This window comes from Grus americana, chromosome 4, assembly GCF_028858705.1.
Source record: "Grus americana isolate bGruAme1 chromosome 4, bGruAme1.mat, whole genome shotgun sequence".
Taxonomy (NCBI): Eukaryota; Metazoa; Chordata; class Aves; order Gruiformes; family Gruidae; genus Grus; species Grus americana.
In genome coordinates, this window is record NC_072855.1 from 44,104,580 (window position 1) to 44,176,668 (window position 72,089).

General features: G+C 40.7%; 2 protein-coding genes across 6 annotated transcripts; one reads left to right on the forward strand and one right to left on the reverse strand.

The window, feature by feature from the left end:
- Positions 1–19,055: 19,055 nt before the first annotated feature.
- On the reverse strand, positions 19,056–28,606 carry NPY5R (neuropeptide Y receptor Y5). Of its 5 annotated transcripts, none has more exons than XM_054825510.1 (2): positions 27,858–28,606; positions 19,056–20,789 (listed from the first exon to the last, which is right to left on the reverse strand). In XM_054825510.1, exons 1-2 carry the CDS (start codon positions 27,984–27,986, stop codon positions 19,449–19,451), a joined length of 1,470 nt encoding a protein of 489 aa, XP_054681485.1. In that variant the 5' UTR covers positions 27,987–28,606; the 3' UTR covers positions 19,056–19,448. The 5 variants fall into 5 exon arrangements, with proteins under 5 accessions (XP_054681485.1, XP_054681486.1, XP_054681488.1 ...); XM_054825511.1 differs by having other exon boundaries at positions 28,355–28,545; XM_054825513.1 differs by having other exon boundaries at positions 19,056–20,792; positions 28,072–28,315.
- Positions 28,607–36,849: 8,243 nt separating this feature from the next.
- NPY1R (neuropeptide Y receptor Y1) lies at positions 36,850–45,105 on the forward strand. Its single transcript, XM_054825515.1, has 3 exons — positions 36,850–36,951; positions 37,521–38,363; positions 38,485–45,105. Exons 2-3 carry the CDS (start codon positions 37,614–37,616, stop codon positions 38,941–38,943), a joined length of 1,209 nt encoding a protein of 402 aa, XP_054681490.1. The 5' UTR covers positions 36,850–36,951; positions 37,521–37,613; the 3' UTR covers positions 38,944–45,105.
- The last annotated feature ends 26,984 nt before the right edge of the window (positions 45,106–72,089 follow it).

A 72,089-nucleotide genomic window follows, 5' to 3' on the forward strand; every position in this document is an offset into this window, starting at 1 on the left:
ATAATACACAGAAAAACCCTATGGTAAGTTTGCCATGAGATTTGCAGACATCGACTAGTAATTCTCTGCAAATAAGGTCTGAGCCTTGCAATTATGTTCATGCCTAGAAACTCATAACTGAAATTTGTTATTTGTTTATAGTAAACACTTCTTTGAAACCACATTGTCTGTATGGTTCCTGATGTGTCAAGAACCCTGAAAACCGCAAAACTCCAAACCATACTTACTTTTGTATCTGCTAATAAACAAATTGGTAGCATATTTTTCCTGTATCGGGAAGAAATATAAGCCTGACTCCCAAAAATCTAGCCAAGCTATTATGCATCAAAATTACCTAAATTCAAGCTGTAGCAGAAGTGTGGCTTGAAACTTTGTCGGCTTTAAAATTTGGCATGAAGTTGTGAACAACATACCCATTTTGGAGTGTCCACCATTCAGTGGTTGAGTTGTATAGTCACTTAGCTCTCCTGTCGTCCTCCAGAAATCCTGAAGTACTTCATGACGTTAGGCATCATTTTCTTTGCTTTACTGAGAACTGAATGGACACAGAAGTCTTCGATGAAGTATTCACACAATCAGTTTATACTATATCCAGAATAAAATTCAGAGCTCCTGAGAAAGAGAAGCATTTATTGTAAAATCTGCCTTGTGTGTCTGAATGCCTCTCAAACATGAGTTGTATCATGAAACCTATTAGTTGTACAACTCCTGGTGTTTTTTTGTGAAAACAACCAGCTCTAGTAGCTTGACAGTACAATCAGCGTTCCGTGTCTATCATAGAATCATAGAATCTTTAAGGTTGGAAAAGACCTCTAAGATCGTCAAGTCTAGCCGTCGACCCAACACCACCCTGTCTACTAAACCATGTCCCGAAGTGCCATGTCTACACGTTTTTTGGACACCTCCAGGGATGGTGACTCCACCACCTCTCTGGGCAGCCTGTTCCAATGTCTGACCACTCTTTCAGTGAAAAAATTTTTCATAATATCTAATCTAAACCTCCCCTGACGCAACTTGAAGCCATTTCCTCTTGTCCTTTTGCTAGTTACTTGGGAGAAGAGACAACACCCACCTCACTACAACCTCCTTTCAGGTAGTTGTAGAGAGCGATAAGGTCTCCCCTCAGCCTCCTCTTCTCCAGACTAAACAACCCCAGTTCCCTCAACTGCTCCTCACAGGACTTGGGCTTTAGACCATTCATCACTTTGTTGCCCTTCTCTGGACACGCTCCAGCACCTCAATGTCCTTCTTGTAGTAAGGGGCCCAAAACTGAACACAGTACTCGAGGTGCAGCCTCACCAGTACAGGGGCACAATCACATCCCTACTCCTGCTGGCCACGCTGTTCCTGATGAAAGCCAGGATGCTGTTGGCCTTCTCGGGCACACTGCTGGCTCATATTCAGCCGGCTGTCAACCAGCACACCCAATGTAGGTACATGAAATGTACAATCTACTCAATTCACACTAATTCTTGTGTTGCTATTAAATAATGAATTGTGTGGGCAAGTGTGGATCTACATAGATGAAATTGAATTTTACACTTTTTTTTTTTTTCCTGATAGGTAAGGCCAGTCACCTTGGCTGACTCTTCCCTCCTTTGGCTTACAGGCAGCTCCTCCTCCTAATGAGCTTCTGGAAACAATTTCATTTGTATAAGCAGAGAAACAAAACAGATCAATTAGTCAGACTGTAATTTTGATACTGTAAAAATGACAAGAAAAAGCAGTTCATCTCCTTCTGATTTTCTTTTAAATTTATTTTTCTTTCATTTCCCAGAGGAAATTGGAAGGATTTCAAGTTGACATGTGCTGTACTGCAGTCTCAATTAGTTTATAGCGAAACTGCCAGAGCAGGGAGATACAGCTTTACTGCATGGCATCACGTGGAGTCTAGGAGCTAAATTAACCTGCCATTCTTGTCTCTAATGATCTTTAAAAAAAAAAAAATTACACTACCATAGAATTTGCTTACTTCCTTTGCTTATTTATGCTTCAGTGTTAACATCCTGCTGCATACACTCAGAATTTAATCTCTTTTCCTTTTAAGTTACAACAAATGGTGTAATAAAATAACTGGCTTAAGACTAAACAGGAAAAGGAATATAGATAGTGAGTAAATCTTATGTCCCTTCAGATGCTGGGCACCCGTGTTCGTGCAGCATCGGACCGAGCCTGGGTGGGTTTTCTCACGGCACGCTGCGCAGGGCAGATCCTGTCCACGGAGAGACGCTCTCCCCTTCGGTCACCCGAGCTAATATATAATTTCCTTACAAGACAACAACTCTGTTCCTAAAGGATGTTCACATGAGAACTCTTTGCTGCAATTTTAGGTAAAGGCAAGGCCATGCAGGTGGCACAACCACCAGAGCTGCCTGCAGGCTCCTCTGTTGCAATGAGCCGGCTGGGTTCATCCTGCGGCCCGGGGATTTGTGCGGCACCCGGCTGTCAGGTGCCCACCTCGGTGTGCAGTGGTCTCCCGCTCAGGGCGTATATTAACACAGAACATTTCTTAGTACTTCACTGTAGGGACGTTTATTATGTCGTCAATCAGCTGACGTGTAGGGTCGCCCTGGCTCGCGATTGAAAGAATCAGAGTAATCGTTTGTTAGCGTTGGGCTGGAGATGCTTCTTAAGAGGAAAGAAAGTGCAGAGAAGAGGTGTCTGACTTTATTTTACTGCTACCATGAAATTCTGGACAATAGTGGAGAACTAGTAATTAACCATAGATTTCATACAACTAGTTTTATTTGTCAGGCATTCAACTTGATCCTATTTTCATCTTCAGTTAGCTACTCCTAACTTAGCACTTACTAAATAAAAATAATTGTGGTCATTGTGTCTATTTTGTAACTAATCAATAGAGAAGTGTCATGATTTTGCCCCAGCCGGTAACTAAGCACTAGGCAGTCACTCGCTCACCCCTCCCTCCCCAGTGGCATGGGGAGGAGAATGGAAAAAAACCATTGTGGGCTGAGATAAAGATGGTTTAATAGGATAACAAAGGAAGAGAATAATAGTAGCAACAGTAGATATGATATGATATGATAAATATAAAACAAGTGATGCACAAATGCAATTGCTCACCACATGTGGAAAAAAACAACTCAATGCCCAGTATGTTTCTGAGCAGGAATCCCACCTCCCGGCTCTCTTCCCCAGTTGTACAGGGAGCATGATGTTCCATGGTATGGAGTATCCCTCTGGCCAGGCTGGGCCAGCTGTCCTGGCTGTGCTCTCCCAGCTTCTGCTGCACCTGGCAGGGCGTGGGAAGCTGAAAGGTCCTTCACTGAGTATAGGGACTGCAACTGCCTGGCAACAACTGAAAACTTCAGTGTGGTATCAACAGTGTTCTCATCCTAAATCCAAACCACAGCACTATACCAGCTACTAGAAAGAAAATTAACTCTATCTCAACTGAAACCAGGACAAGAACATGATTAAATGCGTGGATTATTACTGTTCATTGTACACATGTACATAGAATGACTTGTGGACTTTGTGACTTTGCTGCGGCTCCTGGCTTTTGAAGAGTCACAACAGCACATGGAAAGTGTGCAGAGAAGCCTTCTCTTTGTGTTTTGCTCCCACAGTTGTAGTGATCATCAGATTTTGCATATTTTACAGAAAGAAGTATGTATACACTGAGGGGAATATTCTCTAGAGGATGGTCATGAGGACTTTCTTAGGAAACAGGGTGGTGACAACATCTCTCTGCAGGCAGGCTGTCAGAAGGAGATGGACACAAGTTTGGCCTTTTTTAATGACAGAGGAGTACCCTTTAAAAATCCCAGGCTAACTAACTTGAAAGAGAAGAGTTTTGCACTATTTGGAGGGAGAAATTGGTCAAATTTTGTTGTGTCTGTTAAATAAAATCCTGTTGAGACAACTTATCAGTGTAATTTCAGTTCCTGCTGGTAGTAAAATCAGCATAAAGGCATTGCAGGTGTTTTATTCCAAACAGAGAGAAAACATAAAATTATCTCGGAGAGTATTTTCCATAATGTTTCACACAATGTCATGCAGGTTTTATAATTGCCTAGTAATTTATTGGTTTTGCATCTTTTACCTTCTTTATAAATTTTATAGAGCAAAAACAGGTATTTGGGAAGGTTTTGGCATTACCATCCTTGACAGATAGCGATGTTTTCCTTTTCAGACTTCCCAGAGAAATCCTATTCCTAAATGTGATCATTTCTATCAAGAGGAATTGGTTTACTTTGTAAAAGTCTAATGTCTTGAAAAGCAGTTTTATGGTAGGTGTTTGCTGTTCTTTCAGTTCACCTGACGCTTCAAATAATATCCCATTTATTGACAGCTAATATCCACTATCACAGCAGAAGAATTTAAGAAGTGCTACCTAAGAACACAGCAAGAGCCGACACTTTAAAAGAAAAGCTTTAATGATTGCTATAAGCAGAATATTACCTTTAGGGATGCAATTTTTATGAACTAATAGCTAACAGATCTCAAGCAGCTTTAGAATTTGGCAAAAATTCTTTTCAGAGTTGGTACAGCAGAAGCCTACAACTCCAAACTAGAGTGGAATTTTAAAATGGGTGCTAGTGTAACTAGGAAGATGAGAAGGACGTAGCATTGCTGTATGCAACCTGAATGCTCATGGAGGTGAAAGAAGGGGAGAGTGGGCTGGGTGGCTGGGCCAAGGTTAGTCTTGCAGCATGCTGATGAGTGCAAGGAGGCAGGAGAGCTTTATGGCTTCCTTGCATCACCAAGGAATAACTGTCACAGTAACTTTTTAAAGTAAAAGCCATTTCCATGCCCACTATGACTTGCCTCAGCTTGATGCTTGATGCTCTGTTGAGCAATTCAGTTACAGAGATGTATCACTAACCAGGTGGACACCTTTCAGTGAGGGGAATGGGAAGACAAGCTGAAGCTCGCTCTGAAATTACTTGATGCTCCTCACTGGGGTACTATAATTGGAAGAAGTGATCTGAAATGTCTGTCGACTAAGAAGTGAAAGTCTCGATATGAATAAAAATGTTATCTACTGTGTGAAGCTCGTTCTTTGGGAGACTATTTTCTTTTTGTTTGTGCTATTGTTCTTCAGTAATGAAGCAATTTTTGTAGGAAAATTGGGCTGTCTTTTCTCATACATACTTGATTGCTGTTGTGTGAACTTTCACAAATATGGTTTTAGCTGCATCTTTGATAAGGTTTTCTTTACTCTCCTTTATCATGTAGCTTTAAGCTATTAAAGTTTTTCGTGGTAGTGACAGAACTAGAACCTCTTCAGAAATATCCAAGGGATCTATTCATGTTATCCCTACTTGAAAGTCTGGATTACAGTGCCTAATTCTTACTAGAATAGAATTATTGGACATTAAACTTCAAATGTTTTTTATTAGCAGGACAGTACCTCAATCTAATTCAGGACTACCTTGATGATAATTATGAGAATCTTGTACTAAATTTCTTTTAGTCGATTGTTGCACTGACATCCAGTTGTACTGGTTTCTACAAGATAAACTGTCAATGAAGCACCTTTGTGCCCAGTTTTACTCTAGAACTAGATTTATTTTATTTCTAGTGTGTTAAATTTTAAATCTCTGGCTAAACTAGCAGGTATCATGAGCAGCATAGCTGCTTGTTTATGGCAGTATCTGCACAATGGTTATCTTAAGTGAATTGGTTCAGAGAAGCTGAACTGGTAAATGCATGTGCAAATCATTCATTATCATCATTACAGTTTTTATTTTGATCACTTCTTGTTAACTTTCTGTAAGCATTGTATCATAAAGAATTAGAGATGGGGAGGTTAACTTCAACTTTTGGATTGAATTTTGTAGGCATTTCTAGCTGGATCAGACCAGGGACTGGTGTGGCTCAGAGCCTCGCAAGTGGCAGTCAGAGAATATTTTGTTCATACATCTGTTTTGTTTTAAACTAGTTTACAGATGAGTCTGTGGCCTCATGATTAACTTCTCTTATCACTTAGCAGGTGTAAAAAGGTGTTTCTGTAAAAGTGCTGGTTATGTTGTCATCAGTTGATATAGTTTACCAAGACTTTGACCTCTGCAATACCTTTGACAACAAATTTACAGATTAATTATGCATTGTGTTAATAATGTCCTTTTACAATCTGTGGTTTCAGTTCATCTGAGAGTCCATTTCTGCAGGTATCATTCAGAGGGATTAATAGGGGTTTCTATTACCTGTTCATTAAAGCTGTCTTTTTATGAAGTTCACCAACTTATCTTTTTGCTAGTAATGTATTTATCAGCTGGAGATCATCTGATTCTTTGATCATCTTCTGTTCTGCTCTATTTAAATACAGATGATCAGAATGATACATGAATTATAGATGAAAGCATACTATTAATTTAAAGGACTACATGACATTTATTTTATCTGCCACACCTTAACCAATTAAAAATAATAATTTTGTATAATCTCTTCTAAAATTACATACCTCAGTAGTCATTAGTTTACTGAATTAGAGGAGAACTGAGTCAGATTTTTTTTTTTTTTTAAAACCTGCTGCCAAGGTAAGCTGGTGCTTCCACTGATCTACCCAAAAGAATAACAGAGAAAATAAACTGTATTGGAACTAGCTTTCTTGGCTGTACTTAGAAATGGCACAGCAGGTATCTGAGGAATCATACCGTGCGTCTTGTTCTCCTGTTATTCTGAATCACCTTGTGTGCCTGGGTCTTGCTCCAGTCTGGAATGAGGATGCGACAAGAAGGTGTGCACAGACCTGAGGAGTGCTCTCAGGTATTTCAGCTTAGATGTAGTATAGCAACAAGAGAAAGAAGGAGAGAAACCTTCTACAGCCATATTTCTTTTCTTCAGATCCTCAAGGTAAAATTGGAAGGTAGGATGTGCGCCCTGCTTTACCTGCCTCTGAAGTGAGTGAGGAGAGATTGGAAGCATACCTCCAAAAAGCAAGTGGCAGCCAGCAGAGCCCTCCTCAGGATGAGATCCAGCAGCTTTTTTCATGACTTCTGAATGCAGGTGAGCAAGAAACACGTTCTCCTTTTGAGGCTTTTCTATGATTTGGTTTGCTCCTGATTACACTGGTGCTTGCAGAGTATTCACCACTTCTGAAAACTTGCCCTAATTTAGATGTGTTAATGTAGGATCCTTAGGGCTCCTGTGATAATTAATCAATTATTCAATATTATCAGTGGTCTATCTGTTACTTTTTGATGGAGTAATGCTGGCCAATGGCTGCCAGAAAATTGTCCTCGCATTCGCTCACCTAGTGATACAAGTCCTCAGACCAATCCTTTTATTTTTTCAGGATATACGTCCCAGTTTCCAAACTCATCTTAGAGTACAAATGCTCTGAGGTGGTTTGCTTTGCATATCGTTCCACTATAATTAGTCATTTCCAGACAAGCAATGAGCCCTCTACTTAATGGTGTTGTTTGAATGTGCCTTTAATACCACTTGACTTCAAAGACAAAACTATATTTGTTTACTTTATTAAAGCAAAAGATGAGGGTAAAAAAAAAAGGGGGGCATGAGGAATGAAACAAAAAATGCAGTCTTGAAGCCTGTTTCATATGGAAGTGTTTTCCTAGCTGTCACTTTGAATCTTTACAGCACATGTCAGCCACAGCAGCCTAGGGATCAACTTGGTTAGCACTACTCTGCCTTCAAATATTAGTTCTCCCAGTTGGATCCTATGTCTCCTTGTTATACTGAATTCTAGCTGGTGTAACTGAAGCTAGAAATAGCATTGTTGATGTACTTTGCTGCTTTAAAAAAAGCAGAGGAGGTAAGATCTTGTATTAGATCATCTGAGATGGGCTTTAAGCTACATATTTATATAAAAGCAGTTCCCTTTTTAACAAGGAGGCCTTATTGTATTTCACCTTTTTCGAGCTCTTGAGGAGAGCTGAACTGGGAATGCTTGTCTCTGAACTCACAAGTGATTCTTCAACATGTTAATTCTCTGCTCATGTTTTCCTTCTTGCTGAGGAAAATAATCGTATTCTAGCTACAAATTAGACCTTCTCTTTTCAGACAGAAAAATTTACATTGTGAAACACTTGTTTTTCTAACTGATTGCAAAATGTGTATCATAAAAGTTATCCACTGTGTAATGGTTTCAGTTGTATAGAGCTTTTCCGACTCGCTAAAGTGACTACACACCACACTTTAATCAACCACGTGTCAACATTAAGAGCAAAGTACATATACTAAACTCCTTGTTCTCTGAACATTTCTTTCCCTGGCAGTTGCTACACAGCAAGCCTCTGCCATCTCCACACAGACTCTTCAGATAAGCCAACACAATTTAAGCTGCTGCGCAGAAAAACAGACCTATAAACCTCTCTGGGTGAAAAAGAACCGTCTTAAAAGTGGTGGTGCTTTTAACCTGGATAAAGCTCACTTTTCAGCTGAGATGAATTTAATGCGAAGGAACAGTGAGTTCATTTTAGGCTGCCTGGGCCAGCATTGCTTCCTAGAGAAACGCTCGGGAAACTGTGCTGCGAGGAGTCTTCTACTCCCCAGCACCTGGGGGTATGAGCACTACCCTAATCGTTGGTTGCCTCTATATAGCCTGAAGCTGTCAAACTAGGAACTTAGCTTTAGGCACGTTTGTATTCATATGGTGTTGGCATTATTTAAACTCCCTCTGCCTCTGAACTTAGATGCTACCTAGATATGAAGCTGGACTCAAACGCACTTGGTAGTTCATTGACTTAGTCTGATTTGAACTTAAAATTAATGCTTTCAGGGCCTCAAAAGTGATGCAATAGAGAGGCACAGTGTCCTTAAAGTTAATACAGTAAATCAAGCTACCTTATATATCTGAAGGTAGGCAGGACAACAAATGCAAGTGAGAGAGACTGGATTTTTCAGTGCAGTATTTCAACCTAAATTAAGGTTTCCCTGCTTACTACAGGGAAAGGGGAGAGCAGAGTAGGAGAATAAGCCAAATTTATATTACAAGTGTATATATTAAGCAAAGTTACATTAGTAATAGTGACTATAGATGGAAAAGTTGGATGACAGGAGAATACATTGTGTTTAATATACCGTCTTCTCCTTTCTGAATAATGGGGGCAGTGTGCGTGTGGCGAAAGATACAGTTTTGTTAGCACGAAAGAATAACCTGTTGTGGTGGGTTGAGCCTGGCTGGGGGCCAGGTGCCCACCAGAGCCGCTCTCTCACTCCCCTCATTCACCAGACAGGGGAGAAAAGGCATAACGAAATGCTTGCAGGTCGAGATAAGGACAGGGAGAGATCACTCACTAATTATCGGCACGAGCAAAACAGACCAAACTTAGAGAGGGAATTCATCTAATTTATTACTAGGCAAAACAGAGTAGAGGAATGAGAAAATAAAATCAACTCTTAAAACACTTCCCCCCACCCCTCCCATCTTCCCGGGCTCAACTTCACTCCCGGCTTCAACCTTCCCCCCCTCAGCGGCACAGGGGGACGGGGAATGGGGGTTACGGTCAGTTCATCTCACGGTGTTTCTGCCGCTTCTTCATCCTCAGGGGGAGGACTCCTCTCATCGTTCCCCTGCTCCAGCATGGAGTCCCTCTCACGGGGTGCAGACCTTCAGGAGCAAACTGCTCCAGCGTGGGGTCCCCACGGGGTCACAAGTCCTGCCAGCAAACCTGCCCTGGCGTGGGCTCCCCTCTTCACGGGTCCACCGGTCCGGCCAGGAACTTGCTCCAGCGTGGGCTTCCCACGGGCCGCAGCCTCCTTCAGGTGCCTCCACCTGCTCCGGCGTGGGGTCCTCCACGGGCTGCAGGTGGAATCGCTACACCCCCTCATCCTTCCTCCATGGGCTGCAGGGGGACAGCCTGCTTCACCATGGCCTTCACCATGGGCTGCAGGGGGATCTCTGCTCCGGTGCCTGGAGCTCCTCCTCCCCCTCCATCTGCACTGACCTTGGTGTCTGCAGAGTTTCTGACATCTTCTCACTCCTCTCTCCGGCTGCAAAAGCTCTCTCTAACTGGTTTTTCCCCTTCTTAAATATGTTATCACAGAGGCGCTGATTGGCTTGGCCTTGGCCAGCAGCAGGCCCGTCTTAGAGCTGGCTGGCATTGGCTCTATCAGACACAGGGGGAGCTTCTAGCAGCTTCTCACAGAAGCCACCCCTGTAGCCCCCCCGCTACCAAAACCTTGCCACACAAACCCAACACACCTGTGCACCCAGCGCATGCCATCTCTTGTTGGTTACAGAGATAAAAAATGCGCTCTTGGCGAGCGCCTTTCTCTCGCTGCCCTTCTCAGAGGATCCCAGGGCACCCTTTCCCTGTGATGGGATTTTCAGGCTGCGCTTGCTCATTCATTCCCCACCCGGGCAATGTCTGTGCGTACAACCTTCTCGATACCTATCACTGAACTATCACTACCTTTAAAATAGCTTTATTTAAAACACCGCAATATTTCCAGAAGGATGTCAATTTTAACTGTGCAATATTTGCACTGGTGCGGCAGTATTTTGAAGCTTGTATTTATTGGCAGATATCAGTTGTTTGAGAAATATTTTTCTTGAGTTTCTGCTTCACTTCGTAAGGTTGTATTTGAAAAATGGCGCCACAGTTTTTGGTCCTTTTTTTTTTTTTTAACTTTAAAAAAGCATTAATGAATAAAAAAACCTTACGAGTACATTCATGGGGGAAATAACTTTAAAAACTTTACACACCAGCCTCTTTTACCGCTGGAGTGGCCGTACCGGGATCTCTGGTCGGGAAGCAGCTGCCGGAGGGAGAGAAATGGTGCTCGCCAGGAGAGGGCTCCCGCAGTCTTCTGATGCTACTCAACTGCGGAGCTGGGAGGCCCAAAGGTTTAGCTGCAGAAAAATTCGTGCAAGAACTGCTCAAATCGGATTATGTTCACCAGTGTGCCATAGATACCATAAATGTAAAGCTTAAATAAATAAGTCTGATTTTGCTTAATTTTTTTTTTTTTTTAGGAAAAAAAGTGAAAAATAAGGGTGCTGTTGCAGCTCAGCTGGATTTCCCCGTCCTCCCCCCGCCCCTTTATAAGACTGTTGTTAAACAGCATTTAAATGATATTATGGAAATCAACTTTGTAAACAGCACCATCACCAATGTGCAGGTTAACACTACTGTGCTTGGCTTTGCCAAGGACATTCCAGAGACTTATGAAGTCTCTTCAGTTTGGGGTACTTAATATGGTTTAATCACTATTAATCACTATTTAATCACTATGGTTGATCACAGCAAATTTTTTTTTGCATATTGTTTATCATTCTTTGCTGTTTTTCAAACAACCTTATATATTATAAAGGATAAATTTATATTGTGATACAAACACAGAATCAGCCAGGCTGTACCACCTCTTATTACACCTCTTATTTCTTAAAAATAAATGTGGTAAAATCTTTATATGAATAATATTGCACTAGTGTAACAGATGCTGTCTTCATTTCTGCTTTAAAGAAAATAAAGCAAAGTTATCTGTGATTCTAACAATGCCTAAATGAACTCTGCTTTTTAGTTCTTGTTTATAATTGTAAATTACAGGTTTAGTTCTGCTTACAGTTTAGTGTAAGCATTATCCCATGAAATTCATGCATGGAAAGTAGAAATCAGTGTATTACAGTGCCATGCAGTCAGTAATATAAGCAAAGAAAAGAAACCATTATTAATGTATGGTGTGTTCTTTAAATAAAAGCTTTTTCTAGCCTGGGGTTTTTTTTTTTGTTTTTGGGGGGGGTTTTGGGGGGGTGGTGTTGGTTTTTTGTGGTGGTCATAAAATTCTTAGTATAGTCGTGTCTTTTATAGATGTTCATAATTAAAGGGACAGGTTGGAAGTTCTATTTCAGCAAAAACAACTGCTAAACTGTGGAAAAGAAACCTTTACTTTTCATGTATTTAAACAAATGTCAATGAAATAGGCTGCAGTATCCCCAGAGCTTTTTAGGGATAGCTTGATCTATTCAGCTTCTCATTTTGACAGCTGTGCTCCTTTTTTCTAGTGCTACTCTCTTTAATCATTTTCATCGTAGTAATTCACAAATTCCTTTATCAGGATCAGACCTATTGTGCCATGTAATAGACCAATAAAAACGAGGGAATAACTTAATAGCAAAGGGTAGTTTGGTGTTGGAGCTGTACTACAATGTGAAGTTGCTTGGTCAGAGCACATACCAGCATCTACCTTCAATGAGTTAAAATAAATTTAGCTTAATAGAAGAAAATAAACAAAACCATATATCCAACTACCTACGGGTTTTTGCCACACTTTTAATAAGGCCCTAGGATCCTGGATGTATTGAATTAATCAGCTCATCCTGCACCAAAAGACTTCTTCGTTCATCTCTGGGAAATGATTCCTCATTGCCTCTCCAAAAAGTCTCACACAGGTGCCTTCCACAACTTTCTGGAAGGTCTCCAATTTTAGACTGTTTGAGATCAAGAGGGAAAACAAGTACCATAGAGTTTGCAGTCTCATTCACTGCTTTTCTAGCCATCTCCTCTCTTCTGTGAAAGGAACGGCACTCCAGGACCACTGCTGACTGCAGGTGCGATGATGTGCAAGGGGGAGATTGGTGTTACGTGCCCCTGAGAGAGCTCCTGGGAACTAACTGTAATTTCTCTGACATAAATGGCCTTGGAGCAGCTTTTCTGAAGAATGGACTCCCATAAAACCGGTAAGAGGTCAACCGCACCCTGAATGAGCTTCAGTCCCCGAGTGATCTTAAGGAGCAATCTGAAGTAGAGCATATTGCAATTTGGTTCTGCAGTAGGAATGAGATTCTGAATTCCACCCATCATGATTTGCAGTGAGGATCAGATGAGGCTGTGGTCTCTGAAATGTGCTCTCATACTTTAGGATATTAATTGAGAGAATGCATCATCGAGGCTTCAGACAATTACCTTTATGAGATGTGTGTTGGAACTGATGGAGTCTTAAAAAATACCTAATTGTTTCACTCGTATTGAGTCCCAGTAGTTACATAAAAATGAGTTTAATTTTCCTGCAGTAAACAGCTTGCACTTTTCCCTGTTGTGCTAACACCACAAAAAACCCCCAAAACCAGCAGAAAGTAAAGATTTATATTGTATTCTGACCTCTTCTGCAGCTCCTTAATCCTCAGGCCAAGAGGCCCAAATCCTTATGAATACTAAATGAACCCCAATTTGGTGGAGATCCTCATAAAGCCAAAGGAATTACTAAGAGTCAAACCAGAGAAAGACCATCATCTTGTACAACATAAGTAAATCTGGATGTAAGGTACAAAAAGGCACTAAGATTACTTGCAGTAAGGATAGTTTTATTTATCTCCTTGCTTAGCTGTTTTTTCTCTCCATTAAAAGAAAATAATGCAGATTTATAGTTAAAATTATAATTAGTGGTCTTGTGGTCTGTAATTAAATGGATTTTGTGTCTTTGTGGCTCCTACTGAGTCTGAAGAGATGAACAACTGTTTGCTTATCCCCAAGCTACTCTGGAGAAATTTTGCACCAGAAGTGCCTTTAAAATCCTTTTGTTATCCTTTATTATTTTCTTCACAGGGACAGTAATAAATGTTTCCTGCTCAAAAATGTCCAATTAATGTGGCATTCAAGTGATACAGACATGAGCCTTCTCCTGCTAAGACAAAGCAAACATTTGTTCAACTGGATGTAAGAGCAGGGCCAACCTACTTTAGACTTGAATGTCAAATCACTATTCTGATAATTTCCCAGAGGAGTATTTTTAAGCCTTATTATTAAAAGGATCATCTTAATGTGACTACAAGGGCAAAACGAAGCATTCATATTTGTTCAGAAGAACTGAATTTGGATTGTGACAGTATTTCCTAATATTAGTATGTAATGAAGTAATTTCATAACTTCCAAATATTTTGCAATATTTTCTTTTCAAAAGCAAACAAGATTAATATAAATCTGGCTTGTATAGTTATACTGTATTTATAACAGTGACACTAGTTGTACCCTTAATGCACAGCTCAGCTTTATGAAATACACTTTGACCACATCTTCCTGTCTGTAGCAATATTCTTTCTGGAGAAATCAGGTATTTGACAAAGTTTGTGTCAGAATCACTAAGACTATTTTTACCAAGGACATGCCGTATCATGCATTTGGTTTTTTTGGAGGGTTTTGGTTTGGTTTTTTTTTTTTGCTATATATAATGAGACAAAGTTTAATAACGAAGCCAGGAGATCATGGTAACCTTTGGAGTAGAGCAGATGATGCTAGTATCTCTGAGCTTGCAGAGATTTAAAAACAGGTGCTGTGGTTAAGACTCAGTGGCATGTGGATAGCATCATACCATAGTATGATGACACAGATTGACTTAATAGCACAGAATGATGCATTATGAGTGATCACGAGCAAAAATTTCATTATCAGATGGTTAGAAAGAAAACGCTTTTGCTTTAAAGAAAGGTTTTGAGAAGGGTAAGGGCATGTGTATCCATATTTCCTTATTAGCACTTACTTCCTAACATTCAAAAATTCGCAATAGGCTTCCTGGTCATGTGTGGGATTAGGAAAGTTTGATGGTACTGTTGAAAGCTCGTTGTCCCTGGCAGATGCTTGAGAAGGGTCTAGCTCTGATGGGTTCCTTTGTCACTGGCACAGTGTGGCTAGCTAGTCTTAGTGTTAGTATGCTTTTATTTCTATTTCAGTCTTTTGTCTCTCTTCCTGTCAAAAGTCACTTCAACTGAATATAAACAATAACAGCAGCTCTACCTACCTTCACTGGAAAGGCAATTTTCAACCCATTAAATATACCTCCAGTAAAAATATATACTGTTGGATCAAAACCAAGCAACTTCAGGAGTCTTCATTACATACTACATGTAACATGCCTTAGAAAAAAAGGGGGGTTTGGATTCAACAGTATATAAAAAGACATGAAATGGAAGAAAAAGAAACCTGCCTTCAGAGATTATAAACCGTATATCATGGTCAAAAAGTGTTCAAAAATTTCCCAAATGGTCTTTATAAAGATTCTCCATGAGGATCATGATTTTATACCATTATTTCAGTCATGGGTGGGGGGAAGAGACTTCTCTGGGACCAGAGTCCTGTAACTGCCCTAAGACAGTTCTCAGGCTTAAAAATTCTGGACTTTCAGACTCTACCAATATATTTTCTGGCTAAGACTTTTTATTGTAAATAGTATAGGCATAATTTGGCTTTCATCAAAATCAAAGCCTAAATTCAAAGGACCAAACAGTATTTACGAAGGACATCTTTCAGGAGACTATGACTTTTAAAGTTTATCTTGTATGCTGCACAGTCAGATATTGGGACTATTGTGAGAAAAATATTGATTTTATTTCAAAAGTGCAATGGTAGTTAACAGACTCCTATGGATTAGAGAAGGGCTTTTTAATCTGTTAATAATCTTTAGGTAGGGAAGTTTTCCATGCCACCTGTCCTATGCTTCTGAAAAGGAGAGCTGGAGCCTATCTCAGCATGATTGGGAGTGGACACTTTTCTTCCTGACTGTGCACTTCATCTCGGTTCTCACACATCTTCCGATCCGTGGATGGTGGGTTTTTACCCTTCCTCAGGTGTTCACACTGTTGAGAAGGAAACATTTTGTCACAAGAGCTTCCGGGCTCCAGGAACAGGGCTACGTGCTTGGAAGGGCTGCAACCACCAGCAAATACAGCGGCAATGCGTTTTACCTCTCCTGCTGCGTCCCTGCTGCCCGCTCTCCCGTGCCCCCAGCCCTGCCCAGGGCTGGCTCTGCCCCACCAGCTTGGGACACAATGCCCTTGGCTGCTCCACCACCAGCAGGGACTCTGCGCTGCCTGCTGTGCTTACAGCTACTCTAGACCTATGGGAGCCATATGCATCTGTCTCAGGCACTGTTGCCATGGCACTATGGAGAACCACAGAGGCTCCAACCTCGTCCCCACAACCTAAATAAATATACTCCAGTCTTAGCCCGTACCGAGCTCCTGGCATCCTCGACCCCACTGGCCAGGTTGGTTCAGGAGTGACCCAGCCATGCCAGCACTTCTTAACGGGCATCTGTTTCTTCTCTGCTGAAAGAGGAGGGACAAAGGCCAGCTATTAACAACATTTAATCTGACATTTACAAAAAGTCAACTTTGTCCATGAGATTATTTTGCAGAACTGAAAAAAAACCATTTATTTTCCTCACATGAGTCAAGTCATAAGAGTTTTAACATTCATCGCACACAAAGACCAGCTGTCTGAGAGGGTTTGTTCCAATCTTTTTTTTTTTTTATTAATAGAGAGGGATCACCGTACCACTACAATCCTTCATTCTTCTAACTCCATGGATAGGCGGTTCTGCAACTGGCATTTCCCGATTGCATTTAGCAGATGCTAGCAAAACAAAACTTCTACCTTCCTCATTATTTAGATTTTTAGTTACAGAAGGAATTGACCCATAGTAGTTTTGCTGACCTAAGGACTTGATTAAATGTGCTATTTGAAAATCCATTTTAATGTGCTTTGTTTTCCAGGAAGTGTACATATCTATATATGTACCTGTACATACACCCTTATACATATGAGAATGGTATAATGTCATTGGATATTGTGGTGAGATACATCTTCCCAAGACATATTGACGTCCATAATGGAGACAGTGTCACACAGCTAGTCACTGTTGTACATAAAGCCGGTACGAGCATCTATGCAGCTCAAACTAGATGGGGTGTACTCCACAAGCATAGGGTAGAGGGATCCTTGTGGTTTGGATTTTATTCTTTTTTTAATGTTTTTATGACTAGGAAAACGTTAAATGGATGGTTCAGTTGTTTCCTCTCCCACTCATAGAAGTTTTACTCTTTTGGGAACTGGCTTCTGCCGGACTTCTTTTGCTACTGCTCCTGTCTGCTTCTTATGTATTCCTTGCTGATATGGGACCAAGTTATACTGGCTGTTGAAGGAAGGTGGAGAAGTTATTTTATTCTTACTTAATAAAGAGGAAAGACAGTGACATTTTGGAGATGTCAAATTATAATGATAATCACTCTATAAATAAAAAGAAAATACACATTCTCCCACCATTGATCGTCTTAAAAATAAAGAGAAGACAGATTTAAATGGCACAGGACTAAAGAAGTTCAGTAGCTGTCTTAATTCTCTATTGCCACATTGCACTTTGTTGGGCTTTGATCAATGTGAGCAGAAGGGAGCACGAGTACTGACTCCGTCCAGGAGAATGGACAGGGTTCATACAAAGTCACCAGTGTACAGACTAATCTTTGTGCACCTCAGACACTAGAGGAAGGCCTTATTTGTCCTAGCGTGATTCTGTGTGTTACACAGAGTGAAAGTGAGTACAAATGGGTCTGAAAAGAGTAGTGAATAAACGGTTACTTTATATTTAAGTAACAATCCTAAGGGTAGGAGTTAAAAATGGTTGGAGTTCTGAAAGTATGTAAAGAAAGGAAAGAACAGAAAATAAATAGCAAGTGAGAAGAAAGATAACAGTAAGTTGAAAAAAAAAAAGATGGAAGGAATATTTCAAGCTGAAACAATGTGACTGCTTTCTTATCCTCTTCTACTATTTGTTTACATCACATGGTATAAATAAGGTTAAATGATATATTACAATGACCTGTAAATATGCAGACATAAATAGGGCATAAACTGCTGTAATTTCTGTAGAACTATATCATTGTGCTCTGGCTGTGGATTTAGTTCATTTTTTCCAAAGTTTATCTACCAAGATTAGCCATAACTGTTTTTAAATTAAACTATTTAAAACTTTTAAAAAGCTATTTTAAAATCTATGGTTCCAATATTCTGTATTCTGTACCATTTGTACTCTATAAAATGACATACTCTAGGTTTTTAAGAGATAATAATCTGCAAAATGCAATAGTCAGTGTCCAGGAAGAAACTATTAAAGTATATCACCAGCGAAAAGAAAGAACAATGGGTTACTGGGAACTAGACTTCAGGGAAATACCTTAATGATAGAAGCAAAGATATTACCGACTGGTATGTAATAAACTCCTTAGCAGATGATGGCTTGGGGAGAAAAGGTCTCGGAATTGTAACAATGTGATAAAAATAATTTGACAGTTCCTCAAAATAAAAGAACTGCTTTCACTTTTAAAGACTAACTGAAAGGGAAGTACCTCAAGGCAAAAAATGCACAATGACCCTTCCCATGCACCCATTTATAAAAATAATTTTATTTCTCAGCCTGGAAAGGTTATGTAAAAAAGCCTATCGGATCAGAAATCTTAGTGGAGAAAAGGAAACAATCACCAGCTAAACCTGGGGAGAGGTTTTACAGCTTAAAACTCAGGGCAGAGGCTTTGTACCTTTACAGAATCCTGAAGGCAGAGGTGGGTTATTAAGGCAGAGTAATCCGGGGGGGGGAGGGGGGAAAAATACGTGTATATGTGTGTGTGTGTGTGTGTCCATGTGTCCTTTGCATTTGTGCTATGAAATGTAGTATGTCTTCCTTAGGGAAGATGCATGCAATTTAAATTTGGAAGAAAAAGTGCCAGTCTGATTAAAAAGATACAGAAAGCGTGTGTGCGTGTCCCTGTGGGCGTGTGGGCGTGTCTGCGTGTGTCCGCACACACACACAAGCACATGTTTATTTGAAAGCTGTTGCAGCTCTCCAAAGCAAGTGGGTCACCAATAATGAAGTGCAGTACGCTTTTGCTTTTTAGGAAAAGAAAAGAAAAAAATCCTGCTGTCTTTCCATTTTCTTTTTCCTTCCACTCTCACTTACTTAGGTAATAAAAGCTTACTCTGTTCAGAAGCATGTTGTATGTTCAGGGGAGTCATCACTGTAAGAACAAAGGCATAACTATAGATAAGTTCAGGCCTGGCTGAAAATTACATAAAATGACAAGCCAGAGTAAAAAATTGGCTAAGGAAATCAGAGATAGGTTGTACTGGGTAACCACAGTGAGATGGAAACAATCTAGACAAGAACAACTAACCCACAAACCCATTCCAGGGAATAAGGCAATTCGGGAAGCAGCAGCAAAGCATCTTGCAAAGATATTGCAAAGTATGAGTCAAAGAGCTAAGGAAAAATATTTTTCTAATCCCATCCAGAAACAGATGTTTAATTATCTCAGAAAACAGTCAAAGTTGGCACTGAAATAGTCTCAACAATAGTTATTTAGTAAACGGTATGTATTTTATTATAGTTTTATGACAGTTAATACTGATATGTCTACTAAGCAGTCTTACATTTATTACTCATTATATATTCTGTTTAATTCCAAAGTACAGATTGCCAATATTTCAGGTAATGAAAATGGTATTCTGGTGTTGTACACTGGGTGTGATTTCCTATGTGTAACAGACAGACGAATATTACAGTATATGTAGATACTTCTGCCCAATGCAAAAAATACATGCAGCCGTAGAACTATCCATTCGCACAAAATGCTACTAATCACAACCAAGTCAGACTAACTAAGCTAAACTAATTTAGCATTTACAGCTATACACATCAGTAGACTTGAAAGCCAAACTTGTTTGTTTTATTTTATCTTGGGGCGCATAAAATCATGGTATTTGGCAGCACGGAATAAGGGACATTAAATCAGCTTTTATGCTGTTGTTAAGGAACCCGTAGAGGATGGGATTCAAGCAGCAGGACATCATACCCAGTAAATGGCATATGCAATATACTAATTTAAAATGTCTGTTAGAAATGAGTGTGGCATTAAAATCTGTCACAATATGGAAAAGGTGAAGAGGCATCCAACTGAAACCAAAAACTAGGATTAGCACTGTCAGTCTGCAAAAAACTCTCCTAGATCTTGTCTTTATTCTGATGATGGATCGGGATACGGTAATCATGTCCCGGACCTCTGTATTTTCTTCTGGTTTCATCTCAAAACAGATAGGTATCCCAGGGATGAATTTACTGGAGGAAGAGAGCTGGCTTTTTTCTGTGCCAGAGGTTTCTGGGAGGTCTCTGGAATGAGTATCCCGATGATGCCTTGAAATAGCTGGCATCACGCTTGAAGTCTTTTTACTGTATCTTCTGTGGTGCTTTCTGCCAAAGGCGCAGCTCCATCTGGCACGGCTGGAGGGCTGCACCCGCGTGCCGGTACTCTTAGAGGGATGAAGTGTTAGGTTTATCATCTCCTTTTCTTCAAACTTGTTTTCCTTGTTTGACAGTCTGGAACCTATGCTCCTGCAGACGCTGGTGTGACTAGCGGTTAAACACACCAGCGGCAATATATACTGCATGAACAGTAAGGCTATGGTAAAGGCGATCCTGTAGGAATCGGAAGGCCATGACTCAATACACAAAAGCCTGTTCTCCAGTGCCTCTAAATTCAGGGTTTTGCTGAGGTCCACAATTCTGTGGAAAACTGGCAGAGGGGAGCAAATGGCAAAGCCAAGGGCCCAAACGGTCACTATCAAGAAATAGCCTTGTTTTGCTGTTAAATTGCCAGCAAGGGGATATTTTATCATACGGTACCTGACTGCAGCAATAGAAATTAACATTAAAGTTGAAACTAGAACTGATGCGCACTGGAGGAAGGGCATTACGTGGCACATGATAGTGCCAAACTTCCATTGGTCAAGCAGGACGGATGTCAGTGTGAAAGGTGAACAAAACAGCACAACTAAGATGTCAGAAAAGGCCAAGTGGCCAATCAGGATGTTTATTATGGTCTTCTGCTTGCGCTTTAGTAGAGCCGTTAGTATAAGCAGATTTCCCGTAAAGCCGGCCAGACTTATAAGCGTGTACAGCCCAATAAGAAAGTACTGTATGTCGTCAACACTACTCTTATAATCTTCCCAGGCAGAAAAATTCTTTGTAGTAGCAGAGGTGTTCTTGGTAGGTGTCCTGTTGTTACGGTCTTTGAATCCTAAATCCATTTTACAGTCCTGCTTAGAATGAGAAAGGCATTAATTAGCATCTGAAGGAAGGATGATACTGGTGTTAATCAGAACATAAACGAACATAAAGTTACCTTCTGTCACCTTACTGCAAATAAATAGTCATGCTACTCTACTGAGAGGCAGATGCTGCATAACGTCAGGTCAGCGTGAATTAGTTTTGAAGGTTTTATCATGTGGTGTTCAGCACACCTAGGCCTCCTACCTGGCTGCTCACGTGGGACGATGACAATTTAAGGTTCTGCATTATAAAGCTGGCTTTTAAGCATGCTTTGCTATAGACCATATTGTCAGCCTTTCCGTGAGGGAGCAGTTAGCTACAAAAGCAATCCATTTAGAGTCGGTGAGATTACTCATATGAATAACAGCTCATTGATATGAGTAAGGAAATTACAACCACCATCTGGGCATGTGCCTAATCATTACATGACAGCAAATTATAATGACAGCACCTGAAAATATATGATATTTTGACATACGCTAACAACGGCAGGAGTGTTTCTTACCTTACTAGTAGAAAACTGACACAAAATAGGTGCGAGCTTTCAAAAAGGATCAGTTTATATGGAGATCCACTGTCAGTGATCCAAGATGGAATTCCTAATGTGATGCGTATACAAAACATCTTCTATTAAGTGTTGAACATATTTTAACTCTTGCTCAAGCTGACAGGAAAACTGCCTACAACACATCCAAAGTAATTGGATGTAATACAGAGAGGACAGTGTTAACTGGAAGTAAAACCCACAGAGCCATTTGAAAATTCAAGGAACTGCTAAATATTCAGCACAGAAACATCCAACATTAAAACCTATCTCAGCACAAAGTTATTCTGCCTACAGAATCTTCATCTATTAGTCTTCATTTTAGAAGAAACAGAAAGAGAAGAGAATTCAGTTCAAACTCCAGCTTACCTTAAACACCTGCATGTACTTAAGTTTCAAAGATTCCCCAGAGCGCCAATGTCCTGTACAAAATCGCTTAACGTTTAGAAATCTTAGGCAAGACAAAACAAAAAGATCTAAACAAACCCAAAACATATATAAATTGAGCAGAACGCTAAACCTGCCAACTAAAAAAGGCAGGGCTCTTCAAGAATGTAGCTATCCTCAGTGAGCTGTATCATGCTGACTTCTTCAAAGTGCAAGGATATTATTTGGTTTCCTCTACACATGCAGATGGGCTCCTTCCTTCACATCGCAACATGTGCGTTCCTACCGTCGGGTGCCAAAGGGAAGCTCAAACCATAAAACACCCTCGGAATATTCACTGACAGTGTGTTGTGATGGGAAGGTCCCTCATGTAAAATTAGAAATACTTATTTAAAAAAAAAAAAAAGATATTGCAAGTTTTGGTGTCTTGCAAAGAATGTGTTGGGAAGAGGTGAAAAGAACTAAGCCTTGCCAACTTCTCGCAATGTTGAGTTAAAGTGCTTTTTAATAGCTAAAATCGAAATAAGAATTGGATATGTGAATTTAGATAATCTAAATACTGTAATTGTGCGCATACGAGCAGGGCGGCATTAATGCAAATGGCCTGTGTCTATTTTTTCCCAGTCTCTAGTGAAATGGTGGAAAACCATGTAATAGACAAGCAACACTATCTGAGAGTACCCTTGCCTCTAGACCAGCTTTAAAGAAGACTGGAGATTCTGTAAGTGATCCAATCTGTCTATTTTTCTATTGATATTATCACAAGTTTTCATTTTGCCGGGCTTCTCTTTATACAGCTATTAGCTAAAGAAGTAAATAGGTTTTTACTTAATTTTTCAGAGTTAATTTCTCTGAGCTGCTAGTAATCATCTGAAAACTATGATCTCTAGACCACAGTGACTTTCAGAATCAGCTGAAATTTCTTTTCTCTGAATGTGACTCAACATAATTTTTGCCTGAGAAAACCACAGCAGTGCTCTGCCCTGGATAAAATACATTCCCCTACCTCTGGCTTATGGAGTTAGGTCCCTGTTATGTCATCCCTGTATCATTTTTTCCCTTTGCTCAGCATGGAGAGGTGATGCGTTTTGCTATGACTGATGCTTTCGCAGATTTCAGTGTGTGCACGCATCCGTAATCTGCAGACTCTCTTTTGATTCATGAAAGCCATTTCAGCTGTACATTGCATTTCAATATGAAATATTATCTGCCTAATATTTTCAGGGTGAACATTCCATTATCTTTGCACTATCACATTCATCTTAGCTGAGAAGTGTGTAAGAAAAACCCTTGCATATAACTGAGGAGTTAATAATGAAAAAGCCATTAGTGTAATTCTGGAATATTTTCTTTTTGCTTGGACACCTTCCTTTTCCAGTTTATATCTTGCACAGTGTATTGGGTCTGGCTGAGATGGAGTTAATTTTCCCCACAGCAGCCCTCACAGTGCTGTGCTGTGTATTGGTAGCGAGCAAGGTGTTGGTAACACACCAGGGTTTTGGCTGCTACTGAGCAGTGCTGGCACACATCAAGGCTGCCTCTCTCCAACATTTCTCCCCCCCTCAGCAGTAAGCTGGGAGTGGGCAAGATCTCGGGAGGGGACACAGCCAGGACAGCTGACCCAAACTGACCAAAGGGATATTCCGTGCCGTATGACGTCTGCTCAGCAATAAAAGCTGAGAGAAAGGAGGATGAAGGGGGAGGGGAGGGGGGGCATTCATTATTTGCGACATTTGTCTTCGGGAGCAACCACTACGTGCACTGAAGCCCTGCTTCCCAGCACATGGCCAGACATCGCCTGCTGACGGGAAGTAGAAAATAGATCTTTTGTTTTCCTTTGCTTCCACACGCAACCTTCCCTTTTGCTTTATTAAACTGCCTTTATCTTGACTCACAAGGTTTTCTCCGTCTTATTTTCTCCCCCTCCTGAGTCCAGCTGAGGAGGGGAGTGATAGAGTGGCTCGGTGGGCACCTGGCGTCCAGGTCACTCTGGTCACCAAGGTCGACCGACCACACACAGATTAAGAAAGCGTATGAGTTGAGCATCCCATTGCCTTATAGCAGGTTTGAAACTAGTCAGGAGTTATTTGAGAAAGGGAAATGAAACTTTACTCAAGAGCTAGATCTGTCCATATCTTGGTTAGTAACCAATCAGTCATTGGATGAGAATAGGAAGACTAATAAGAAAGAGGTAAGGAAATCCAGTAGCATCTTCAGATTCAAAAAACCTCAGAAACTCTTACAATGCTCTCAAAGTGCTGATGACTCTGAAGGAAGGAGCTTTTTATTTCTTATGTGTGCCTACATATGTAACTCTCTGCCAAGAAGGATCATTCTGTATACTCCTCTATTTTAACTGATACTGGGTTGAAGGGCTAACCTGTAAGGGAGAAACAAACAGCAGATGGTGTTTCTCTCTCGGAAACCTGGAGATTACGATTGCTTTTAGAGTATCTAGGGGTATTTTCAGCAATAGTTAAATTCCCACACACAGTCCTATCTGTCCGAAGGTCATACCAAGTAGTGACAATGCTTAAGTTATAATAGCAGCTATGCACGTGTAAAAGTTTTGTTGATCCACGTACCAGAACTGCAACTTCCTCCCTAGACTTTTTGGTGATATTGGCTGTCATTGAAAAGGTTGATCATAGGCCATAGGTTCATCAGTGTGTGGAGAGAAAGCAGTCATTCCTACTGGTGAAAAAGGCTCTTTATCTAGTTAGTCAATTCCATTCCAATTATGTTCTAGAGTCTGAAGAGAAATCTGTGTATTTTCATTCAATTTTGTTTAGTTTCAACCAATGGATTCCATGAAGAGAATTGGAAAAAAAGAAAATCTGGTGCTGTCACTGTTATTTCTTTCTGGTGCCACTTTCAGCTTTGGGTGACTAAAAGTGAAAAAGAGGCTCTCAAGTCAGATGCACCATAATTATTTTATCTTCTAGAAATTTATATTCCATAGAGGTAATGCTAAGACTAGGGCCAAGGAACAAAATTTTATGTGTTGTTATACTGGAACATATTTATTAAATGAATGTTTACTGAGTTTTTCTTAAAAATTTAATTGCCAGGTTCTGTGGACTTCTACACCTTCACATAAAGCTCTTGCAGTACGACTTTAGCAGAGTTGTTCATTCTGTTTTTAATAGAATTCTTTAAAAATAAAAAGTGAATATGCTGGTTTTGCTGAAGTAGACATATTCTGTTGAGACACATCAATATGGAAGAAGGTTAGTGGGAGTGCCTCCGAAGTCCAGCGTGGGCTCTCCAGCTCCATCCCCCCTGTGCTGTGGCTGCCTCCTGCCTTGGGTGAGAGCTGAGCAGGTGCCATCTCCCCTACCACGTGTCCTGATTTCCAAGAGGAAGGAGCACTGGGAGAAGCCACAGCATGCTCTGGCCAGGCCCTGGCTGGACACTCGGGCACTGCAGGAGCCCGCAGTGCATTGCGGCCACGTTTGCACAATCTCCCTATCGTCACAGTTTCAGAGTGACAGAAAGACAGGGAGAGAGGGAATAAAACTATAGTCTTCTGGTTTCAACAGAGAACTGCTGTGCTAACAAAAGTTCCCTTTGCAAAATGCCCAAAGAGAATTTTATTTTCGTTATGGATGTGTGAAATTAAAGCAGACTTTTCCCCCGATATTTCAAAAATTGCTAAGTGGATCTCTTGCTCTCTGAGCCTCCTCTCTCCTGCTCAAAAGGAACCAGTTGCTCTCTCAGCTTGAGTGCCACTGGCAGTAAAGACGCAAACAAAAGTGTTCCTCCTATACCATTGATCTTCAGTTCCCAAACTCATATTAGCATACCACTGATTTCACAGGGCTGTGTGAACTTATTGGCATTTATCTTGCTGCTTTGTTTTAACAGCTGCTTTTATTTTGGGGGATTTGCTCACTGTCCCTCTGTCAGTTGGTCAATCCCAGCGTGACACGTGGCTGTAGCTTTGAGGGAAATGAAGATTCCTGAAAATCCCACTGTGGGAAATAGAATTAAATAATATAGCCTCTTCTGAAAACCCTCTCCTCATATTTGAAGTGTATTTCTAAAGTGAATGCACCACAGAGGGTCCTCTTGCATCTGTTTTCAAGATCGAATTTAATCAATCTGAAGGTACCTGATGGAGATTTTCTACCTATCAGCTCCAAAAGTTGGATCACTTTCATCTTCTACATCAATCAGTCAAGCAAATGAGGTCCCTTTCCGTATTCCTGCTCTGCATACACTCCCCGAGACTGTGCTCGGCTACACCTGCATGAGCTCACACCCTGTGAGCTTTAAGTGGGTTTGCTTCGGTCTCCTTTAGTTTCAATGGGATGCTTGAGACAGGAGGCCAGGCTGCACATGGCAGGAGGGACTGCAGTTTTGTAGCAGGATCCAGAGTGGATCTGACTGTTTACTGTAAGAATCAAATTAATGCAGTTAATGTTAAATATGAGGAGTGTTTGTGGTTAACTTTTACAGTAAAATGTATTTTATGACAGTTCATGTACCAGGATCTTGAAAGATTTCAAGTAACACCTCCTTAAATCACATTCATCTGTGATACACCTCAGTCTGATGTGACTCTTATTTTCACCAAACTCAAGCTTCAGAGCGGTTTTCAGTTGCAGTTGCCCTAAGGCCTGAGAGTGACAGGGAGAACTTTAACCATTATTCAGGTTTAGCTTAGCTACAGCTACCACGTAACCAAAAATATGCTAGTTCAAAATGTCTAAAATCTTAAAATTCATCTCATTATTCCACTTAAAGCTATGGTGTAAAATACAAAATCCATAAATTATAATTTAGGAGAGTGAACAGGCTAGATATTTCTCTTTCTCTATGTATTTAAAGGGAAATTTTCAAGAACACAAGCGCTAGGCAGGCAACCATCCTCCTCTGAAGGCAATTGTTCTTTCAGCAAATCTTCCTTCTATTAGATGAGACGCTTATAGTAAGGTTTATTCACAGGTAAGACCTCATATCCTACAATTTTAATACTTACTAAGTTAACTCTGACTGGCTGGTGCCTGTATAGTCTAGTCAGTTCAGTCCATGTAACCGGACAATTGATCTTTACAGCTGTGAACAATTTACAGTCTTAGGAGACCTTTTTCTACCTTAAAAAGACAGACAAACAATACAGGGAGGAAGCAAAATGTGCAAACTCCCTAAGAAATACAACCTTTTCTGCCCCCATAATACTGGAGTGTATCGGGACTGCATACAGAATAAAGTCAGAGGAAGTCTGTAAGCTTCTGCACAGTTGTAAATAGTTAATATGACAGGCTGTGACTACCTGGCCACCTAAGCTTAAGGAAAACACTGAGCTACGTTGTTACTACCTGAGAAACAAACGATGCCCTCATATCGTTAAAGACTGAGATAATGTCGGAGCAAAAATTTGAAACCACCGAAGAGTCACACTGACAACACAAGCTAAAGATGAAATGCCGCTGCTTCAAATGTTCTTCGTCATTACATGCAACAGCAAAAACTAGTCTGACAACCTGGGAGAATTCAAAAGATTGAGATTACTTCAGAAGTCCAGAAAAATGGATTTTCATGGATGTTAATGGTATGGGTCTTTATCTGCCAAACTAAAAGAAGAACTGCAACATTATTCTGGAAAACAAGAATACGGCTTCCCAAAATAAGCAAAAGCCAACTAATAAGATTATTTCTCCAGCTCCAAGGAAATGTTATGCAACGTAATGGAATATTTGTTGGTCGGAACAGAAAACTTGAAATGCATGACTACACGTTACACCAGGGAGCACAGCAGCTCCCGGCTCGCAAAGGCAAAAAACCCCCCCAAAAAACCAACCCAACCCAACCCGAAACGGGAAAGACTCTTATTTTCGCCAGGGGATCACTTTGCATGGTGTGCCGCGCACCGCCCTGCGTCCGAAGCCACGCACCGTCCTCAGCCGGGAGCCCCGGGCTCCCTGCAGCCGCCGCGGCTCGGGCCGGGGGCGGCGGGAACCCAAACTCCCCACCGCCGCTGAGGCGAAACCCGCCGATTTCCGCGCGTTGGCTGGCAGCGCGCTGCCCCGCGCCAACTTGCGCGGCCGCCCCGCATGGGGGAGCTGGGTCCCGACGCCAGGCTCCCTGCCCGGCGGCTCCGCGCCCCGCGGAGCGTTACCTGCGCGCCTCTCCCGGCTCCCGCAAGCGCCTCGAGGTTTCGCGGCGGCGGCGGCAGGCGGAAATGGCCGCGGAGCGTAGCGCGGGTGCGTAGCGCGGGACGAGGCGGGCAGCCCCGGGCGGTATTCATAGCTCCGGCCCCGGTGCGGAGAGCGCGGCTCCCCGGCAGCAGGGGGAAGCGCGCATCGCCCCGGCTGCCTGGCGGCGCATCTTACGCGGTGCTGCGGAGTCGCCGGGGCTCGCTTGCGGCCGAGGGCCGTGCCCCGGGCCGGGATGCCGCCGGTGCCGGGCGCCGTGCTCGCTGCTCGCCCGGCCGCTGGCGGGGTCAGGGCTGGAGCCGCTGCGCGGGCGCATTTCGGGAGGCTGCTCCGTGCGGTATCCGGAGCCTGTTCTTGTAGCGTTGCACGGTATGACAATTAGAGTTTCCATGGAAATGCAGTGAGACTGTAAACAAACCCCGCGCTCGCCAGTATTGAAGGGATGCTCTCAATTTCTCACCCGGAATTCAGGACGCAGCATTTTGCAGAGGCGAAATGCTCTGCGTGTCGCGGGGCATCGGGAAGCGTGAGCGTAGCCAGGCGATCGCAGAGCACTGACCCGAGCGCTCTCAAGTTCCCCTCACTCTGTCTGGAGCGGAGCTCCACGCTGCTCAAACACCCTTTAATTTTTGCCATTATTTTAGAACAGGTGGGAGGTGATGGATTTCCCCCAAACAGTTTTCCTTTCTGAGTTGAGTAACTCAGTTCTTACAGAGGCAAATATCTGAAGGGTGGTTTTAATTTTATCTGGGCCATCGGTGGGAAGGCAGGGCATTTTTTAAAGTGAGCAATATTTTAAAGCGTAAAACTTGTTGGGTATGTCATAGCACAAAGCATGAAAAGACAAATTCTGCCGTTCTCACCAGCTGCTATCTTCTAGCACAAGAAGAGTCATTGATCATAGTCTAATTACAGGGCTACTGGAGAACTGAGTGACATGCAGGTCTCCGGGAGCACGAGTGGCAGAATCTGACACAAAAATGTAATGACTTTTCCATTTGCCAAGGCACTCCTTCGACAGTTGATATTAACACAGCACTGCAGAAAAGCTGTCAGTGTAATTAGCCTGTGAAAGACTGTGCCACACAAAGACAAAACGGCTGGATCAACCATATCGTAAAATAACTTTGAAAGTCCAGTTAGGTTCCTTATTTAATTTAGGTTAAAAATACTCATTTTAGGGTAAATGATCAAGGAGCAATTAGCCTTAATCTTCAGTGGATGAGCTCAGGATGGTGAGGAAGATTGCATCCCATCTTCTTTCGCCCGCTTCTGCATTATTCACCACCCACTGCTGGTGAATCACTGCATGTGCAAGTGGAGCACAGGGAGCTGCCAGGTGGAAGTGATGTGCCAATCCATCTCATCCTTTTAAGACAGCTCTCCTGTTAGTCACAAAGGAGAACAAAATTAATCCTTTTTAGGGCCGAGCAGCAGTTCTTAACATTTTCAAGCATCTTCCCACCTAACACTGATGGCTTTGAAGCTTTTCACATAAATATTTGACCTGAAGGTTGAAACCCACTCTGGTTCTAACCTGCGATGGGGGGGATTAAGACCACCTCCCAGGGCACTGATTTACTTGGATGTCCCTTGTTCCAGGGGAGCCTCTGACATTGCTGGCCACACTGCATGAGGTGGATGTTCCTTCCTGGAAAGAGGGAAGTTTTAGAGACACGCAAATCTTTCTATGAAAACTCCTGGCTACAGCAGACTGACATTGTGTTAAAAAAAAATAAATGTAAATTTGCTGGCACGGGCCACTAATGGGAAATTATGTCCTCTTGCATTGCACAGCTATGATTTATGTGGGATGCCATTTTACCTTCATAAACGTACAAACAGCCTACCTCCATGTTGACCGTTTCTACGGCAGGCAGTCAACTACTGCAGTTTCCCAAAAAGCCTCCAGAAATTACATGCTTCTTTGCAAGAGCAGTCAGTAAGACAAGTGTTTCTTCCTTAAAGCAATTTTCTCTTAAGAACAAAATTTCATACTTGCTTTGTTAGTTGTCTTATTTCAGGAGAGTTCATCAACCAGTAATGTACTGGCAGGTGTGGGTTTGTTTGGGTTTTTTCCCCCCCTGGACCTGTAAATAACACCAGATTTCTCTCAGCTGTATTAGGACAATTCATCCCTGATACTTGTGCACATCAGAAGCAATTACTATTCCCACCATTATAATTTTTTTCCTCTTCACTGTTTCTGTACCTCTGTCTTGCCAGTAATATTACTGAATAATAAAATAGGTGATCTAGAGATAGGAAAGGTACTCACATTAGGACTGACAACAGATAATAGTACAAGTTCCCTAGAAACCAGCCTCCACAGGGTTGTTGAAACCATGGAGAAGTCCTTGAGGAAGTAAGAGATGGTGATGATGAAAGATACCTGTTCTGGAGGAGCTAGGGAAGAAGAATGGTGCATTGGAGAGAGAAGGCTGGGATTCCTGAGTCAGAAGGGCACAACAGAAAATACAGGAGAGAACTGTGTAGTTAGAAGAGTACAAATTAATTTTGCCATGTTTCTTAAGACATCCCCAAATATATCTTTCTTTGGGAGTATCATCACAATACCTTTGAAAATGTAGCCTCTAAAGGCTGACTGTGAAAGACATGAAGACTCAAAGCTCCAACTGAAGTTGGGGAGAACTAATGAATGCCATGAAAAATCAGGGTCTAAGCCACCTGACATTCAAATTCCACAGCATGTCGTCAGTTGCCCTGAGTCAAAGCTTGCCAGGAATCAAAGTCTGATGTTATTGTAATGTCTGCTACCAATGGAGCACCTATCCATGGGCAAAACAGTCTAAACCGGCAGGATGTAGCTACTACAGTTTCAGGCATTTTGTGAGATACATATAAAGCATTTCTGTGGGTCAAAATTTTTCACGCACATCAACCCAACTATTCATCCCTCACAAAAATACTATTAAAATACTATTAAAAATACCATTAATGTCTAGCTTTTGTAGATGTATATTTAGCTCATCCCTTCCACAGATTCTTACCTCACATAAAGCAGCTGAGCACAAAGACGGCAAGCCTTGGACTACTAAAAAGGTTGCATTGGTTGAGATGTCTTTGCGATGAGAGGCGGGACATCTGATGGTTAGCTAATAGAATACGTCCAAGGGTGAGCATGTAATTGATCATTTTTGTTGTGTAATGTGTGTCATCACATTTGTTGGTTGGTGTTATACACATTGACTATTAATGCCCCTTCTGGGTGATCCTGCTGAAGCCTATTTCTGCTTCATCTGAAGCCAGGTGAGAGCTTGCGTATGAGTGTATGTGAGTTTGAACCCTGAATGGACAGAGTGGGGTGGCTGTAGCAGAAAACATGACTTCGTATTTTAGCTGGGTGGACATAATTCGGGTTATATCTCAAGCAGTCTTTAAGTAACGTTGCATATGATCAGGATAGCTTTACACTAGTTAGCTTGGCTATATTGTTGAAAGTGGAACTGCAGCAGCAAGACTCTCAGCAGCGATTAACCACATAATTATTCACACAGCTTCTTTGGGTTTGTGACATTAGCAGTCAAATGAAGGGTTGTTATGTTTGGTGTCAGTTGCAGTCGTTGTAGAATAGACATGCTCTTAGCCAAACAGAGAATTTGCTGCTATTCTCATTGTACTCAACAGGAAAATGCCTATTTTGTCTACTGATGTCAGACTTTTGCCCCAAGGAGCACGAGTTCCCTTATCTGTGAATAGTGTAATGTGAAATTCAAGTATTTCAATGGTACTGATGTTCATTACTAGAAAATGAAAACAATAAAAATAAAGTTAAAAAAAACCTTCAGAGAGTGTTTCCATTCATTTCCATAGCAGTGACTTCAGTTTGTTTTATACACAGTAGAAACCACAAATGACTCTCGTGGTGTTCTTTCACTCAGTGGATTTTAAGTTTCACAGAAGGATTGCATTGCCTGAACACATGACAATACATTGTAATGAAAGTGACAGCCTCATTTTATGACATCTTTTCTTTTCCATTTTTGAGAGTTACAGTGAGAGAGAATTTTAATGGGTTGATCTTTTGGCATATTTTTTTCCATGTGGTTCTTAAAAACATCTTGTTCCCTTCTCAATGCTTTTGCTTCAAAGAAATTCTGTATTCTTTTACTCAGGCTGTTCTATTTCCTTAGCTGAGATACTCGTGTTCTATTTATTGTACTTACTCTCTTTTTGCAATGTCATGCCTTCACACAAATAAACATACGCACACAAACAAACACAGCCTTCCAGTCCAGGGTGCCTTTGATGCACTGAAAAAAATTACTCCCTGGAAGAGGATAATCTTTAACACAATGGGTCCTTTCCATGGGGTGCAGTCCTTTAGGACCAGACTGCTCTCCAGTGTGGGTCTCCCATGGGGTCACAAGTACTGCCAGCAAACCTGCTCCTGTGTGGGCTCCTTTCCACAGACCGCAGCATGGATATCTGTTCTGCCATGGCCCTCCGTGGGCTGCAGGGGAATAGCTTGTGTCGTCATGGTTCTCACCACGGGCTGCAGGGGAATCTCTGCTCTGGCTGCTCCTACCCCTCCTTCTGCACTGACCTGGGTGTCTGCAGAGCTGGTTCTCTCACATTTTTGACACTCCTCTCTCTCTCTCTCTCTCACAACTGGTATGCAGCATTTTTTACCTTTTCTTAAATATGCTATCACAGGGGCACCACCAGCATCACTGATGGCCTCAGCTTTGTCCAGCAGTGGGTCCCTTTCGGAGTTGGCTGAAAATGGTTCTGTCCAACGTGGGGGCAGCTCCTGGTGTCTTCTAACAGAAGCCACCCCTGCAGCTCCCCCGCTACCAAAATCTTGTCATGTAAACCCAAGCCTCTTATTCTGAACTGGTCCTAAAAATGTATCTCTGCTCTGGATACCTGTTGGCAGAATACTACATATCTCTATCACACAATGCTTATTTTAGTTTTTAAAATAGCCATCTTGCCCATATGGATAAGAGCATTACAGGGAAGTAGTGGGATCATCCTGGCAAAGAAAAAGACTTTTTCCCTGCCTAGCAATACATTTATTGCCCTTAAAAATCTCTGTATTGGACAATAATTTTTTTTTTTTTAATATGAATGGATCATTCCACATCCATAGCAATGAGAATCCTCAGTTCTGCATGTCCTGGAGTGTCACTGCTTCACACAGAAATATGCTCTTTATGGGATCTTCACCTTAGATCTCTGCCTGAGTGTATCCACCTTTGCTCTGCTCAGATGGAGTCTGGTGCATGTTAATGACCCACATATGTCTGAAGTTCTTGAGAGGCATTATATACAGCCTGCATTTACCTTCTGGCTGCTACCGTTAAAATGTCAGCAGTGCCCCAGCTACTGGTTTATAGCAACCTTGAGGTATGCCTGCTCTTTGCTTTCTCACATCGAGGACTGCAGTTAAAATGCAGTTGAGCTGAGCTCCTGGAAATCCAGTGTAAACATCAACCTCAGTGCTGGGTTCTAAAACCTTCTCATGAGGCTCATTCTGCAAAAAATGTTACAATCATTTATTATTTACAACTAATATTTTAGCTATAATTTCCTCACTTGAGAATTATCCACGACATAACAGTGTCACCATATAATAGGAGTATGCCTGAAGGTAAAAATGTAAGAGCATGTAACTCCTTACACTTGAAAAATTAATCTAGAGCTTTGGAAGAGTTAGGGCACTCCTGTTTTCCAAGAAATCCAAACTCCTAATACAACCTGCAGGGTTCGTCAGGGCATTTTCAAAGTGCTGCTTAAGTTTATTTGGGTAACTTCTCTCGGACTTCCAAACTCCATGATTTTTATGCCCATTGAAGTAGATCTTCTGCAGCAGTGCTTTTTGTGAGTGAGAGAGGAAGGTATTTCAGGATTGTGAAAAGAGCAAATGGAAAATAAAATTCTCCATTTTGCTTTTTATGAATTTGTGCAGTAAACAGTAAACTGTCCTCCTACAGCTAGTAGTAGTTTGCAGAGCTACTCATGATAGCTTCATTAAAAAAAAAAAAGTCTAGTTGCTGGAAACTGGAGTTTTCAAAAGAAGCAGAAGAGCTGGCAAAGGCAACAGCCTCCACCTTTCCAGTTCTGCATCTCACTGTGGAGATTTATTCTTTATTTTCAGGGGTCCATTTTCCCTCCAGCTCCCTGGAATATCCCACTGCTCTGTATGAACCTGCAGAAATGCCTTTCTTTTTCCATGGGTAATGCAGCATGGTGAATCACTTGGCTGGGATGAATCAGAAAAATACCCACAAGGGCCACAGTGACAGCTGTATTTTCTTGAGGTTTGATACTTTATTGACTTAATTTACTTTTAAAATACTTTCTTATTGCTTCTAGCTAAAAAAAAAAAATAATTAAAAAAAATAGCAAGAACAGCAACTGGACAATTCTTATTAATCCAGTCATCACTCTTCATGATAAATACAGACCAGAAGCTAGTTGTACTGGTTTAAAAAGCCAAACCCGAACTTTGCAATTTGGTCCTCATACTCTAAAATTGCCTCCTTACCCACTTTCCAACAAAGCTTCTCTTTCCAGCTTTAGTTTGGCCACAAGATGGCAATAACTTGCAGACAAAATGCTGAGACAGCCAGACAGCGATTTGAAACTGTCTCCCTTCCTGAGCTTTTCCCTGCGCTCTGCCCCCTCCTCTTTTGTTTCAATATTTAATTGCATTTATTTCAGAATTACTAGGCAACCCACCCCCAGATGTGTAATTTAAAGGTGATGTGCTTGCAGTGAGATTTTCAGGATCTGCTCAGCAGAGCACCATCATGTGATACTGGGATAAGGTGGAGTTCGGCTTTAAGGGGGAGTCTCCAGCCTTCCTCACCAATCTTTAGGATCTCAGCTGGAGGAATACCAGAAGATCCTTCCCCTTTCCCTACTCCTTCTCCATCCAGCCTCCTGCTGCCCCTGAGCACATCAAAGACAGGCAGAGCAGTTGCAAGGTGAGTTTCCCCTGCGGTTGCTTTCCCATGATTGTGGGTGGTTGTGTGTGGGTTAGGCTGGTGTTTGCTCGCTCTCTCAGGTGCAGATGACAAAATCCCAGGAAGGGGTAGGCTCCAGGTTGGACTCGCAAGTGGCTAGGTGAACCATCGGCTCGGGCTGACAGCATTTTGTGCTTCCTTTTGAAGAGCTCCAATAGTTTTACAGTGCATTTCCAGTCACCTCACAGCACGTTATTTCACCCTTTCTGTCTCCTTGTGCTAAACTTTTGAGCAAAATCCTCCTGGAGAGTCGCAGAGGGATGTGTGGTGGGGGAGACTGTGCAATCACCCAGAGGGGTCTGCAGAGCTGTGGGCTGTCTGCACCCAACGCCAGCACCCAGGATGGGGAGTGATCTCCCTCCTGGCTTGGGAGCTGGTGGGGTAGGGGACAGGGAACAGTGCAGCTGTCCAGGAGATGCAACTTCATCCCCTCCTGATGTCTGGTCCATTTTGGAAAGGTGGGAAGGGAGGAAGGACTCCTTGTCACTTGCCAGCAGTGCTGTGTTTCTGAGCTGGTTCCCAGCCGTGCTCTTACGTTGCGTCTCTGCTACGGGGAGAGGTGAGGGAAGAAGGATTAGTGGCATTTTCTGGTTTTGAGTTTGATATTTAATAAATAAGCAAGAGCAGAGCTTGGCTAAGGGAAAAGAAAAACCAAGAGCCTGAAACCTAATCCACCTCATTGCTGGGTGCAGTTTGGTCCCAGCTGGTGAGAAAACCTGCCCAGTTCTCTCCTTGCAGGACATGGTTCCTCACCTGCCACCTCACCTCTGCTCCTGCCATTGTCCCGTCAAGTCACAGGGCTGGACTGCCCACCTTGTGCTGTACAAGTGAAAGTGGAGATCATGATTAAATCCAGACGTTGATTTTTGGAATGGGCTAAAGTCATACTGCTGGAAATTGAGGAGTCCTGAGTCTGCATCACCATCACGCTTGCCCTTTGGGTAAAGCACCTATTTCTGGCTCTGGCTGAAGAAATGCTTCAAGAGGCCCTGGGGGGTGGGAGGTTCTTCATTGGATCCTAAACCCGGTTATGTGGACTAGGGAGACCTGATAAATTTAGCAGAGGTGGCAGGTCTGAGAGATAATGCCCAAGTGTGCATGCCTCGTTAGCTTGAAAATCAGAGTAGCCAAACCTCAGGCAGAGATGCTTTTCTCCCAAGTCGCTGATGTTAACTTTGACAGTAAAATGTCACTCAGAGGCAAGCTACATCGCCTGTCATGGTTTCATGTAGCTATGTGGTGATTATAAAAAGGCAGCAGAGCCAGTTGAGGTGAGCTCATGATGCTGGTGAGAAGACATGGTGTGAGCATGGACATCCTTTTGCTGACCCTCAGGAGGAGCCGGAGCTGCAAGCCCAGCCCTCACACGCTGGCGCAGCCCCAGCTCCGGTCCCCAGCAGGCAGCTGGTTAGAAGGGTGTCTGCCACCAGGAACAGACAAAGACGATTCGGCTCCGGAGACTTAGATGGCACCGAGATTCATATCGAGTATCATTTAAGATGAAAAGCTCACCCGTTCAGGGTAACTTTTAATGAAGTACACTTTAGTGGGCAATGTTTTTACAGCTTTTGTGATAAGTGCCATATGGAGCTGGGTTTGAAACCCACTCGTGTGAATTTTAGGTGGCATTACTTTCATTACCATAACCTAAGGTTAAGTGAGCAATAAATTTAGCTCATGGGAGAGTGGGCAGAGGGAAAGTTCCAGATTCAAGGTGGCTGCCACTAACGGTGTGTTGGAGTAAAGGTGTGTCAGGTTATTTGATTTCCTTTTTTTTTTTTTTTCCTCCTGAACACATATGCCTGAGTTTCTCTTATTTTAAAATCCGAGGCCTTGCAAAGGGGTGGTTTCTTAGGCATGCCTATTTGCGTTGCACAGGTAAAGAAATTTTCTGCAATGTTTTAATTTTTGCTATTTTTTGTCTTTCATCTTGTGTTGTTCTTTCTTTGCTGCACAGCCCTGCCATCTGAGATTAAGGTGTGCAGAGTTCCTGATTTGCCTTTGACTCAGTGCCAGTGCTGCTGTGTGCACTCGGCTGCTCAACACCAAGTGTATGTATTAGGTAAAAAAGAATTCAGCGATTTTTGGAGTAATTTTCCCGCCCCTCACATTAGTCAGATGAATTTCTCCCCCTGCCGCCCCTTATGTGATGGCTGGATATAATTCCCCTTAGAGCAGCTTGAGAAAGCAGACCTTTGCAGATTAAACTTGTAAAAAGGAGATGTCAAACATCAAGTATGCTGGTGGGAGACCGAAACTGCTTATCGGCTCGTTATCTCGCATAACTTGTGCCGGCGGGAAAGGGCCGGGCAGGCGACGCGCCCCCCCCGCCCCCGCTTGCGGACCTGCATTTTGCTCCTGCCTCCTGCCTGGCTTCCCCCGGGCTGCAGCCCCCGCCCCGCCTGGGACCAGGCGCCGCCGTCCGTCCGTCCGTCCGTCCGTCCGTCCGCCCGCGGGGCTTTCCCCGGCCGCCGGGCTGGTGACCCCCACCCGCGGGGAGAGCGGCGGCCCGGCGGAACGCCCAGAGCGGCTCCGCTCCCCAGCGGGACCCGGCCGCGCCGCGGCTCCGCGCCGGAGGGGCTGGCGACGCGGCCGGGGGGTGAGCGGCTCTGCTCCTTCCTTTCTCCCCAGGTGGTGCGAGGGAGATGCGGCGCGGAGGAGCGGGCTCGGCCGAGGGTCTGCTGGCGGGCTGAGGGGCGCCTTTGGACGCCCGGAGCGGTGCGGATGAAAGCGGCGGCGGCCGCCGGGAACGTCGTACAGCGAGTTGGCAGCAACATGAATACTTCGGCTCTCGCCCCCCTGGGAAATTTTTCCGGTCACCCGAATTTTTCGGAGAAGAACTCGCCGATCTTGCAGTTTGAGGATGAGGATTGCCACGTGCCTTTGGCCATGGTCTTCACTTTGGCCTTGGCTTACGGGACTGTGATAATCCTGGGAGTTTCTGGGAATCTGGCCTTGATTGTCATTATTTTAAAACAAAAGGAGATGCGCAATGTTACCAACATCCTCATTGTCAACCTGTCCTTTTCTGATCTTCTGGTGACCATCATGTGTCTTCCCTTTACCTTTGTGTATACTTTAATGGATCACTGGATTTTTGGGGAGGCCATGTGCAAGTTGAATCCCTTTGTGCAGTGTGCCTCAATCACCGTCTCGGTCTTTTCTTTAGTCCTCATTGCTATCGAACGCCATCAGCTGATCATCAATCCCCGTGGCTGGAGGCCGAATAACAGGCATGCCTACCTGGGGATTGCTGCCATATGGATTTTAGCCACAGCTTCCTCTTTGCCTTTCCTGATCTACCACGTGCTAACGGATGAACCTTTCAGAAACATAACGTTTGATGAATATAAGGACAAATACGTGTGTTTGGACCTGTTCCCCTTGGACACCGCCAGGCTTTCTTACACCACAACGCTTTTGGTGATTCAGTACTTTGGACCGCTTTGTTTTATCTTTATTTGCTACTTAAAGGTAAGAGAGAATCCCCTTGCGATATGTACTTCTTTCTGTCTGGTGTTTGTTTGTCCTTTGCAAAGATGATGGCTGTAGGTTCAGTTATCCCACATGTTTCTCTTTGTTGAATTTCCTGCAGATATACATACGATTAAAAAAAAGGAACAACATGATGGACAAGATGAGAGACAATAAGTACAGATCCTCTGAAACCAAAAGGATCAACATCATGCTGATCTCAATAGTGGTCGCATTTGCAGTTTGCTGGCTGCCTCTCACCATCTTCAATATCGTGTTTGATTGGAATCACGAAATTCTGCCTGTTGCTACCTGCAGCCACAACCTTTTGTTCCTGATTTGCCACCTCACCGCCATGATCTCTACCTGTGTGAACCCCATCTTCTACGGGTTTCTCAATAAGAACTTCCAAAGGGACTTGCAGTTTTTATTTCATTTTTGTCATTTCCGCTCCCGTGAGGAAGATTATGAGACTATAGCCATGTCCACCATGCACACAGATGTTTCAAAAACCTCTTTAAAGCAGGCAAGCCCAGTCGCATTTAAAAAAATAAGTAGTGATGATGATGACAAAATATAAAGAAGTAATAAAAATTCTACACCAAACTGCTGGAAGTGTGATCGCAGGTGAAACATGTCCAAGGACAAGCACAATTACATAACAAGTACAAAATGGGTAATGTTTTTCTTCTTTTTCCAAGGAACTTTGATTGTCGTCACTTTGAAATTATACACTCTGCATTTTTGCCCCTTTTACTGCTTTAATGTTCGCAGCAGTTATATCTGAATCTTATTATAAGGCATAGTTGGACCTGCTACTACCTATGGTTTTCATCAGCTGTCTTTTGTTCCGTTTTCTTTGTACAGTTATCCGCTTTAGCACAAAGATATATTTATTGATTTTTTCCAAAGAAGTAGTTTTCAGGAGTGTCCGTCCAAGACCATTGGAAACAATATGCACCACAGGGAGGCTGTCACTACAGAGGACACCCATCCCAGCAAAAAATTAGGACATCGAAGAGTTCTTCTTTTTTTAATCCAGCTTTTGATCGATGTTAAAGTCCTGTAAAATCAGTGTAGGCATGCAGAAAATGTTTCTGTGAAACCTGTAGAATATGTTAAATGGGGACACGCGTTTGTCCCGTTCACAGAGGCAATTCAGGCTGTAATCACTTAGGTTCAAAGACAGGATTAAGACAGAAATTCTGTTCTCATTTACGAGAATAAAACCCTACAGTAATTCCACAGAGCACAATGGGATAACTCTGATGTTTCACCACAGCAAATGAAAGCACAAATGGGCCTTCAGTCCCAACTGATTATAGCTGATTTTAATAATACAGGCTTTTTTAATTTAAAGAACCCAAACCCCATTTTCATCTGCCATCACTGACAGGAGTTAGTGTTGCTGGGATGAAAGGTACTGTCCGTTCCAAGCCTATGAGCCACGTAAATTCTCCTTGAGACCTGTGTCCAGAATCTAAAGGGAGATGGGACTCTTCACTGTCTGTACAAGGTGCAATTCCATCCTCGCAGATGACAGTGAAAATCAGGTCTGATATTAAAAAAATAAGCTTTAGCTACCTGAGTCTTTTCATAATAGTTAGTGCTGATCTATGTAAATTATATATCGCCTCATAATATTCTGTGTTCAGATGCAATGCTCTAAACCTGCATTATCTCCAAGACAATGGATGGTTTCATCAAGATCTACAAAATTTATGAGGAGGATATGGATATAGTTTGGGTGTAATTGGTATGTTTAGCTTCCAAACTCACAGTTTCCACAGTTGGTCGAAGTGCGGAAATATTTGCTAAATATACACAATAGAGCTCTGTGTGTTATTGCTTAAAATATATATCCTCTAATTACGCAAAATATACGTGACTAGATCCCCAGCTGAGGGAAACCCGCATAACTTGACTGCTGTAAATGAAACTACAACAATATCAGCCAGCTGAGGTTTTGTGTCATACAGTGTACTTTGCTGTATAATCAATGCCTTTTTGAATAATCAGCTTTTTCAAATACCTTACTTTCTTTTAGCAAGGTCACTTTAAACCATTCTGGCAGAGAAGAGGGCCTTTAAAATGGATATAAATGTAAATGTAGCATAAATGGAAATCTGACCTGATATCTTTCTGAGGAAAAAGATCTCAGGATGTGTTGGTAAATTTAATATGTTCTAAATTAGACATGGATAAATGCCTAAGAAATGAAAATTATTTGGTTTGCCAGCATTTAAAAGTCAAAAACCGTGCCTTGTGCTGTCTTATAAATAGTGTAGAATATTAAAGTAGCAATGTGTTCTTGAGCATTGTAATTCCATGTATTTCTCTACTGGCAGATAATTTAATTAAAAAGGAGGTTTCTGTGGTTGAGAACAGAGAGGGAATGTAGAAAATGAATTCTAAGACAGAACTTTCTTTCAGAGCTTTGCCCTTTTGTATTTTATGAGATTTCCTTTCTCTTTGTGGTTCTCTGTGGAGTGTGTTGCTAGTAATTTGACAAGAGGCTCCTGAAATTATTCCCCTGTCACTTTACGATAATTTTCATATGCTAAGGGTGTGTAATTTCACAAAGAGGTACAATGTAGAAACCCAGTCATGTTTTTTTATTAAGAATGTCATGGTGGGTTTTTCCCATTAGACAAAAAAATAACCGTGGATTTTATGTTTTTTCCCATTTTTGAAAAAAAGCACTTCCAATCCAGTGGAAGGAGAAAACGGAATTATTTGAGAAAGTTACCCATTAGTTTGCTGGAAATTTTTGATCAGGCCGAATGAGGTGTTTATACAGAGTAGGTGTTGGAGCAATTTTAGAGGAACCTGCCGGTGTGTCCTAACATTTGGAGGTCTTCAGTGGGACAGCAGCATAATTCCTCCTGTGTCAAACTTTCTCCTGCTTGAAGTACGGTCTCAAATCATAGAGCTCATGTGATACCATCTCATACTGTCTCCTGAGAACGCGTGTCAGGGTTTTTTTGCCTACCACCGCCTGATGAACGAGGTGAGGCGTACGTAGGAGCATTCCTTTGGCTCGTCCCTTTTAAGCTCAGGAGCCATTTTTCGGCTGCACCGCTGTCCTAGGATCAGGCTTCTCTTCACACGTTTCCTCGCTTGCCTGCAAGAAGCCTTGCTGAGCCTCGGCTAAGGACGCAGGCTAGCACGTCGTCACACGAATAGCGCAGGGGATGCTGCCTGAAACGACAGCAGGAATGAACGCAGTGTAAAGAGTGTCCAGCGGGAAAATGCACGTAGAGAATTTCAGAAGCAAAGTCATTGCTCTTCTAAAGAATTTGTTATGAGGAGAAGGATAAAAGTAGTCTCTCCGAGGTGCTGACCTGACATCTGCAGGGCGTAGATGACGTCTACCGGGAGCAGTATTTTTGTCTTTGGTTTCATGACTTGACACCAGAGTCCTCACAAGCCGCTGGAGACTTTCCCCTCCTGACGCCTGGCTACAAAACTAATCCTCTTTTTCCCTTTCAGATCTCCAGCACGGCTTCTCATCCTCTATGTGCTAAATTTCTTTATAGGGTAAGCTCTCGGGTTTCATGTTTCTCTATGATTTCTCAGTCATTCTGGTTTGGTATTTGTTCCTCCTATGTGCTGTTTTGTCAAACTTCCCACACTTCAGCATGTGCCGATTCCTGTCTCAAAAGCCTGAAGATCCCTCTCATTCTTTCAGACTGGCAGAAAAGTTTTACTGACAGAAAAACAGAACAGTGAGGGATCTATAACGTATCTTGCTATTTATGTGCAATACATTTCATGTCAAATCTACAGCCTTAAATGACAAACGTAACTATTTAATAAACATTAATATCTGCTTCATTTGTCAGTTATTTTATCATCTTAAACTTCAGTGTTATCCACCGCAGACATTTAAAGTTTCTGCGTAATCTAAACTCACCAGCATATTTGTAGGTCATCTTAATAAACACTTCTTTATTCCCATATTGCTTTTTTCAACATATCTCTTAGTTGTGTCATTGTCACTACGTACGGTAATCCACAACTTTCACATCTTCATAGAAAAAAAAGGATAATAATAAAGGAGGCAATTAATTGACAATAATATCTGCTTTTGGTAGGCTAGGAAAAAGCTGGGTATTAAAAAAAAATCAACCCTGGTTTTTTTATCTCATAAAAAAAATCAGATTTAAACCAGGATAAGGAATTAACATGACGGGACCCCTCGGGTCACTTGAGCTGGTGCTGACTGCATCTCGTCACTGATGAAGGTGTGAAGGGCTAAGGGTTCGTATATTCTGACTCTGCAGTCTTGCAGTACAGTACCAGCTATTATTAATGGATCCTGAAAGCAAAAGTTGCTACTGATTTATATTCAGACTGTAAATCAGCATATGTTTAAATCCAGGCCTGTTCATCAAATTCTGATTCTGACCTCAGGAAAATGTTCTGAGATCAATGAAACGGGAGATTTTGCTTAAAGTTAATCATTTGCCTAGGCACTCTACTGAATAAAAGTGCATTGCTGGCTGGGAGCTCACACTCTTTCCTAAAAATCAGATTTTAGATTTCAGCTTATTATACAAATAAATTATTGGTGTATAGTTTTTCTCTGGATTTTTCTCTGGCCTCTAGTGCCCCAAAATGCTTCAGTTTAAGGCTTTGGCTCAGACCTCGTCTGAAAGAATTTACCAAACCAATGCATAGGGAATAAAGACAATAAGGAAACTTTTTTCTGTTCTTATTTTTAAAGCATATATAACAGTAGGAAACATGAGCTTAAATAATACCTCTGTCTGCAACCGATTTAATTAATTCAGTTGAGTGGAAAGGGTAGAGAAATAATAATTATAACCAAATGATAAGTTTTGTTGACAGCTGCTTCTCAGCTGAAGCATATTTGCAACTCCAAGGATATTTACAGCTCCAAGCTCTACCATATCCTCTTCATTCCTGTGTTATTTAATATGTGGTATCTGCCTCCCTGAGTCATTACTAAATACCCAAGTCATTACTAAAGTTGATGTGAAAGAAAATTCTTTTCTTCTGTCCATGTCTTGTAGAATTTAAAATGGTTGAGGATTACACGTAAGAGGAAAAAATACGACCAGCTTTAGTCTCTTACACTTTAATTAACCTGTGGCCAGAAATAGCTTCTATTGCAGAACAATGTTAATGGTCCAACTGAAGCTGCTATTTCAAAGATTAAGGAGAGCATTCACAAAGACTAACTTCAGCTGGAGGATGGAAGTTTCCCCAGCCTCCTCCAGGAGCAACCCAAGGGCGCTCGCACGTCCTCTGCTCTGCGTCACACATCTACCAAAATGTCTTTCTCTCCATTATCTACATGGACTGCGAAGGGACGGCCAGCTTCCAGGGCCAGCACTAGCCCTAGTCACTACTGCCTCCCTTCCTCCATCTTCCATGGTGCTTCTGCTGTCACTTCATGCTTCATACCCTTGGCAGCTGGTTTCTGAGGAACTCGTAAGAATTCATACTCTGATTTTGTAAAGTGCCCGAGTATATGGCAAAATTTAACTCTGTTCAGGACAGTGCTTTAAATAGTTTCTTCCATTGAAATTTTCTTCTGGCAAGTTTCTGGTAGGCAAGTTTCTCAAAATTTGCACTCCATAGACGTACATCATTTACAAAGTCTATGTAGGAATTACATCCTACATCCAGCTCTTTGCAGCAAAACTGACAGCACATGCTGTCTTGTGTTTTCCAAAGATTTGGGTCTATCTGACAGATCAGGCTTAGTTGCAAGAAATTTGCGCCGGATGCAAATGTGTTGAGATTGCTGCACAGGAGAGGCTCTGCACAGTTAACTAACTTGCCACAAAATATGCAAAATTTCAGATATACAGGGAAATAGATACACGGAGTTTGGAAAAGAGAGAAAAAGCAGAAGATCTAGATGAAGTCTTGCATTCTGTCAGATATTCACAAAACGACTCAAAGGGAGACTCAGACATTTATTTATTTTGGGGGCCAACAGACTGACACACAAATGGTTTTTTGGGCAAAATGGTGGTCAAAAATGATGTATGATTAATAGGTTCTCTGCTCCTGTTTTCAGAAAAGGGATATGGTTCTTTATACATTACTGTGAAAATGCATTTTAAGATTCTTCACCTTAGATCAATCTAGATCTCTTTTTGAGACAAAGGAAACAAAATGTTTTTGGCACAATCGAAAAATAACAGCTTCTCATCGCACCCACCTGCTGCACATGAGTCTATTTGCTTTCACTTCTGCGCACCATGGAGAACGTTTGTTTGTGGCAGGAGGAGTAACCTGATCAACAAAGCCCTCCTTGTCTTTCTTGGTTTGTGTTCACACTGATACTGTGCTGCTGTTTTTCACTTTGCAATCTTTTTTTTTTTTTCCCCACAAGCTATGACATTTTTATTATGCTATTTATATTGTTTCTTAATAAAAGCTCTATGTGAAAAGATGTTCTTGAAAGGTCCTATTCAATGTGTGTTTGAACATATGGGTGAAAGGCCATACAGGATTTGTAGAAATGTGACTGGCAATGTGATGATGCTTCAGGGGGTAGGGAAGTAGAAAATATATTTGTTGCATACGGTTATTCAGCCCTTTTCATTTAAAGCTTTTGCTGTAATTTTAATTCATGTAATGTAAATGTCAGCTAGGTCTATGTATCTAGTGATTCCTCTTGGTGACCAGCCTCTGGAGACATCCAGCTAGTAGGAGATACTGGGTAGTACAACTTGTTTCCTTACCTATGGCCCTCATCATTGCCTATAAGCTTCTCATTGTTTGTGACATACTCCAACATGTATATGCAAAAGTGTTCAGTTCTTTCTCTTTAAGACTAGTAAAAGTTTTACATTTAAGAGATTTAATAGATTGTCCTTTCTGATTTTTCCATTATTATTATGACTGTAATGGTTGAGGCTTTTCAGTTAGGCCTTGATTGTAATTTGGGGTGCAGGGGTAGTCCCCTGGATGTCAGTCACCATGTTCATGTGCTTATAATTAGGTGGTAAAGAGCCTTAAAGCCTGACCTAAATCGCTGCAAGCTTCATGGAAAGCCTTCCATTGACTTCAGTGAGCTTTGGGCAATTTCCTTGTTTCAAGTGATGCTAAGGTGCGATACGTGTCTGAATACCTGCTTCCTAGAGAGGGCAGCAGGCCATAAAAAGTGACATTTTTCTATCTGTGTGGACTCGGCAGAGACACAACTCCACAGCTGTCCATGTCAGTCCGAGGGACATACCTAAAAGCTATCTTCAGCTGGTACTTACAGTAAGGTTACAGCCTCTTAGGTTTTTCTGCAAGTTTTACTCTGATGCATTTTCTTGACATAGCTACAAGTTAAATGTATCTGCCAAGCTGTCTGGCTTACTGGTTTAAACCAATATTTGCTTCACAGAAAATTGAAGAGGGCACTAGCAATTCTGAATGTAGTTTTGGCTCTTGACAGGTATGCATATTTAGAGATTTCCACTACTAAAAGTTTGGACTTTGTTTATTATTATTATTATTATCATCATTATTATTATTATTATTGCTGCTGCTGCTGCTTTTTTAACTTTGTCCAAAAAAAAAAAAAATCACTAACACGCAGACAGCATAGTTTACATTTAAAATTCACTCCAGGCAGTAAGGAAAGGCACTCAGCCTTCAGCAGGGGCTGTGGATTTACCTGGTAATGGTGCTCCTACAGCTGGAACATCAGCAATCATGAATCAAACCACTGCAAATAGCTGCTTACAAAGGCTATCTTGAGAATTAGGCATGGGCACCTTTAAGTCAATGTATAGAAACTTGAATTCAAATACTAATGTTTTTGTGGGGGAAATTATGCACTCAGATAACCCAGTGACTTAATGAAGTCTTAAAGCCTGAGACTGGTCTCACTCATATTAGTCCAATGCTGCGGTAACTGCTCTGACATTGTTCAGAAGATGATGGTGTAGATGAGGCAGATAAATGAGATCAGTCTGTGAATGCTGTCAGACTGGGTTTTTAGGCCCATAGATCTTACATTACCCAGGATCAGGATAGCATACTGAATATTTAACCCTGCTGTTCCTTGAGGAAATTATGTACCTTGGCTGCCTGCTCTCCCTTCCTTTCCATAGCTTTTGAATTCCCTGGTAATTTTCACCCGGACCTGACAGGTTTGCCAAAGGTAATGAGCTGTTAGAAGCTGAAATGGTATTGTATAAGGTGGGTACCTGTTCTTTAAATAAGTTTGTTCTTTTAAGCAAGACACACATGTAATCGGTGTTATCATTGGAAGTATTATACGCTACACAGTAAAATATATATCTTTAATATCACTTAAAGTAGCATTTCGAAATGCTGACTTGAAGTGAACTTTATATATTTATAAAAAAGCCCTAAACCTTTAGCAGTTTTTATACTTGGGGCGTGTTTCTGTGGTTTGGAAGGAACAAACCAAGCTGTGCCAGTTGTGCAGCTGTACTGGCTGCGCAGCTGGTGTTGGCAACAGGGTTTTGGTTTTTGTGACTGTGGGACCCTGATTGTCTTCCGAGGTCGAGAGCAGTCCATCCCAATGAGCAGCAAGTCAAGCAAAGATGCCAGGAGGCCTGTATGGATGAAGAAGGAGCTCCTGGCAAAACTCAAACATAAAAAGTAAGTATACATAGAAAGTAAGTATACAGAAGGTGGAATAAGTGACAGGTAACATGGGAGGAATAGAGAGACGCTGCTTGAGCATGCAATGACAGGGTTAGGAAAGCCAAAGCCCAACTGGAGCTGCGTCTGGTGAGGGAACAAGGCAACAAGAAAGCCAACAAGAAAGACAGCAGGAAGGGCTTCTGTAAGTACATAAGCAGCAAAAGGAAGACTAGGGATTATGTGGGTCTGCTGCTAAATGGGGCAGGGGCCCAGTGACACAGAACATTGAAAAAGCTGAGGTACTGAATGCTTTCTTCCATCGCTTTTTACTAGTATGACCAGCCTTCAGAAATCCCAGGCTGTGGAGACCAGGGGAAAGGCTGGAGCAAGAAAGGCCTACCCTTGGTGCAAGAGGATCATGTTAGGAAATACTTAAGTAAACTGGACAAAAATAAGTCAATTGGCCCTGATGGGATGCAGCCTTAGCCCATGGTGATTGAAAAACTAATCCTGGAAACCATTTTCCAGGCTCATGAAGGACAGGAAGGTGATCAGGAGTAGTCAGCATGAGTTCTCAAAGGGGAAGTCATGCTTAACCAACCTGATAATCTTCTATGATGAAGGCTATCTTACCAAGCCATCTACTGGATTGGTAGGCGAGGGGAGAGCAGTGGATATTTTCTACTTTGACTTCAGTAAGGCTGTTGACACTGTCTCTCATAACACACTTACAGAGAAGCTGATGAAATATGGGCTGGATAAGCAGGCACTGAGGTGGATTGAAAACTGGCTGAACAGTCAGGCCCAGAGGGTGGTGATCAGCTGCTCTTTTCAGTGGTGCCCAGTGACAGGACGAGAAGCAATGGGCCTGAAACACGGGAGGCTCCCTCTGAACATCAGGAAACACTTTTTTACTGTGAGGGTGACTGAGCATTGGCACAGGTTTCCCAGAGAGGTGGTGGAGTCTCTCCTCTTGGAGATATTCAAAACCCATCTGGACAAGGTCCTGGGCAACCAGCTCTAGATGACCCTGTTCTAGCAGGGGAAGTTGGACTAGATGACCTTCAGAAGCCCCTTCTAACCTCAACCATTTTGTGATTCTGTGAACTACAGCGTCAGAAATTTATCCACAGAATAGAGCTTCTCTCTTCAAGTAAAGCTCTCAGAGAAGCTGTTTTTATCTCCAAGCTCTGAATTGCATGTTCCTAAAACATATGTACTGGCAATCATATTTACTACATTGTAGTTACTGTTAGCTTTCCATTCATTTTACTCCAGTGTTAAAACAGAGAGAATGTTCTCAAATGTCAGTTCTTTAGGCACCCTGAAAAACACAATCTGATTTCACTGATCTCTTAGAAGACACTGGGCTCTGGAAAAGTCTTTTTACTTACTTTGTAGACATTTCAACGCTAACACATTGTTAAGCAAGATCCAAGTAACCTTTCATGCAGAAGTATTGCCACTTACTTCACTCTGATTTCCAAATTTGGTATAATAAACTCTTAGATAGATCTGTTAAACTATATTTGATTTATACACACACTGTTAGAAAAGCTCCGAATATAAGAGTAACTTGGTACAGGTACTCTTACAAGTTTGGTGAAGACTAGGAGCTATGCAGGTAAAAGCATTTTTATCAAAGCCTGAGTAAGGAAAAGAAAAGAAAACTCACTCTTGCCTGCTACGTTTGGCAGCAGCCGGCTGGCCAGCATTATCCAGGCAACGAGAATGCTCTCATGCCTGAGCCAGGCAGGGCAATGGGAAGGAGGCGCACGGGGTCCGAGAGTTACGGACCACAACCAAGAGTTTGGTATTGCAGTGTCAGTCTGCATGGGAACATGAGGGGACAGCTCAGGCAGATTTGGTGGGCTGAGGAGCAGATACAGGGCATAGAAACATGGAATCCCAATCTTATTAATTTTCTTATTTAGAATAACCTGTGGTAGGATGATATCTATGATAATTACCAGTTTCTAGGCCAAGCTATAGTACATGTGTTTTTCACAGGTTTTGGTTTGGGCGTATCTTTTTTTATTTTTTTTAAATAAAGCTCACAATTATTTAAATAGTAAAATCTATTTTAGCACAGTTCCTATGTTAGAACTTGTCAGTGAAGGTGCTGACAGTACAAATTATTCTTTCGCAACTCTAAAGCCAGCTGAATTTGAAAGAGTTCTGATTGCTCTAATATACTTAGCTTACTTTGTATAACATTTTTTAAAAAAAGCTACAGATGAAGCAGTGTTTCTGATGAATATATATATGCAATACTACTAGCTGCATAATAAAGACACAAGTCTTATTCATATATTGTTACTAAAAATTGGTGCTAACCCTGTCACACTGGATATTGCCATTTGATTTCTCACATGATTTTCTTAGAAATGCAGTGCTGTTTGTACAATGACTATGATTGCAGCTAGGCAAAAAAAAAACCAAACCAAAAACCAACCAAAACCTCTCTGCTCAGAAGGTATATTTTTGTGATTTCTTAACCCCTCCTCCCTCTCCATCAAACACCTCTCCAACTTGTGTTTTTAGTTCAGAGTAGCAGACAGAGAGTTCTGACGTCTTTAAAAACCTCCCTGAAGGCCTCTACCCACACTGACCCAATGTGAGAGCTGTGCTGATTTTTCAGTGCTCTCTGAAGGAGGATACCTGCTAGCAGGACTATTCAAGTAGACTTTGCACTACTCTGCTACTGTGCCCTGCTAGCCAGAATCCAAGAGCAGATAGGACTGCTTTAATTAGACAGAAATGGAGATAAACATATTCTTTGTGCAATGCTTATTTAGAAACATCTTATACATGGTACTGTTTCCAGAACAACAGGGAACTTTTTGTAAGACAAGTTCCAAGTGAGCCTGGGTTTAAGAAGCTCTGCCTCCGTTTCCTTTCGGTGTTGTGTTTGCAACGCTTTACACTGACCCTCTCTATTCCCGTTGCAAGCAGCCAATATTGCAGTCACGGAAATGATGAACACACAGACCTCTTCTAGGTATGGTTCAGGATTAAGCAATACCTCTCCCCACCTTCCTCTCTTCCCACGCCTACACATCGCAATCACTTGTCATACTGAAAGGATAAACTAAGCTGCGGCATAGATCCAGCTTAATAACAATAAACCCAACAATAAAGAAGGGGTTTGATTGAGGGAATTGGTCCAATTTATCACCTGGTTAAACAAACACTTGTTCTGGTGTGAAGGGCAGAGTTTAATGGGGGAATGACTAAGGATGGGAAAGCACAGTGCTTAGGCTGGCACGGCCACAAAAAGATGCTAGTCAAACCGTGCCCTGAAGTTGTAATAAAGAAAATACCTGTTAATCCATCAGTGTTAGCTCTGACCTGCTATGAGCTCTACTATTTTGGGTGACCACCATTGTGTGAACAGCTGGTTTTGCCAAATGAAAAGACTTGATTGGACTTTGAGCCTGGAGTACTTACTGCTTTAAATGAGTCTGTGCTTGTCTTTTGATTTAAGCTTTGCGTGCTGACAATCATTATTGTGTTTCCATATAGAACCACCTTATGCACACTATACTATAGAAGCTGTTAGCTCTGTTCCAAGAAACATAATAATCATAGAAGTACACATTTTCTAGTAAACTCTATAAACATGTGCAGTGATTCACGGTATGGGTCTCCAGATTGCAAAGGCTGGTATTTCTGTGATTTATTTTTTTTTCCTTCACCTGGAAGCTATGTGGAAGAAACGGATTGCTGCAGGGCTACATCCAATGAGTAAAGAAAGAGTGATGCCCTTGAGCCTGCAGAACTGTATTCAGGAAAATGCAGTGGTCAAGATTCTGTTTGAGGAGTAGGCTGAGCCATGTCACTAGCCCGGATAGCTGAGCTTTCTCTGTTGCTTCTGGTATGCAAGTAGCTTCAAACTGTCTTGCTTAAATCAGTGTGGGATACTTTTACCAGCAATTACTGTGTTGAACCTCTATGAACTCCGATTTTCAGCTCACTTTCAAAGTTCTGACTTAGAGGGAATTGCCTTGATTTAGCTAAGCTTGACCTATGAAATCATATATGACTCAGCCTGTCTCCCTTGTAAAGCGCTCAGAGACTATGATATGTGATACTAATAAACAGAGTGCCTATTTCTAAGTATTAATTTATTTACTGTACTCACTGAGGCTGGTTCATCTCACATTTAAGTTTGAACAGCACCATTTTCTTGAAAGAGAGAAATAATAACTAAAATCTGAAATGTGAAACTGTTCTGAGTTTCAGTCCGGTCCCCAAGATATAGTTGTGCACATTATATTAATACCCAGTGCTGAGATCTTTTAACTGACTGTATTAGCAAATAACTGCAGGGGCATATATCTGGATTACACATTACAACTTTTGCATGTAAATGTGTAATAAATGCATACAAGTCCATCATTAGATGGATTGGAAAGATCATTTTGAATAGAAGGCGAGTCACTGAAATAAAAATCTAGAGGTTTTTAGAAGACTGTTACTTCCTGACTTTTCAAAAGTTTCACAGAAAAATAGAACTTGACTTTGACACAGAGTATTCTGTCACATACTTGAAAACGCATTTCTAAAATGAACCCTTGATAGCCTGGTATTTTGACTAACGTCCTTTTTCTCAGTAAATTGTTCTTGTTCATAAGATGGATATAAAATCTAAGAGGTCAAAACAGAGTTCCTCTCTGGATTCAGTACGAGCTTTGCCGGAGGAAAGAGTAGTAGGAGTTGCTGATTTTGCTTTACGTCCCATGTCTATTGGTACTGTGCTAACATTGGTGTACTCCCAGGTGTTCTCCTTTTCTTCTCTGAAGTTTGTTCCACCGTTTCCCTTCTGTTCCATTCCTCTTTAAAAATATTTTCCTCTTTCTGCCCAGCCCTTCAAATGATCTTACTAGCTGTCTCACTTTTACAACATAGAAAGAATTTGATGACTAGTTTTCTAAAATTTAAGATAGATTTAATGACAGTCATGGAAGATAACTGTGCCTGACGTACACAATGTATGAAATAAAACCTGCACAGTATTAACATAACTTTTTAAGAGAAGAGATTGATCAGTATTTTCCAGAAAGGATTCCTCTTTTTGCAGTACCAGGGCTTTGGGTTCTTTGTTCTTCTTTTGTCCTTTATTTATTTATCAGTACTTACAGTATCTACAGGGTCCATTTAAGTTTTATACTGTGGTCAGCATGTATACTGGGAAAGCTAACCCAGGAACACTAAAGGATTAATTTTCAGAGACACAGTAAAGACTTAGACACCTAACTCTCAGTAAAAGGCAGTATCTCATGCATTTGAAATTCTTTTTGCTACATAAACATGATAGTGATGAAGACAAAGAAGCAGAATGTAACCTGTCCAATGTCATTAGAAAAGACTTTGGAATCCGTGTTTATCCCAGTTAGTCTCTAGGCTTGAACTCTTCTGACTACTGTACTCATGACAGCTTAGTAGAGGCCAAAGACCAAAATGCCATACGTGGGATAATCACCTAGCTGCCTTTCCCCAAGATCTACCGTATGGCTCTTGCATTAGTATTAACATGTGGCATAACCCACACTGTCACGAGCATGGAGAACTATAGCAAAATAAGACAGCATGAATTACAACCACGCCTTCCATTTCTTAAGCAGACGTTAATCACTAAAAACCTTGTTTAGGTGCCATGTATGTCTGTAGAAGCATAAAACCTTTTGAGAACTCAAAATGGTATAGCTTGTCTAGTAAGAGATGTGGCAGTATTTACCTCCAGCTCTGTACCTTGCCTGTTGTTGGGACAGACACATTTGTGCTGCAAATATGTTTCAGATAATTTAGGTAACAGCTGCTACATGTCTTTTGGAACCTGAGGGATTAAGATAAGCAGCCTACAAAATCTGTCAATACACAAACCAGCTGCCCCATTTCTGTACCCATGCTGTCTGGTCCCCACTGTCCCCTCCCCCCGAACTCTTCATATAGAAATAAAAATTCCTTTCCATTTCAGATATGGTAACTTGATGTAGGATCAGCACAACTCTCATCACTAGCCATTCATATCAACGTTTTTCCTCACTGATCCCCTCTGGCAACTTTTTTGAATTGCTTTGAATTTATAATTTGTCATATTGGGAGTTTTAAATGTAATACTAGGTTACATTTGATTGACTTGGTATTAAATATCAAGGGCCTGCTGTGAAGCCTACAAAAGTCCATAGGAAAACAGACTTCATCATTGCAATATGAGACATGCATTCTTTACCTTTTTGAACATTAATGTTGTTGCTGCATGTGAGCTGTGCTCCATGACACATCCCACATTTTTTTTGTGTCCTGATCATTTCAATCAGGAAACCTGCTCAAATTTTTTTCACTCACTTTCAATGACAATTAGGGCATGGACTAGGGTATGACTAGGCACATTCCTGGATTCAGGGTTTTGGAAGAAATCTTGGGCTGCCTTCCACTAGACAAAGCTGGGAAGGATGAATCCTCTGGGAAAGAAAAGAGGTAATACCTTCTGCTGTTAAATGCTTGCTTTTTTTTTTTTTTTTTTTTTCAGTGAGGGGCCTGGTCGTCATTATCAGTGAATGTATTCCTGGAGCACTGCTAGTAGCCATGTTGGCAGGATGCTGTTCTTCAGTTAATCATCTCAGCTTGGTTAGAAATTTGTCTGAGATAAGGCACCGTGATATTTATACATACGTTTCCGTGTTGCAGCACTAACAACACCTACATTAGATATCTTAAAGTTAGTGTGAATAATTCCAAGCAACCTGTAACATAAGGCATAAGATAATATTCTTAGTATTCTGAAGACCAAAGAAACCATTGCAGTGAGTACTGGATTATACAAGCGGTTTCCTTACAGCCCAGTAAGTAAATGTAATTGTAGCTCTAAAATCTTGTCAGCCTGTCTGCTAGTTGTTGAAGTACTACGGGTGGTACAATTTGAGAAGCGAACCTTCAGAATACACTGGAGGGAACAGGTGACCCCTGGAAGTGCCAAGATGTGAGCTCTCTCCATACGCAGGTGATTCGTGCTGTCTTGAGCTGATGGACAGAACGGTTCTCCAAGGGACAGTGTATCCATACAGACAGCCTGCCTCTGAAATAATGGCTCTTTTACCAGAACTTTCTTCATGAACCTGGAGTTTATGAAGTTTTGTAGCTGAAATGAATACTTTTATATCCAAGTGAGATGACTAAGGTCAATCTGCCAGGGTAAGCACCGAACCCATAGAGTCTCAATATGACAATTATATGCAAAATAAGGAGAAAAAAAAAAAGCCAATGAAGGTGGCTATCAATAAGAAATGGATAGAACAATGAGGATAAGAAGAAAAGTAGCTTTGGCAACAAACTTTCTGATTTAGTGCCAATGTCCTTTTTGACTACGGGTTAGAGAGAGAAACAACATTTGCAGCTATCTCCCTGCAGGCACCAGATTGCTAATAGAGGCAACAGAGCTTGCAGTTCCTTTGGTAGAGATCCAGTGTAGTGGATGGATGAGGAAAATGTGTCATAGCTTCATTGGACACTAAAATTGGTGTTGAAATAATAACAGATTTTTCTTTCAGGATCAAGCAGAAAAACAATCAGGGAAATATATGGTTTGGACTGTGTGAGAATTCCAGTTTTGGATTTTATTCAACAACAGCAACAACAACAACAAAAAAAAGAAGATTTTGATACTGTTTGGGGTTATTTAACCTTTTAAAACATGTTTTTCTCCTAATCTTGATAAAATTTTAATGAAAAATGCTGTTGTGAAACAAGAAAATGACATTCTGGTTTTTAATGTTCAAAATGAGCTGTTTCAGCTTTTTCAAATAAAACATTATATTTAGATAAAACCATGAAATTAAGTGCTAAGAGGCATTTAAAAATCCTCTCCTGCTCCCAGAAAAAACATATTGGTTGAATGAAGCCATATTTTATGAATAACATTGTTCCAAATAAATGACATTTTTGGTGGTTTGGTTTTTTTTTTTACTTTATAAAGATGCACTGCTAGCACTAATCCAGTCCTTTTACCCACTCTCGTAAATCCCATTGTTACATGTAATTTCACAATAAATTACAACCCTTTTACTGTAAATGAAAACCCTTTGTCGTCTTTCATAACTTTTCTTCATGAAATATCCTGCATTCCATGTTCGTGGGTGCTAAAATATTATTGTATTATTATAGAAATTGTTTGTGACATATAGAACTTTAAATAGCTGGGTATTTTATTAGCTTCCAGTATCATCAGAATAATGGCATGGGACTACAAAGTCCCGTTATGACAATTCTATGCAGAATGAGGCAGGAAAATTAGAAAAGGAAACAGAATGTCTGTACTGTAACTTTTCACCTCCTCTTCCTAAAGGAAGTGATAACTCAAGAAAAAAACCAGCATCACCAGAGGTACTGCGAAGGAGAAATAGTAGAGAACCTTGGGAGCATGACTTTTAGACCACGTTCATCTTAGAATTTGTAATAATGTTTGTTGCTTTAAAAAATAAGTTTGTAAATTGCCTAAGGTCAATATGACTTCAGAAAATCAGAAAAAATTTGTGATATATCTTCATTTTTGAAATGTTTCTAGAAATCCTTTTTAAAACATAAGATGAAAACTAGTGAAAGTCATAAATCCCTTGCAAATGAGAGTTCTCTTTTCAGTAAGCTAACTCTTATCTTCATATGTTTTTCCACAGTAGTTCTCACCACACATGCAATTCACACTCTTTTCTGTGATTTTTCTCCAAAAAACCCCAAAGTACAGTATCTACTGTACTGATTCTGTGGTACTATGTATTAGAATGTTTATACGAGGAAGAATAAGCTGGGAGATGTGTGGGCGATAGCTTTGTTACTGTAGAAAGACTAAGCTTGAGAAATAAGCTCCAGTCACTATGGCAATGAACTTAAACTTGCCATGTGCCATTGTAAGGTTTTTAAAATTCAATTTTTCTTTCTTTTTTACCACAACAGTAACATACAAACAATGAAGGAACAAGTGAGTGTTGATTTACAGCCCAATTCTGCAAACCACATCAAGAATAATGCACAGATCTCGTGGTGCTGTAAAATGAAGAAAAACTGAGACAGAAGGAGAAAGAGCAAAAAAAAAAAAAGAGAGGAAGAAATGAGAGACAATACCTGCACAACACTTTATCAGTCTTTCTTGACAATAGTCTTTAGCTTCAGCTGTATAAGCTTTAAGGTCTTTTTGTTCAGCAGACACTTAACAGCTAATTTTACTTTGAAGTTTGGCGTGCAGAAATGAAATGCACTTTTCTCCTTATTTCTTAGTTTCAGGCATGTGATGGGATGTTATAATTCATTCACTGAAAGCTGCCATTCCCATTGGGACTGTTCACGGGACTATTGGTAAGCTTTCAGCTATTCAGTAAAGCATTTAGTAGTATGCAAGCGACTGACAGGATGCAGAAAAAACGCATGTTCTGTCTTTAAAGCTGAGCCATACTAATAATGAATTGCTAGCGGAGTAATGGTTTCAAACATTAGTCAGTAAAGGTGACCGTATGATTTTATATATCCTCATACATATATACATACAAGTGTGTGTGTGTGTATATATAACAACATTATAGAAGAGTTTTTCTTGTTTTCTTTTAGTCTAATAACTACAGCTGTATAACCCTGTAATGCAATGCTGTGTACAGAGATAATACTTTTAAATAATCACTGATTGATTACATTGCCATCATAAAAACTTCTGAAGAACAATTTTCAAACTGTAATGATTATTTTATCAGTATCACTCACTCGTTTTGGAAACTGAATGCACTGCAGACCCAGGGCTAGTTTACTGCATCTCATTTAATTTTCACCATACCTGTTGCTATCATTTAGATTTGTTTAATAACAGTGAAAAAATCACAGTATAAGATTCTTAAAAATGCAGGTTCCCAAGCTGTGTTTTGTTTTCCTCTGGGCACTTTTTGGAGGAAACAATACTAGAAGAGATCACTTGGGTTATTGATTCAAGTCCTCTGCCACAGCAGAATTGTTCTTTTGTCTACACATGGGCCTTTCCTGTTGATGTAGGAATGAATTTCTGTGGCCATTATATATCGAACAGTTTAGTCAGAAGTGCTAGAAGTAATCAAAAGGAGCTAAAAGAGAACAAATTGCTTTTGTATTACCAATAATTTAATTTCTGCCTTTTAGCTGAAAAGAAAAATTAGATTGAGCACTATAAGCATTGTAGTTCATGCCAACAAGCGACACAAGTCCTCAATTTTACGATACTGGAAGCTCTCCCTCATTTTTTTAAAGGAAGAGCATATGTACAGAGAACCAGGCTATGCTGGATGTGTATGTGTGCAGGGAACGAAATGTAACAGATTGGATGAAATATGAAAATTCTAGTCCATTCCTGAAATTCTGATGCTGGCAAATGGTCAGTTATCTTTGTTCCAAACACAGCTAGTACAACATTTTGTAAGATCAAGCTCTCTAATAAAATATAACATAACAAGTACTAATCGCATTGCTGGTGAGCTGCTGGAAGACATTCAGATGCCATAATAATGCTGTAATCAGCACTCGAGAAGAACAGGTATAAATGTGTAACCTAATTTAATTCAGGAAAGTACATATTTTTATAGTATTACTTTCTGCTTAGACTTAAATTATTATTTATACAATCAGAACTGTCAGTTACTAAAGTAAATAAATATAACTGGTCCTTCGTCTCCTTTGTTTCCCTGGATACTGTGTGTGCAGTGCGTCAGTAAGGGCAGTTAATATCTGTATGTTCAACCTACTGTTTTTCTTCCTTTTATGTCCCTTATTTGTGGATCCACAGGTGATCTTTTCCTTTGTTCCATCAAACTGCAGTTTTCATTATACTGGCAGATGCCATTAGGCAACAAGGAAGCTGATTGCTGAGTGTGGTGAAAATAATTGCTTATGAGTCCATCAGGCCCATTTAGGGGAATAATTGTGTTTACTCTGTTTATCAGTGCAGAATTCAGATGGCCAATATTCAGAGACTCTCAATTTTTTTAACTGAAAAGAAATGATTGATCTGATTATGAACACCAGGAACTTTCCCAAAGTCAACCACCCAAAATCAGTATTTTGCATTGGTTTTGACAGAATGACACACTTTTTAAAAGTCTAAATAAAAGAGCCACTGCTTTTATTTCAAGGTTGCAATTCCCATTTATTATTGTGTACGATAAACATCTAGATCATTTCCTCAAAATCTTTTACTGCTTAAACATACACACACCCGCACAAAACCCTTTGAATTGAAAGCAACAAGAGGTTCATTGCAGACTAAGTAACCTGGAATCCTTTTGTGATGCTGTTTTTGGGGCAATAGCTCATGACTGATACATGGGAAGGAGCAAAATGATAGTTGATCAGGGTTTAAAGAGAAGTTAAAATTTTGATTTAACACTGCATATCTCTTCTGTTTTCCCTGATTAATTTTAATTTAACATAAATTCCAATTGGTTAGACTACTCAAATGGTAAATTCAAAATCTTAAATTTTTAAATTCATGAATGTATTAACATTCAGGTAGGAAAGGGTAGGAAAGCATGCTCCAAATAATTTAATATTAAAAAAACCCCCAAACTCCAGCACTTCCACAGGGATTCCTTCCTACTTTAAGTTATGACTTTTCTGAAAGCTTGAATAACTCATAGAAAAGAGCAAAGCTGAATTTATGGAGATAATATCACCTGTCTCACCTGCCTCCATCACAAATAGATTGTATTCATCTTAGCTGCCCTCTCCTTGATTACATTTCATATTTGAAATGATTATTATCCTAAATTATTTCCTGTTTGAAGTATAGTTTTTTCAAGTCAGTCTGACAGGCATGCATCTCACTGAGATGCCTAATTGCCTTTTATACTGGAAAATATTGCTTGAAAAACATGTGCTTTCCAAACCCAAACTGATTCATACATAAGGAAACGTCTTGACAAGATTATTTTTCAGCATGCAGCACAAGGCATGTAAGTAGTATGAGATCTGAAGACTATAAAAATCAAATCCCTGAGCACCTAAAAATCTCCTGTTAATCCTGTAGGAAAAAGACTTCTATATTAGGATTGAGACTAAGTACTAGATGTTTCAGAAAAAAGGGTAAGGATTTTTTGTGCTCAGAGAATGTATTTTGCCCGATCCCCCCAGCTGGGACTGTAACTAGCGCAGCTGAAGAGCCCATCCGACCACAACCCAAGGCAGTCTGAATAGAGACTATGTGGGAAGTGTTATCCTTCACGGGTTGCTGTTCTATGCATGAAAACAAGAGTTAAGGTCCAGGACTAAAATATTTTTCAAGCATGTAGCTCATTTAACTACTTCCACTATTCCTCCTATTATTGAAAACCAACCACTTTCCATTCAAAGTAAATGCTACAATAAATCTCGGTACCGCTCACTTCCTTTGCCATTTGGAATAATTGGTTATAACAGTACAGCAAAATTAAAAGATGCGGCGCATGCAGCCTTTTTTGTCATGCCTGTAGGCTAACATCAGAGATGGTTAAGGTGCAACATACATCAGCCCAAAAATGGAGTTAAACAGAGGATATTTATGCCTCTGAGGTAATTTTTTTTTCTTGTTTCCACATACGGAGGGGTCAAAAGGGCCCAAAGGAGAGCAGGTTCAGAGCTACACACATTAGCCTGGGTAAGGCAGTGTATCTCTGGAAGGGAGCAGGCAGCCTTGGCACAGATGCATAAGGTTCTTGTGTTCTCTTGCAAAGAGTCTGTAGTTCAAATCTCAAACTTGTGTAATACCAAGAAAAATAATTCTCAGTGATAATTGCCAGGAACACTCCAGGTTATCTTTTACTCCAGTGTGACCTAAGTATCTTATTAAATAGTATGTGTTTGTGGAATTATATAAAACTCCTGATAACTTGTTTAAAAAAAAAGTTTTTGTTCTCTAAGCCTGTTCCCTTCCCATCAATAAACATCTTTGCACATTTGGTTTCTCATTAGAGTTTCTAGCATCCTAGTGGAAATAAATGTTATAAGATTGTTTTTTCATGCTAAGTTAATATGTTGGTTTTGCAGACTGGAGGATGTTTTCTCAGCAGGGAAATAATAATTCTGAAAACAATGGATTTTTCTTAATGACATCTAAATCTTCCTAAGATATCCAGGGCTTCAAGCCAAACCATCCACAGCATGAGTTTGCCTCCATTTCATCAGTGATTGTGTTGGTAACTATGCATTAACAATGATCCTCATTTTACTTATAGGTGTATAATTAGGTATATCCAAGAGCTAGCCCAGTTAGTGTGTTGAAATAAGCCCCAGATCCCTATACAATACCCAGCACCAAGACATGCCAGTTCTAATGAATTCTCAAGGTTACGGTATTTTCACAGTTTACAGTGCAACATTGGCCACATATCTGGCTTTGCAGACTTTTGGTAAAATGAAAGGCTACACAGTTTTGTTGAATTTGTGAATAAAAGCTATATTAGTTTCCCCATTCAATAATATTTTTCTCAAAATAACTAGTTTCAGTATCAGAATGACTTAACATGCAATGGATATAAAGGGGAGCAATCGTATTTATTGTTACAGAATTCCCTCAATTTAATTTCTCCCCCTTAATCTGTCTTTAACAAGTGCAAGTGCAAGTGCAAATGCACTAGCGAGGACATGGGGCTAACTGCACATCGGTCCCACTTAGGGCAGCCTGTTTTTCTGGGGATGTGCTGATCTTCAGCAACTTGCTTCAAACCAGATTTGACTGACATCAGTAATTCAGATCAGGTTGCTGAAAACTTCACAGTCTGGGATAACTGGTCTCATTGCACAAGCCTGTACCGGTCACTGACCGTAACTTCATTAAATTCCCTGAATCCAGCTGGTTTCATCACTGCCAAGCTACTATTATTATTACTATGCCAAGCTGTCGTTGCTGGAATTTACAAACAGAAGCAGAAATATTTCAAGTCCTAAATGATGATAATCCACTATTGTAAAAACATTTTTCCATGTAAAATAAGTACTATCAACTATCACAATTTGTTTGCTGAGATCAGGAAAGGTCAGGGAATATCTTTGGAGAGCCTTTTTTGCCAGAAGAAATTACTTACATGTTGGTGAAACTAACACTAATAAAGATTCTCATATTGTTGAGTACTTACTGCACTGAACACATCTCCATTTTTTTCTACTTTCACCTGCTTACATAATTCTAATAGATCAGAATAATGCATTTTTCCTTTGGAAAAAAAAAATTAATTGTTCTAAAATTTTACTTGAATTTGCTTCTTCTGCCTTCTCCTTCACTCTCCACTCCCTTTCCAAAGCAAGCCCAGGGGACTGTAATTCTTTATTAAAAATGTATCATTTGCAAATCTGCTCTTATTTCAGACTGTATTTTGTGCTAAGACTTTCCTAAAAACACGCCCTTTGTTTCTTAAAAGGGTCTATAATCAATATTTTGATAGCGTCTCAATTGTACTGCTTATATTAATAAGAAAAAAATTGCTGAAAGTAAAGCAAATCAATTTTTAGGGGCCATGGTTGTACAAAGAAATCTTATTTCATGTAAAAAATATGTCCCTATGTACCTTGCCTGACAATAGAGAGGTCCCAGATAGGAATTGAAGCAGACAATTAATTTAATTTAGTTTTATGCTATTTTAATTATGCCAAATTGATATAAAATACCAATAAATATGAGAGTATTCCTCATTCTTCCATGGTTGCTAAACTCTGTGCTTCTCTGATGCAACCAGCACATAGACAGAAGAATATAAATGCATCCAGCTTCCTTTTGCCCCTGTGAGCAAGCTGTTGCTTTTAACACAGAGTTTAGCTTCATAGTTTCTGGAAGTTTGGGGTTCATGCTTAACATGGCACACTGTATCTAGTCAGTTAGTTTGCAAAATGCCTTTAATGCAAGGTGGTGTGCACTTCTAACCAGTAGAATCTAGAAGAGGTTTTAATGTTATGAGCAATATACAACCATATAAAACCAATAATTTGATCGATGTACTGATGATTAGTATTATTTTATTGCAATTGCGTGTTTTAAAGTATCTGACATCCCTAAATGTTGTTGGTGTTCTGATGTGTGGCTACAGGAAGAAAGAATTTTTCAAGACTATGGAATCTCTTATGCCTTACCCCGCAGTAAGGTATTCAAAGGGAGTCCACCTTTTAGAGTTGGTCTAAGAAAACCTGTTTAATTTCATGCCACAATAGAGTAGGCGAGTGCATCCGGTCAAAGCGTCAGATTTTGGCATAGTGATAGTAATCTCCACACAGAGAAGCATTTTCTGAACAGCACTTGTTTGGTTTCTTGCTGTTCCTTAGTGCTAGAATAGAGATTAAGGTACCCTCAGCTGTATTTCTGCCAAAGCTGAAGTTCCAGAACTGGAAGTAATTGTCACCTATTTAAACTGGTATCTCTGTCATCATGCTTCCCTAGAAATTCTCCTCTTCTGGTTCTTTTGCTCACGGTATAAAGCACAGTAACAAAACCACAGCATATACAACAGAACAACAAATCATAGCATTATCAATAGAAAATGTGCCCCCAAAAATATGTTTCTGAGGGTTCCAAAGCACCCTGTAGACACAGCTTGTTGTAGGAAGCAACATAACATAATTTACTGTTCAGAAAAGTTTCTCTTTCCCCTTCTTGCCTTTATCTAAGATGAGGATTTTTCCCAAGTTGAGTATCAGTGCAACATTTGGAAGCATTAATCTCTCTGTACTGCTTAAAATGATTGATAAACCTTGGTCGGTTTGGGGGTTTTTTTATATGCTTCTTATTTTACAGCAATGATGCCTCTAGAAGAACTGATAGCATATCCATGGGATTGTGGTCATATAAATCACAAGTGTCAAGCAATGCAATGCTTTTTCTTTTTTTTTTTTTTTTTTCTCTCTAAACAAAGCAGAAGTGTGGTATATAGAGTAGTTTCTCCAAATGTTTCTCTGGGGAAACTCTTCCACGTTTTAAGTTCTTACATCTGAGCAATATAGCATCCTGTCAAAGAGATATGCTGTGAATTCTAACATTTCAAATCTTGGACAATATGTCGTGCTAGTCCTTACAGCATCTGCAATGCGGTAGTCATCTTTAACAATTAAAAATCACATTTTCATCTGTCTACTGGGTTCCCCAAACCTAGAAATTAAGAAGCCTTATTACTTTTTATTCAAAGATAGTAAACAGTCTCCAAATCCTGCTTAATTAATAGATATCACTTTAAATGAGATATGTCATCTGAATAGCAGAAAATATTCTGTAAAGTTATGCAGCTTAAGTCTGTCTGGGAAGGGGAACATTTCTCTCCATTAATCCTTCAAAATGCTTTTCAAATTTGATGACTGCCATGTCGATCTTGCATAAAGATCTCCATGGGATGCCGCTGATCATCCATGGATAATGAGATACATAGTTCACTGCTGTTTGTACTGTACTGCTGACTGATCTGTGCTCACTCTTCCAATAGCCTTATGTGGACAGCGTAGGAGAAAATGATGAAAATAGATCTCTGTAAGAATCTAAAAATCTGACTTTTGAGGAAGAACAGCTTTTGCCTACCATTACTTTCTCTCAAAAAGGAATGAGAAGTGTAGCTGGGCAAATAACACACTGATGTTTCAGCATGCACTTATTTGAAATGTGTAATGAATGTCCTTCGTTTGTACTTATCTCTTTCACTTAAAAGGACATTTGCAGGAAAAATAGCCATGGCTTGAGCCTGGAAACCAAATGATAGCCATTTAATGCTTGAATTAATAGAAACATACCTCAGCCTGGAGTGTTATGATCACATAAGCAGCTCATGTTCACTTTTTATAACACACTGCAAACTTTCAGTTGATGCTTATGAGAAAGAACATTTAAATTGTGTGTAGAACATTTACATTTCTATAACAAAATGGCCATTTTGTCTTTCTGGCTTGGTTTTAGAGTGATGATCATTTCTATTCAAAGACTAAGTGGATCAAACTTTTGCTTGGGTTTTTTTTTTTTTTTGTCCAATCTCTGTGTGCAGAATTTTCATCATAAAGATTCCTGCAGCACTGACAGGAAGATTCACTGATACAGTGAGAAATGGGATAAGACAAAATACAAGTGTTTTCATATACAAACCTCAAAACTAAGAAACATATATTTCAAGGGTTGGCTTCTCTGACTGTTGCATAACAGGAAACAGTATTTTCTTCACAAGTTCAAAGCTGTCAACATAAAAAAACCCACGGCAGCTTTAGCTTAGTATTTAATTATCTGTAAAAAAAAAAATGCTTAATACAAATCTGGTATTAATTTTATAACCCTTTAGAAGAAATAGAAATTTGGAACACTATTATTTCAATGATATTATTACCATTGGACACAACCTCATGGAACTTCAAAGTTTTTTACCCACCTACATTTATTACAAGCAATTAAAACTGGTTATTTAAAAAATATATAAGGGAAAAAAACATATGCTGCCTTCAAGTATTTCCAGGGCTACAGAGAAGAAAAAGGACAATGGATGATTGCATATACTAAATTGTTGCTAAAATATAACAAAACATTTCTTTAAAAAGTGTTTTACCTTAGCTGAAGTGTAAGCAATTTTTCTTACGTAAAATATGAGCCCATCCTAAAATGCTGAATCCTGAAATCCATGGCACTCCATAGTTATTTGCCTTTTCCCAGTATTAAGGTAACCTCCTACTAGCTTATCTGAATTTTGTTTATTAAACCAGAAATAGGACCAGCTCAGTAATATGAATCCTGTCACACCAGTGGAGGCAGTAGCCTCCCTCCAGGAGCATGTAGTTGGAGAGGTCTTGGTCTTTTTGCAGATATTTTCACTTAACTACCACATTTCTCTTCTTGCTGATCTAAGAATGTGAAGTGAGGCAGTAAGTGTACCATGATTTTGAGAGGAGCAGTCAGAATATCAGAACAGACAAAAGTCCTCTGTGCTCTTCTCTGACACACTGCTGGAGCAGCCAGCAGAATTTCACATTTTGGTAACTCAGTGCATTTTCATGTCATAAAAGAAAATGGCAGGTCCACTGCAGTGGCTACCTACTTATCACCCGTTCAACCCTGTTTTGAAAGAAACCTGAAAATCTGAAAATTCAAGCTAATTAAAGCATTCTGGGAGTGGCTGCTGAACTGGCATTTCCCATTATGCTATCATTGGGATCAGATTTGGCTATGCGTTGTTATGTGAGACTGTATCACACCATATTATAAACTGATATTACAATCAGACTATATCATATCATATTATTGGATATAATGCTTTCCATAAATTTCAGACTTCACCTAAGAGTATGAAGTATGACTCCATATCTATGCTTGTGTAATTTAGCAACCCATTATGTCCAGTGTCTGTTGCTGACGTGAAATACCAGTGCCATCAATTCTTAGAATTCCACTTATATGAATTTATGTTTTCAAGGCTTTGTTTGCTTAATGAAAGCTGATATTCTCTTTCACAAGGCCAAAGATCAGTTCTTTTCTCAAGGACTTTCCATGAGTCCTTCTACTCAGGAATAATTTCTCTGGTATCTAAAATGTCACTCAATTCTTCTTTTCTCTGTTTCGACCACAAGTAAATGGTTCAAGCCTGCCTGCGCACAGTGCAGCATTAAAAATGTTAACAGAATATTTTTCATCCTGAACAATGTGGTTCTCTCAGGACATAGCTCTATCAGCAAGGCCTGTTTACAGCCTTGAGTGTTCAAAGTTTCACAATAAGAAGTAAAGTGTAAGGCTTAAAGCTGTATATTGTGACAACTGCGCACAAAGTAGCAGGCTATGCTGTTTCCAGGAATGAGAGGAAGGATAGGGTGTGATATGTCAAAATTGTACCAACAGCAGTGGATGATTATCTCAGCATTTTCTCAGAATTCATGGGGCCCTACTTTCTCTTGCACTATGGAAAATTAGGATATGAAAACATGTAAGTGATGAGGCTTAACTTCTGAATATCAGCTGACATACAAAATAAAATTCTAAGTTTCTTCTGATGAGTATTGTAGGAACTGAGACGTTAGCCCCTCTTCATACTCACAAAAGAGGAGCAGAGCTGCATCTTTCTTAAACACCTCTAACCTTCCACTTTTTATATTGCTTTAGGCCACTGTATACATCTCTCTTTGCAAATGCACAGCTAAATCCCCCACTTTCCCAAAAGCATGAGCCTCCGGAAGCAGATGCCCTCCTTACAAGGCTCTTGCACTTTCTGGCCTAGACTGCCAATGGAGCTTGAAGCCCCGTCGGCGCAGATCTGGACCCAGATTCTTGGCAAGGCACCAGGCCCGAGTCCCGGCATCCTCAGCAGAAGACACCCTTGGGTGACACTTGCCCTGGGGACAGGGCCATCAGTATTGCTAGCCAGCCCATGACAGAGCATCCTGGCCAGAGGCCAGAAGAGCAGACAGCTCACCCCTGCCTACAGGGAGGGCACCCCGCTCAAGGTGACAAAAAAGGCACTTGAAGAGTGCCAGCGGGGCTCGTGCATGACCTGCGCCCTCCTTACGGACAGGTCCCCATGCCCAGAGTGCCTTTCCACCCCTGCCTCCTGAGCTCTCTTCCTTGGGACTTGCTTCTACTGCTGGGGGAAGAGATACAGCACAAGTTTAGGTTTTGGGGGGAGCCAAGCAAAACCTTCTACCCACTCTCCCAGACAATCTAACTGCCCTCCTCTGCTTTGCAAGCGCTATAGCTTGGCTGGGACTCTAGGCATATTTTCTAGAGCTTGCAGGTGGCAGCACTGTGAGCAGGGACAAGAGGAAGAAGCATCTCTGTGCAGACCTTTGCTCCTAGGTGGCTTTATTTTCCTTCACTATGTAAGTTTTTTTTCCCCTAAAGATTGTGTTTCGTTGGTTTTTTTTCCTTGTGGTTCTATTAAGACATAGAAAATTTAGTTATCATATGCATTGTATAAGTCTTATTCCAATAACCTTTCCTGTTTAAAGAATTGTTTAAAATTTAAAAATCCATGTCCCAAAGGCTTGTTTAGGTGAGTTATTGTCCCAGTCATTCTGTGTGTAGCTCTTACTGCATTTTCTCTTTATAACCAGTTCCAAAATTGCATTCATGACTCTCTGTTGTCTTCTATGGCAGCTTTTACATGTAGAGCCAAAGTCATTCTTAAAACAAAAAGGTTTTTTCAGTATTTTCTGCTAAAATAGTTATTCTTTGCTTCTACTTTGGCACATTGCTGCACAAGATTGTTTGCTCACTTACTGTGATGGGGACTGTCCACTTTCTAGCCCTATCTTATTTCAGCTTTTCCTACCTAATCTCTAACTCATTCTCAGTTGTGCATTTCCCTGGTCCACTTGTAGTGAGTCAGTTTGCCTTCCCTGGGACCCCCTGGGGACGAAATGAGCCTTTTTAAAGATCCTTTTAGGCTTTGTTAAGATCACTACAGATTTTCCCGCTAAATTCTCACTCTCCTTGCCACAGTAACCATTTTAGTACCTCAGCTGTGTCTCGTTGCTGTGTGTTAGCTTTTTCCTTTCTCTCCTTTTCAAAAGCTAATTTACTGCTTCCCAAATCAGACTTCTCTCCTGCTTGCTGTTACCATATATGTAATCTCAGGTAGCTCAACATTTTTCCACAAAGCCCAGAGCTGGTTTACCTCAGCATTTTCCTCTTAAAATTTTCTGCTGTCCACTCCCGGAACCCAGTCCTTCTCCACCTAAACCCCACTGTTATCACTTCTAAAGTACTTCTATACACCTAGCCAAAACCCTTCACTGCCCATATGGGGGTATACCTCTTTTTTCTTCTGAAATCCTTGAAATACCACATCTGGGATACCTCAGCATTTCCCACCAAAACTTTCTGCTGTTCCCTCAGACAAACTTTGGCACTTCCCATCTGATACTTGACTACCTCCCCCTGTGAATTGACTCATGTTTTACTAACCAAAACTGTTCATTCTACTTTCTGAGACATATTAGCACTTCTAACCAAATCCTACACTGTTGACTCTGAGGTTCCTCAGTGTTCCCCAACTCCCAAATTTCACTGTCACCTTGAGGCACCTCAGCACTTCATCCCCATGGCCTCTTAAAACAGCTGAGTGCCCTTCACCCCCAAGAACCTCCCATGTTGCCTCTGAGATTTCTCAGCTTTTCTCCCCCAAAATGGTCTGTCACCCTGATGTATCTCAGCATTTCCTACCAAAAAATCTCAACTGCCCAGCTCAGACATAGTGGGTTGGGTCATGTGTCATCCCCCCTCTGAGGATTTTCCCCTGAGGAAAATCTGTGACAAACCTCGCCTGAGACCTCCACCATCGCTGCTGAGGTATGTCAGCATTACCTTAGCGTTTCCCGCTCACGTCTCCTCTGCCTTGTGCAGACACCTGAGCGCAGCCCAGCCCCCCTGAGGTGAACCAGCGCTTCCCGCCCACCTCTCCACACCACCACCTGCGGGCACCTCTGCGTCCTGCTGGCCCCGCCATTACCGCCGCATTTCCCACCCAAATCCTCCCGCCAATATGCCTCAGCGTTTCTTGCCCAAGCCCTCTGAAGTACCTCAGCATTTCCCACAAAATCATCTCTCTGGTTTTCATGGGTATCATGGACTTACTGAATTTTGATTACTAGAATATTAAATTCTGTCTGTGGCACTGCAAAATGAATACCAACTTAGGTACCTCAGCATGTGCTGCACTGCTGCACCTCAGAGGTATGTTAGAACACCATCTGTATAAAGTACAGTCGAGATGCCCATAATGGTCAGTAAATCAAACAAACTCTAAAACTTGTCTGGATCCTCTGTAAAAGCAGCCCTATCAGGACTGTTGTTCCACAGTGCCAGCTCACCTACTGAGTAGTCATGGCTGATCTGAAGTAGGTCATACCCAGACAATTGTCACAAATTCTGAGAAGCACTGGAAGAAAATGTTCCATCGGAGAAACTTTATCCATAAATTACTCTATGAGAAGATAAGCTTGTAGATAAAAAATAACCCCTTCTATCACGAAACAGCAAATCTCCTGAAAGATTAAAAAAAAAAAAAAGGTATGGTGTTGAGTAGGTGCCTTTTATACATAATATCAAAACTTCTGATGGCAAAGAGACCAAGAAGCCTGTTTACAGAGATCAAGATGTCAGTTACACTCTTTGAGGGTTCAGGATGTAAAATATTAGAAGAAGTAGATATTAATGTTCTTTGTCTAACCCATTTTCTGTGACTAGAGACAAGAGGAAAATTGAACTTACACAGAAACAAAACAGGTCAGTTCGCTCACTGTAACATGTACAAAAACTCCTACAGTTATCAGTGAGCCTAACATTTCACTCACCTGGTTGTGTGGAAATTCCTAGCATTTATGCTTAGCCTAAGTATGAGCTTTCTGTTGAAAAATAAATCAACCATTAGGACCACTGAATCTTCCCATGTCACTCTAAAACAGAATAATTTGGATCTCCTGTCCAAAACTGGACATGTGGATCTCCTGTCCATAACTGATTCCAAAGACAACTCCATCCTGGGCTGCAAGCAAACTAGGAATTGCAACTGGTCACTGCCAAGCTTCCTTGCCTAACTTCCTCGTAACTTGGCCTTTTTGGCTGAATGAGTATGTGAATGAGCAGCACCATAGTTGTAAAGACTTCTCAGCCAGTTTTTGTATCTCTCAAACAGAAATGTCCAGGAAACACAGTATTTGAAAAATCTGGAAAATATATCAGTATATAAATACTGCCTTTCTTCAAAAGGAGATAAGCTGGTGCAAATTTATTTAGATTATACGTTAACTAAATGGAGATCAGAAAATTAAACACTTTATCTGTGAAAACATTTTAATTCAGAACAAGTAACTGTAATTGGTGAAGGCTTCTGAACATGCTTCAGATAGGACTGTACCATCTGGAATTATCAGCAATTTGATGAAATGCCAAATTTTCAGTTTTTAATTTACTGATATTAGTGGAATCTATTTGATATATTCTTTATTTTGGATTCATGACTAACATCACAATATACTTTTTGCTGAACCAGAAAGAAAAAATTGCCTAACAAATACACCTAGCTATTTGTATTTTTGGTATTTTTATTTTACAATTAAGAAGCTTCTAGGAATGTCTAGATGAGTGATCATTGCATTACTTACTTAAAAAAACTCTTTTGCAACATGGTCAGTGTTTTGTTAATTTTATTCCTGATCCCGGTCAGCTTCACGAAGGACACTAGCCCCAAAAAACATGGTTTATTAAATACATAATACAAATATGCAAATTAAATACAAATCACAGAGTAGTTTTACTATATTGTGTAACAACAGATGACGAAGGAATTGAGTGAAGATTACATGCATGTGGCAATAAAGTAATAAATCAAAGAAAGATCATGCTTTTTATTTGTTTTAGTAATTGTCCTTCAACCGTCTTTGAGTTTCTCATTCTGTGTACAACTTACTAAGAGTAAGTGCAATAGAAATAGATTTTTAAAGGATAAAAAAAAGATATAAGCACTCAAATAATGTAATTGCTTTACCTTCATACTTCAAATTTACTCAGTCTTCTGGCTAGCTTTGATTTTTTAAATTTGACATTACTATGTCTATGTGATCCACTATAAAAGTATTCTACTGCTTGATCATTACCCCCCTAAATACTCTAATATTGCTCTCCTCTGCTCTTGTATATTATCTTTTCCCAAATAGTTTATTAGGTAGGTTATTGTTAGTTTGTCCACAAAGTAGGGCTTCATATGTCAATGACATACATCATAATGCCACAGTCTAACAACTAACGCTCGCTCCTAGATTACCTTCTCATTCACAGTTACTTCTTCTCTTTCAACTTTTACCAGTAGCCAGATTTCCCCTTGCTACCATGGGCATTGTCTTCTTCTAGTGTTTGATGTTCTAGCATCACAAGTCTAGTGGTTTTCTCTATGGAAATAGTTGCCCTTTCACTGTTTCATTTCTCTCAATCTGTGTATTTACCAGCCTGTTTGTCACAAAGGCTGACTTGTGCCTTGTCAGTAACTCCTCTTATTCCCAGTCAGTCCAGCCGGTTCTCTCTGGCACTACAGTAACCAGTTCCCTGATGGTGGTGTGACCTCTGATCTGATATAATTTGTACTTAACATTTGTACTTACCATTTGTACTTTCCCACTCTTTTATTGAGCTCTTCAAAGTACAATGAGATTCCTACCTCATTGCCAGAAAGAAAAGATATAATATCAGTACTACTATTAAGTTAAGGTACTCTGTTTTGAGTTCTAGAGAATGGAAAGATGAGAAATCAAATCAGAAGCACCAGTTGCCTGAATGAGTAAGACGTAGGTTGAAGATAGAAGGAAGTGAGTCTGAGGAAATGGCTCCATTTATAAATTTGCCATTTGAAGTTTCTTTTCTTTTTCATGTGCAACTGAAACTCCTTCCTCTGCTCTGACACTGAACAGACAGGATGGCTGCCTAAGAAGGCTAAAAAGCAGGGACACATGGCTGCCTTACCTTTGTGTGTGACATGTAGCCATTTTGTGTAGACATGATTTCAGCTTTGTGGGAATAAGAAGCTAAATCATTTACAATAAATGGGCATTCCCAGATGAATAGAAAATGAATGAGCATCTCGGGATTGTATTTCCTTTGAATATATTGAGTTACCTGAGTAAGCAAATCCAGTTAAGGAAATTATAGGCCCTCTCTTACTTTTACCAGAGAGGGCAATGATTGCTTAAAGTTCAAGAGTGTCACTTTCTGGCCACGAGGTGAAGGATGCCTTTCTCATTGATGGAATTAAGCTCTAATTATTTATCAAGGAGTTCACCACAGGGTCTGAAATCGGATGTCATGTGTCTCTAATGTTTTGCTAATATTTTGATTCTCTACTCTAAATTTTTGGTTTCTTATAGCGATCGGCTTTTGGAGCACCTTCTTCCTCACTTCTGTCTCTTCTTGCCCCCAAAGAAAACAGGACAAAGCAAAGTGGTCTAGTTTCTAATATCCAGCAAAGTATGCTATTGGATGGGGGCAGTACACATTGGTTTGCAATGAACACATTGCTTCTGAGGGGAAGGGGCTGAACTTCTAGTGCAGTTTTGCTTCCTTTCCCACACTGCCTCAGAATTATGTTTCTGATGGAAGTATGCTAGCTTATACAGAGGGTTTCATGCATAAAAGAAGGTAATGACAGAAGGTAGTACTTACATCCATAA

What these genes read in the sequence shown, in the direction of transcription:
- NPY5R (XM_054825509.1), bottom strand. Translation starts at nt 27,986, where the DNA reads ATGAATACCGCCCGGGGCTGCCCGCCTCGTCCCGCGCTACGCACCCGC. An exon ending in GAGCCGGGAGAGGCGCGCAG is followed by an intron (nt 20,793 to 27,857) that starts GTAACGCTCCGC and finishes TCTCATTCTAAG; the next exon opens with CAGGACTGTAAAATGGATTT.
- NPY1R (XM_054825515.1), top strand. Translation starts at nt 37,614, where the DNA reads ATGAAAGCGGCGGCGGCCGCCGGGAACGTCGTACAGCGAGTTGGCAGC. An exon ending in TCTTTATTTGCTACTTAAAG is followed by an intron (nt 38,364 to 38,484) that starts GTAAGAGAGAAT and finishes AATTTCCTGCAG; the next exon opens with ATATACATACGATTAAAAAA.